At 38.2% G+C, this 63,453-nt stretch overlaps 3 protein-coding genes across 3 annotated transcripts; 2 read left to right on the forward strand and 1 right to left on the reverse strand.

Moving 5' to 3' along the window:
* Nucleotides 1-19,072: 19,072 nt before the first annotated feature.
* Nucleotides 19,073-20,754, reverse strand: LOC121806925 (putative GATA transcription factor 22). The gene is made up of 3 exons (XM_042207102.1): nt 20,420-20,754; nt 19,958-20,338; nt 19,073-19,698 (listed from the first exon to the last, which is right to left on the reverse strand). The coding sequence occupies exons 1-3, from the start codon at nt 20,597-20,599 to the stop codon at nt 19,372-19,374; spliced, it is 888 nt and encodes a 295-aa protein (XP_042063036.1). The 5' UTR covers nt 20,600-20,754; the 3' UTR covers nt 19,073-19,371.
* An 11,431-nt stretch (nt 20,755-32,185) lies between these two features.
* On the forward strand, nt 32,186-33,827 carry LOC121807525. The gene is made up of 3 exons (XM_042207779.1): nt 32,186-32,401; nt 32,483-32,837; nt 32,937-33,827. Exons 2-3 carry the CDS (start codon nt 32,568-32,570, stop codon nt 33,597-33,599), a joined length of 933 nt encoding a protein of 310 aa, XP_042063713.1. The 5' UTR covers nt 32,186-32,401; nt 32,483-32,567; the 3' UTR covers nt 33,600-33,827.
* Nucleotides 33,828-58,014: 24,187 nt separating this feature from the next.
* Nucleotides 58,015-59,825, forward strand: LOC121809432 (probable polyamine oxidase 5). Its single transcript, XM_042210053.1, has one exon. It carries the CDS (start codon nt 58,214-58,216, stop codon nt 59,747-59,749), a length of 1,536 nt encoding a protein of 511 aa, XP_042065987.1. The 5' UTR covers nt 58,015-58,213; the 3' UTR covers nt 59,750-59,825.
* The last annotated feature ends 3,628 nt before the right edge of the window (nt 59,826-63,453 follow it).

The raw sequence follows: 63,453 nt of genomic DNA on the forward strand, positions 1-63,453 counted from the left end.
TCATAAAAAGCTAATTTTTCAGGAATTTTTTGTGGTATTTCTATCTATTGTTTTGGAGATTTATAATTCTTTCGTTTTATTGGACCCGAAATGAAAGAAAAGGTAGGAAATTTGTCTTTTCAGAGCTACCGACCTAATAAAAAATATTCTTGTAATGCATTGAGTGTAAAGCGTGTGTATTATGCGCAATGTTTGATGTTGTGTGTGTACAATGTGTGTGTGGTGTGTCTATTAAATGAATGTGTACATTGTGTATGTGGTTGCATATAGTGTATGTATTGGGTATGGTGTAATGTGTATATAATGTGTGTGTACGTGTTGTGTACGTTTATCATGTGTTATGAGTGTGTGTATTGTATGTGCACAATTCCTTTAAATTCCATTTCATCAATTATTGTCTGTTGATACAATTAATCGAAATCAGAATCGGAATATATGAAATTGATTTTTGTTAGAATAATATCGCATAGAATCAGGAAATAATATATAATTTATTTGGAGTATATCTTGCCAAGAATAGAGTATCATTCATTGTAAATTAGGTTTACCTTATATAGAGTATAGCTAGCCTATAAATTTGTAACTCTGTATTATAATTCAGTGAATAGAATGAATCCCCTCTACCGATTATAACATGGCCTCAGAGCAGAAAAAACAATCCTAGGCTCAGAAAAAATTCATCATTGCCAATACCAATTCTCGACCTTTTCCAGCCAGAAATCAAATCCAGAAACCACATCCTACCGCAAAAACATGTCAGATACTGAGGAGGAGACGAAACCCAATCCAGATCAGACGAAAAGCCTACGAAATTGCAAGAGCGTCACGGTAGCATTCAAATTGAATGGAAAAAATTACCCTCTATGGTATTGACTAATGAAAGTCAAGATAGGGGGCAGAGGAGCTTACTCCTACATCAGGAAGGAACCTCCAGAAGCGGACAGTAAGGGGTTCGATGACTGGGAGGAAAACGACCTTGTGGTGTTCTCGTGGATCGTCGACAACATTGAAAATGAAATTGTCGCCGACTTAGCGCATCACCTGACATCAAAGGCTATGTGGGACAGCCTCGCGGTCAGGTTCGAAAACAAGGCAGACCGCTACCTGATCTACGACCTAGAAGAAAAAGCGATCAATATCAAACAAGGCAATCTCGATCTGGAAACATACTACCGGATGATTCATGGACTATGGATCAATATAGATCGCTGCCAGAAGCAACCTATCGACTACTGTGATAAGGGGATCGATCAATTTCGAACCCATTCGAACTCAAAATGACTGATCAAGTTCTTGACCGAATTGAATCAAGAGTATGACTCGATCCGGAGGGATATCCTGAAAGAAGAACCAGCCCCATCAGTAGAAGCGGCATATGGGTGGGTGAAGAGGGAGGCGGCTCGACGTCGCATCATGCCACCGGCGTCGTCCTCACCCACCGGAGAAGCCAATGGTGGGGACACCGATTCGTCATTCGGGGGGGAAATTGGACACGGTTTCTCCGCACAGAGCAACTGCCCGTCACAACACAACAGCCAACCACCACCGCGCTCCGCAGCCACCAGCCGACCGACGGGAAATCCCCTAGACACCTCGAAGTTATGGTGCTCCCACTGTGGGAAGCAAAAACATACATGGGAGACATGCTTTAAGCGATTGGGCTACCCCGAATGGTGGGAGGACAGACAGAAGGCTAGGGCTACCCAAGCTCAGGCGAAGATGGCTGTCGGGGTGAACGGCGATGGGGCACCGCGACGAATCGAAACCGACAACCATGGGGAAACGACTGGACCAGGGTCTGGGAAGTATCAGGCGAGTTCGCTGGCCGGCGGCAACGTACGGGGCACCGGAAATTTCACGGAGTGGATGGAGCCGACTGGCGGCGGAAAATGAGGTAACGGGTTTGGTGCTAAGCCAAACCTTAATTGGCACTTATATGGTTTTAACATTGGACCCCCAGAAAATGAGAATTATGAAAATGGACCCCATCCTATTACAATCAACCCCCCTGACTTTCTGAAATTCGAAAATAAAATCCCAGATATCCAGAAATTACATAACTACCCCAATTTTGTGCATGTTAATCAATTTGCACCCCTACGAGATATTTCCGTTGCGTTTCATGTTTCTAGTAATACAAGTACTACGGGTTGGATATTTGATTGCGGAGCAACTGATACTATGACACCTTATCGGAGTGATTTTGTTGATCTACATGATGTTGCTAAATCTTATATTAAGACTGCAAGTGGGGAGTTTATTACTGTCATGGGGGCGGGTACTATTGAAATATCACCTATTCTCCGGCTCACGAATTGTTTATATGTTCCCACATTATCCCAGAGATTGATGTCTATTAGTCATGTGACTAAAGAACTGAATTGTACACTCCTAATGCAGTCCGACTTTTGTATTTTGCAGGATATTCCGACGAGGAGGATTCTTGGGCGGGCACTGAGAAACAAGGAATCTACTACGTGGACGAGATAGCTCAAACTGGCAGTGCAATGTTGGCTCACGGATCCACAAAACAGAAAACTTGGCTCTGGCACCGAAGACTAGGACATCCTTCTCCTTGTTACTTTAAATTGCATTATCTGAACCTTTCAATTCCTTCTGATTTTTCTTGTGAAACTTGTGTTTTGGCCAAGAGCCACAGACAGTCTTTTAAACCCACAAACACTCGTATGAAATCCATGTTTTCTTTAGTACATTCTGATGTTTGGGGTCCTGCACCAATTGTTGGTGGGAATGGTTTCCGATACTATTTGATTTTTGTTGATGACTGCACTAGAATGACGTGGATATATTTTTTGAAAAACAAATCTGATGTGTTTGATAGATTTACCTCTTTCTTCAAAATGATCCAGACACAATTCCAAACCACTATTAAAACCCTTAGGTCAGATAATGGGAGGGAATTTGTTAACAGTGATATGATCCAGTTTTGCAAAGAAAAAGACATAATCCACCAAATCTCTTGTGCCTATACACCTAACCAAAATGGGGTAGCAGAACGAAAAAAATAGGACAATCCTAGAAATGACTCGAGTTATAATGATTGACTCCAAAGTCCTCAAATACTTTTAGCCAGAAGCAATTGCTACATCCATCTATCTCATAAACCGTCTCCCCACCAAGATCCTAAACATGAAAACCCCACTTGATGCACTATCCAAACAAGCCAAGATACCCGAACACTTGAACCTCCAGCCCAAAGTCTTTGGTTGTTCCGTCTACACCCATATCCCTAAACATGAGAGAACCAAATTGTCCCTGTGTGCAACCAAATGTGTCTTTGTAGGGTATGTGGTGAACCAAAAGGGATATAGATGCTTCGATCCCCACACTCGGAAAATTATCACCACTACGAACTGTAACTTCCTTGAAACCGAATTTTTCTATAACACCCACCTTAGTAGTCAGGGGGAGAAGGGTCCAGATAATTCTAATTCCGAGGACTATCTAAGTTGGGTTGTGCCATTGCCAAGCTCCTCGATCGAGGGTCCAACAGATCCAGTGACAGTCACTGCTACCGAGCGAGTCTCTCCACAAGAGTCATCTCATCTGCTCCCTAGCAATCCTTCTCCGACGATATCCGAGGTAATTCCTGAACCTTGTACTATTGAAAGTCCGGTTATTGCTAATCTTGGGGATACAGATCTCTAAGAAGAAGATAACACTTTGGATGGAGACACCGGGAGATATGTGCTTCCTCACAGAAGTACAAGGGGAGTTCCGCAGAAGAGATATTCCCCTGAAAAGATAGGGAAGAAGAGTCGCTATGGGGTGGCAAACTTTGTTCAAGGAAACCTAACTAAAATGGCTCGGGCTTTCGAAGGTGCATTGTACGAAGAAGAGGAAATTCCACAGTCAGCAGAAGAAGCAATGAAGCATAAGAAGTGGAGGGAAGCAATGCTCATTGAAATGAAAGCGTTGATGAAAAACAGTACGTGGGTTAAGAACAAATTGCCCGAAGGAGCTAGAACTGTCGGATGCAGATGGGTGTTCTCGATTAAACGAAGACCAGATGGGACTATTGAGAGATATAAGGCACGACTCGTGGCGAAGGGATACACCCAGACATACGGTATGGATTATGCTGAAACATTCTCACCAGTTGCCAAGATTAATACCGTGAGAGTGTTGTTCTCCATTGCAACCAACAAGGACTGGCCGCTTCACCAGTTCGATGTGACAAATGCGTTCCTACACGTGGAGTTGTCAAAACCAGTATACATGGAACCACCGCCTGGGTTCACAGAAGAGTTTTTTGATGGGGAAGTCTGCCAGCTCAAGAAGACACTATACGGGCTGAAACAGTCCCCGCGAGCATGGTTCGGGAGATTCACAGAAGTAATGAAGAAGTATGAGTATAGACAGAGTAACTCAGACTATACTCTGTTTCTCAAGAAAAGAAAGGGGAAGATCACATGTTTGATTATATATGTAGCCGACATGATCATTACCAGAGATGATGAGGAGGGGATAGCCGAACTAAGGAAGAATTTGTTTCATGAGTTCGAGATGAAAGACCTAGGCCTTCTTAAGTACTTCTTGGGAATAGAGGTACTGAGGTCGATAAAGGGAATCTTCATAAATCAGAGGAAGTATATACTAGATTTGCTAGCAGAGATAGGGATGGTCGACTGCAAGCCCGCAAATACTCCAATGGTGCAAAATCACGGATTACAAATAAGGGAGAGAACAAACTTGGCTGATATGGGGAGATATCAGAGGTTAGTTGGGAAGCTCATTTATTTGTCTCTTGCACAGCGGAAGACTTGTACAAACAAATAAATCAGACGTAGGATCTATTTGACAGATTACAAGATTAATCAGTTCACATGTTAACACAAAATTGCATGCTAGAACGCAAATAATTCATGCTCATAGAATATAAATCCTAAACATGAATTCTACGGAGTTAGCCAATTTACCTCGTTGATTCTCCAAAGAATCGTCGATTGCTTGCGCCTTCTCCACGATGATCTTCAATACTAGACCACAGATCTTCTGACTGGTGTCCCGAACTGTATCTCGACATCAGGGTGGCCTGATCTTATCGAAACACTAGGACTCGAATAAAGAAGACAGATCTTTCTCACGGATGAGAGCTAAAAAACTCACGGAGGAGAAACTCACTGAAAAAATCATCCCTCTCTTAATAATTAGAGTGGGCGAAAATTTTCTACACTAAATTGTATTTTCTGTCTCTTTTATTCTCCTATTTATAATAGTTCATATTGGGCCCAGTCAGGGATCTATGGAAGGTTTTGGATATGGGCTCCCCCAATTAGCTTTTTACTAATTAAATTGAACCCATAATTTAATACAAGCTTATATTGGAATATTACGAGCAGCCACTACAGAAGTAATATTGAACTCCCTATCCAAATCCGAAACTATAAGTATTCCGGGTTTCCATTTTGTTTATTATTTATTTCCCGCGCTTAAGATATAAATGCCCATTAATTAATTAAAGTCTGCTATGGACTTAATTAATTAACATCTTATTAATTCCAAGAGTAGACTTAGCAAGAAACACTTATTTATTATTCATGGAATAATTAAATTCCAACTGGTCAGTTTCCGAATAATAAAACCTTGTTCAAGCTCCTCTTGAGGACATTATCAAACGAGACTCACCTCGCGCACGATTCAACATAATAGCAATCCTAGCACCGCTAGATAATGATCACCACTACCCAATATACCTGGATCGTTGGGTGACGAAAAACCCGCACCTTTGGTAAGTCAAAATAGTAGATACTCAATATCGTATGCTCAATGCTAACGTACATTGATTAAGAAATAGATATTTATCAAGACCTCGTCTTTCAGTAGATAGCATAAAGACACGTCTTGCTGTTAGATCCATTCAGTGCTATACCACACCAACGTCATCTTATTTCAATAATGCTTAGAAATAATCAGACTGACATTGCAACCTTTCACGATAGGTAGCCAAAGCCTATCTAGGTTGTGAAATTCTTCTTTTTCTTTTGCAAAGCATTGCATAGAACCGACTGTAGTTACCTTAAAGTGGACGACGCCCACAACCAGTCTACTAAGCAAAAGACTTAGGCTTTGTTTACTTCTTATGCATTTAAATGTTTATAAAACATCTTATAAACGCACAAGCAAACACAATGTAATAATATACTGATTCTATTCGTGCGAAATGCTCGAATAATACTGAATCGGGTCAAAAGTGGATTGTAGAGTTATTTTCGTACACAAGCAAGATTCTATTCGAGCGAACTCGCTCGAAACATGCTTTTCAGTATACTAAACCTAACAATCTCCCACTTATACTCAAAACATGCTTTCGAGTATACCCACTGCCAAAAACTCTCCCACTTATACACAAAGCATGTATTGGAGCTAGATATATCGAACTACCATTCATTTCACATCATGTTTGAAACATGTTTCCACAAAGGCATTTTTCTGTGAAAAATCTGCTTGGTTGTTCTCTGATAATATCTTTTGCGTCACTATGTCTTTGTTGCGTACTTGATTTTTAATTAATTTCATCTCTCTATGTGATTGTTTAGCTTATGATCTCGTGTTCCTCTTGAGTTAGCCTTTGCTAGAGTAAAAATACTCATAGGTATACTCAAACTTACGATCAAAGCTACTAGGAGTATACTCCTAATGTAAACACATAAACTGAGGATGACTTACTCGATCACTGATTAGTCATAAAACTTAGTCAGTGTAACCCTAAGGACATTACATGAATGACTGGTAAACTAGAATATAGCGATTAGTCTTTCTCAAGTACTATGGTATATTCATTACCTCAATCAAAGTCCTTTGCCATGGTTAATATGATATATACTTGTTATGCAAAAGCACAACTAATATCAAACTTAGTACACATCATAGCATACATTAGACATCTATCTGCAGAACTAGTCTCATAATTCTTGTTCTCACTAAGCGTCAAACGACACTTGATTAGAGACAAGACAATTCCATCTTGAAAGGTAGAAACCTTTGCATGGAAATTCTAATGCTAAAATGTTCCAAGCTATGTGTAGATATAGGATACCTAAGAGAATCTCAACATTCTTTCTAGCAATCTTAAAGACTTTAGATGCTTAGAATGTAATTAGTTTCTCTATAATCCTTTATCTTAAACTGGGTAGACAACCAGTTTCCTACGCTAGATGCCAATCTTAGTTGTTTGCAACTTTTGTAGATTTCATCATCATAGAGTACCAATAATACCATATTTAATGCACTTTCAACTTTCTTGTGCTTACTACACACTTAAAGAGCACATGTCAAATTCCAAACATTTGACAATCTCGACAAAACACTTATCTCTGATTTAGATGCTTGCCTAAGACCACAAAGGTCTTCATAAGCTTCTAATCATGTGTTTCTTGCCCTCTATTACATACCTATTAGGATGTTCCATGTAGATGATTTCTTCAAGACTTCTATTAATAGAAAGCTGTCTTGACAATCATGATACATACATTCTAATTATGTAAGTGCTGATAGACAATAGGATCGAACAAATCTTGGCACAACGACAGCGAGAAGATGATATTTCTCTTTGGGCATAGCCCATTGTCATTGTCTAGCCATTTGAGATCCACATTTACACTTGCAGATGTACTAGCTCCCACTGACTGGCACAGCCTGTAAGTAGTATTGCAAGTCTAGTAAAAACATGTTGTCTATCTAGGATTGTAGTTTGGAATCTCACCTTTCCAAGAATGAATATCCAAATGAACCAATTATACATTGTAGTTAAAGGGATTATGTTCAAGTTAATCTAAGACCGAGTCATTCGACACTCTTAGACCCATGAACTTGTCATGTTCCTGGGAACTCTCCCACTACGACATGGTTCTAACAATCTTAGGTGTTGAAGTTGATTTTATTAGTGCAAAAGTTTCTAATGGTATGACTCTTTGGTAATATGGAAAATCCGATATCTCTCTATGTCCTGAGAGTTATCACGCTGTAAGGCTTTTAGTTCCATTCTTGATCTTCATACAAGAATTATATCTTTGAAGATTACAGAACTTATAATCTTACATCATTTGGGATAACCTTAAAACATACCTCAGTACTCAACTCCAATTACTTGGATACCTTTCCAACATGCGTTGGAACAACTTTACACCTTGAGATGTGCTAGACTAGAGTCACTCTAGTCCACAACTCGTGTTTTGTAGAAGGTACTGTTGATGGTAGTTTCTTTAAGGTGTATCTCGTTATATCTAACGCTTATCCCATCAATGATAAGATTTTCATGAGTACAACTCATCACTTGATCAAACTTGTCTTAGAAAGACTTCGATTCCTTCTTACATAACTATCCCATTCTTTGAAAGAATGCTTGGATTCGTTAATGGAGATTAGACTCCCACTACTGATCATAAAGCTTTGCTCGTCTTCTTATTGGTGTAAACCATTGAGACTTGCTAGTCTTTCTACGTTGCACTTCTATAAGTATTCTGAATCATAGAATTCTAACTCATAGTGCATCAGATAGACATTCTTGACTTTCAAGCTATTTAACAAACAAATTGTTAATAACTTGATAGTCTAGATCAGTTTTAACAATAACTAAGTATTTTCTTGGCCTTAAGACTAAGAGCCATAAACACTTTATCATTCATTGTTTAAGAAGTCGATGTGTTGTTTATTACTCAATCTTGTTTCATCTATATTGTTTCAATACTATGATGCCTTAAACATCAACCATAAAACAATAGTTGAGCATTAAGAGCTCCCACTGCAACAAAATCCTAACTGGATCAAGATCTCTTACTTAGAAGTTGCATTGTCATGTAAGTCATTGTCCTTCTATAAAAGAGGTCAATCCAACTTACAAAGCATCTTCACTCGCTTTAGACAAACTTTGATGACAATTCAGGCTCTCTCATTTCCATATCTAGTCTTTTGTTCAAATGAACTAGGACTTAGGAAAAATGCAGCCTTCATGAATTCGTCATCTATCATGTCACTTTCCTCTAACAGTAATATAACGACTAATATTCTGAAGGTTTTCTACTTTTCAGTTAAACCTTCTTGTAGTCATTTTTTATTACTTTAGGCGATGACTTGAGTCAGAAAACTATTTGAGTGATCAAAAGATTCCTCAAAACATTCTGTCCCTCTAGGATATTCCAATAGAATCATCTTGACAGATTCTATTGATATCCAACTTTCATCGTCACTAACCAAGACTTGTCGTGCTACTTAAAAGAAAATAGCTTGACCTTATTCCTCAAAGAACTTGTCAAGTACATACAAAAAGCATTCTCGAACAATCTTCGTAGAATTATGTCGAGGAAATGGAGGACATGAATTATTGAGTATAAAATCCCAGTTTTAGCGATGAGAATCTTATCCATTTACATTTCCAGTCCACATAATTTTGGCATTTCAGTTTATTCCATTAAGATCGCAGACAAAATATGAATGACATAATGAAGATTTGGCAAATAAACTTATTATCACATACTTATGATCAATACATAATCACAAATAACCACAAAATAATTATGTATCTTGCAACTGTTAAATTAAAATTTTGTACCCTCCAGAGGAAGTCAATACGCATTAAAATCTTACAATTTTACTGGTCACAACACCGACGAATAGTCCAGAGACCACAGAGTGACATGGCCGCCTAATGTTGCCTAAGCAAGACCACCGAATTTAGCATTACAGAGTCTCATTTCTACAACACACTCCCATAACAATGCTTATGTGCTGCTAACAAGATCAAGCTATCTCATAAATTCTGTGTGAACTTCTGAATCTCACAGTTTCTTAGGATTATTGTCCCCACAGTGCAGGTGGCGATAATATTGGAAACCACATTCTAGTTCATACTATCTATATTTGAGAAGTCCGCCTTATGAACTCGCTATTTCTTAGGATTATTGTCCCCACAGTGCAGGTGACGATAATATTAGAAAAAAGCTTCATAAATTGCAGACCAATTGATGGAGACCATATACAACGCACTTGTTGTAATAATCGCTTAGATATTTTATATGGTTTTTGCATAATTATCACACAAGCAGATAAAGCAGATAATCCACTTACAAGGATAAACACCAAATAAATAGATAAATCCATTTAATGCATGACATTTAAACACACTGGATAAGTAATGACAATTACTTAATGTTTATCTTGGATATTAATTATCCAAATTCATTTAGGATTTATCAAGATAGGGTTAACTATCTAAATCCATTTAGGATCATTCTAGATTTTATTTCGATAAAATCAAATCCTTCAATTCAAGATAACGTTGATCTGGGATTATCATTATTTAAATCGTTCTAGGATATTACTAGACAGAAACAATTCCATCATAATCCATACGATAAATAAAATCCAACCAACCAAGATTTATACAAATCTTAATTCTATTTAGAATAGATATCTAGAATATATCATACATTACTTAGGATTTCTTAGATAAATAAGTTTATCTAATTCCAATTAAATAAGGATTTTCTTATATATTATCTTTATCCTAATCTATCTAGGATATAAATCCAAAAGATAAGGATAACTTGGATTAATGCTTATTTTAATCCATCTAAGATTTGTCATAATAGAATTAAATCTATTCAAATTTATAGGATAAAATAAATTAATATTAATATTAATCCTAATCCATCTAGGATTTATTGCTGGAGTAAATCCATATAAATCCATAGAATTAGATAATATTATATTATAATTATTCAAATCTATCTAAGATTTATCTAGGAATAAATCCTCATAAATCTATAAGGTAAGAATAAAATATTATATTATCACTATCCAAATCCAACTAGAATTTATCTATGAATAAATTCATATAAATTCATAGGATAAGAATAAAATAATATTATCATTATCTAAATCCAACTAGGATTTGTCTAGGATTAAATCCATATAAATCCATAGGATATAGATAAAAAAAAAGATTATTATTTTCCAAATATAACTAGGATTCATTAAGGAATAAAATCCAAATAAATCCATTAAATAAGGAAATAATCTAATTAATCCGTGATTTAATTCATAATCAAATCTCATATAATATATAAAATCCACAAAAGATATATTCAAATCTAATTTCATATTTATCTTGAATTATTTCCAAAATTGAATCCAAGGATTTGGAAAGCGAAGTCACGGAACGACACGATGCGAAGTCGCGCGGGTTCCACCCGCGCAAGCGTCGCGCATAGGGTAAACCCTAATCTTGCGTCGTCGAACTCGAGTCCGGGAAACTTCCCGCGAAGGGCTCCCACTCGTCTCGCGAGCTTGCCGAGCAAGACGTCTCCGACGCTACTGCATCGACGTCGCTCCAGCCACTGCTGCCCGGAACTCCGCTGCCACCGTGCTTGCAGATCGCCGCTGCAATCGTGCAGCTGCGTCGCTGCTCTCGCTGCAGCGTTCAGGCTGTCGTGACTGCACCTGCTGTGCCGCGTCGCGCAAACTGCCCAACCCGTAGGCTTGGGCTGCCGACGCAGCCTGGCCAGCCTGCCGTCGATCGATCTGCCGCCTTGCTGCTGCAGCGTCACTGCAGTTGCCGCCTGATTACCGCTGCTGCGTCGTCGTCGCTACTGCGACGTCGTCGTCTCTGCAGCCACCGGCGCTGCGCTGCGTGATGCCGTCGCTGCTGTCGCAGCGTCGCCGCACCCGCCCGCTGCCTGCTCGCCGCCGCTGATGTCCGTGCTGTTTCTCAATTCGCATGAGTACCTAGCCTGATCGTGGTTTAATCCCACGTCGCAAACTCCATGTACGTCGATTTGAAAAACAAAAACAATCAATTTGATTCTTGATGGAATAACAAGAATTGGGAAATTCTTTTCCATTGATGGTTAAAGTCAAAGGTTGTGGCGCAAGAAATTGGTTCCATCAATCAAATTGTTATCGTGGCGAGAAATTTTAGCCAATATTTACATTCTTCGTTATCGTTGATATATTTCGCCATCGAATAAAAATAACAACAACTACGCCAAGAAGAAAATCATGCATCCAAGCAATTCATATAACATGAAATTAATCCACATAATCAGAGCCAAAAATTGGCTCTGATACCAATTGTTGGAGTTTTATAGCCCCTTGCACAGCGGAAGACTTGTACAAACAAATAAATCAGACGTAGGATCTATTTGACAGATTACGGGATTAATCAATTCACATGTTAACACAAAATTGCATGCTAGAACGCAAATAATTCATGCTCATAGAATATAAATCCTAAACATGAATTCTACGGAGTTAGCCAATTTACCTCGTTGATTCTCCAAAGAATCGTCGATTGCTTGCGCCTTCTCCACGATGATCTTCAATACTAGACCACAGATCTTCTGACTGGTGTCCCGAACTGTATCTCGACATCAGGGTGGGCTGATCTTATCGAAACACTAGGACTCGAATAAAGAAGACAGATCTTTCTCACGGAGGAGAGCTGAAAAACTCACGGAGGAGAAACTCACTGAAAAAATCGTCCCTCTCTTAATAATTAGAGTGGGCGAAAATTTTCTACACTAAATCGTGTTTTCTGTCTCTTTTATTCTCCTATTTATAATAGTTCATATTGGGCCCAGTCAGGGATCTATGGAAGGTTTTGGATATGGGCTCCCCCAATTAGCTTTTTACTAATTAAATTGAACTCATAATTTAATACAAGCTTATATTGGAATATTACGAGCAGCCACTACAGAAGTAATATTGAACTCCCTATCCAAATCCGAAATTATAAGTATTCCGGGTTTCCATTTTGTTTATTATTTCTTTCTCGCGCTTAAGATATAAATGCCCATTAATTAATTAAAGTCTGCTATGGACCTAATTAATTAACATCTTATTAATTCCAAGAGTAGACTTAGCAAGAAACACTTATTTATTATTCATGGAATAATTAAATTCCAACTGGCCAGTTTCCGAATAATAAAACATTGTTCAAGCTCCTCTTGAGGACATTATCAAACGAGACTCACCTCGCGCACGATTCAACATAATAGAAATCCTAGCACCGCTAGATAATGATCACCACTACCCAATATACCTGGATCGTTGGGTGACGAAAAATCCGCACCTTTGGTAAGTCAAAGTAGTAGATACTCAATATCGTATGCTCAATACTAACGTACATTGATTAAGAAATAGATATTTATCAAGACCTCGTCTTTCAGTAGATAGCATAAAGACACGTCTTGCTGTTAGATCCATTCAGTGCTATACCACACCAACGTCATCTTATTTCAATAAGGCTTAGAAATAATCGGACTGACATTGCAACCTTTCACGATAGGTAGCCAAAGCCTATCTAGATTGTGAAATTCTTCTTTTTCTTTTGCAAAGCATTGCATAGAACCGACTGTAGTTACCTTAAAGTGGACGACGCCCACAACCAGTCTACTAAGCAAAAGACTTAGGCTTTGTTTACTTCTTATGCATTTAAATGTTTATAAAACATCTTATAAACGTACAAGTAAACACAATGTAATAATATACTGATTCTATTCGTGCGAAATGCTCGAATAATACTGAATCGGGTCAAAAGTGGATTGTAGAGTTTTTTTCATACACAAGCAAGATTCTATTCGTGGGAACTCGCTCGAAACATGCTTTTCAGTATACTAAACCTAACAGATATCAGAGGTTAGTTGGGAAGCTCATTTATTTGTCTCATACTAGACCAGATATTGCGTATGCAGTTGGAGTAGTCAGCCAGTTTATGCATGCGCCGCAAGAGAAACATTGGGAAGCAGTTTTGAGAATTGTTCGGTATCTGAAGGGAACAACAGAGCATGGACTTCTGTTTGAAAAACACGGACATTTGGAGATACATGGTTTCACTAATGCAGATTGGGCAGGAAATCTGAATGATAGGAAGTCTACTGCAGGGTATTTTACCTTTGTATGAGGTAATCTTGTTACATGGAGGAGCAAGAAGCAGAAGGTTGTAGCACTTTCAAGTGCAGAGGCGGAATTCAGAGGGATCAATAGTAGGTTAACAGAGGTTCTATTGCTACGGCGACTCATGATGGAATTGGACCTTCGTTCGATCCTTTCTTACAAATTGTCTGTGATAACAAGGCAGCGATAAGTATCTCCGAAAACCCGGTTCAACATGATAGAACGAAACATGTGGAGGTAGATCGACACTTCATAAAGGAGAACCTTGAAGCAAAAATTGTGGAGATGCCATATGTGAAATCAAAAGATCAACTGGTCGACATCTTGACAAAGGCGGTGGACTCAAAGTCTTTTCGAGAATGATAAGGCTCATTTCATGCATCGGTTTGGGGGTAAAATGTACGCTAGTTGATCGGTTTTATCGCGCAAAACAAGTGTTAAATGTGCAGAAATGCCACTTGACCAAGACAACAAGGCCAGACTGATCAAGCAAGTACAATAGGCGAAAAAGGCCAGAAAGCAGAGGAGTTGATCAAGGGGAGTAATCAAGCAGTCAAGGAGGGGACCGCTGGCTTCCAGAAGAAGGACACATGAGGCTATGAGCTGGATGGTGCGCAGCATTCTGTTATCAAGGACAACGTTCTAGAAGGGGACACGTGATGATATATGAGACGTAAGGACGGAGCTGAGTCACGAATCTGTTACAGAAAAGCGTCGTCATTCTAGAAGGAAAGCACGTAGCAATCAATGAGTCGTTCACTCTCAGCATGAATGAATATTCCCTGCCAAGATCGTTATTCAGCTGGAAGTCATGCCAAGCCTATAAATAGAGGATGTGCCACCACGCAAAGCAGATCCGATCCTTTACTTTCCGTCTTTAGTTTAGTTTAGTGTAGCTCTCTAGTCTAGTTCAGTTCTCTAGATAGCTTAGATAAAGTAACGCTTAGTTAGAAAGGGCGATCGAAGGAGCGCTACAGAATACTTGATATATGTCGGCGTATTCTTAAGTTTCCCGCCGAGGATCTCCCCGGTCTTAATTGCTTTCGTATTTCCGAAGTGTTAGCTTAGTTTAAATTTCACGCTGTACTGTTCTGTGTTTTAGTTTTAATCAAAGCTGTTTTCGTTTTCATCATGGTGTTTACTGTTTTTTTTTTCTCAAACACCATCACGGCGAGGGGTTAAGGCGGACCCCCAACCTGTATATATCAAAAATCGCCAAAAGAACATACATCATCCAAGCCCAAAAGTGACTCGGTCCGCACGAAAGATACAAATCACAAGAGCTAACAAAGCTACTATGGTATCCCCACAGACCGGGTACTAACCATCTAAGTAACGAGAAAACAAACATAACAAAGCTATACACCAAAATAACAACAAGGATGATGGCCAAAAACTGGCCAACTCCACAGGAAAATAAAAAACCATAAATCAAAACTACGAACCATGTGAAGTAGTCATCCATCTCGATATCTGAATCTGAAGATCGGATAGCCCAACTGGTCCATCCTGACGAGCGACTTCAAATACCGAGGCGCTGAATCCGCATCAAAGAAGGTGATGGCAGGGGTCTGGACCCCCTACCTGCAAAAAAATCGGCTGGCCGGTTGCCCTCTCGATAGATGTGAGAGAACATAAACTGCGTCTGTGCGAGCAAAGTGCGAATGCGAGCCATGTGGTGTCTCACATCCGCTGCTCCTCCGCGTCCTGAAGTGAACACCGCGACCACTGCTGCCGCATCCATCTCGACCCAAACATGCGATGAGAACTGCATAGCCAAAGTCAGCCCGTGAAGAAGAGCTAAGAGCTCCGCCTCGAAGGCCGACCCAGCTACGAGGGGCATGCAAAAGGCCCCCGGGAGGGAACCGTCTGAACCACGAACCACTCCCCCACCGCCTGCCTGTCTCGTCGAGCTAGTAAAGGCCCCGTCGGTGTTCAGCTTCTCCCAAGGATCGTCGGGTGGATGCCAAAGCACTTGCAGGGATCGTAGAACTCGCCGGCGAGGAGGAATCGAAGGCATGAAGTCGACGGCCGGGGTGCAACCGCGCCAATGAAGGGGGACTAGCACACCCGCCGCCACCAAGATCCGCAGATGCTGAACAACCTGCCAAATAATATGTGAAGAACGAAAAGAAATGCCGCGGTGCTTGCAGCTATTCCTCTCCGTCCAAATGAATCAGTATACCAAACAGGGAATAATGAAGCTGATGTGCAAGGCGGTGGCCCTGTGAGAGGACCTCCACCAAAAATCTAATCTAAGTGCAATATCAGTGCACGTGTGAATGTGTGTGCTAATGTAAGGGAACCAACCATCGAAGTAATCCCAAACCGATCTCGCCAGAGGACTCGACACAAACAAATGCTGAAACGACTCAACTGAAAAAGAAGAGACACAACACAGACACTTGGATGCAAGAGAGATACTGCGGGCTTGAACATAACACTCAACAGGGACCCTCTGGAGGAGGAGGCGCCAGATGAAGACAAAGATGGTCGGGGTCAGCCCAGCATTCCAAACCATGCGAAGTCCGAAATGTCTAGGGGACCGTGTCCGGATGAGCTCCCAAGCTAAGGCCGTCGAGAACTCACCATCGCCAGTGAGGCTCCATCGCATCACATCCCGCCTGCCCGCCTCGATCGGAACATCCCTGATAATATCCAACACATGCAAAGGCACACCATACAAAGCCAAATAATCATGCAATTTTTCAACATGCCAAGTATGATCACGCCAAAACCTAGAGACATCAGCTGCAGGAAGATCAGTCCCAGGTGGACAATAGGTCCTAAGGGGAAGATCCCCGACCCACACGTCGTCCCAGAAACTAATCCGCCCTTCACCGAGGGACCATCTAATGAGACCATGCACCTTACCCCTAATACCAGTGAGGCGATGCCATATAGGACTATCATGCACAGAGTAAGGAGAAATGAAAGCACGACCAGCATGGAAACAATACTTGCGCATGGTGAACTGCACCCATAAAGAATCCTGCGCGAGAAATCTCCACCAGAGCTTGATGCTGAAAGCTTTGACGACCTCGCGGAAACGACGGATGCCGAGGCCTCCCTCATCCAACGGCAGACAAATCTTCTTCTTCCAGCTAACCCAGTGAATCTTCCTCTGCTCCCCAACCGTGCCCCAAAAGAACCGGGCCAAGATCTGCTCCAACTCCCTCATCCAATACTCATACGGCTTTAGGACCTGGAAGATGTGAAGAGGGATGGTGACAAGGGTGCTCTTGATCAGTGCGAGGCGCCCTCCAAGAGAGAGATGTCTGTGAGACCAGCTGTGAATCCGGTCCACCATCTTCTGTCGGATATCTAAAAGGTAGCCGGCCTTCAGTCCCCCCTTATAGATAGGGACATCATGGTGTTTACTGTTTCACATAGTTAATTTTCATTCCAGTCTGAAATTCACTTGACCCAGTAGTTAAAATTTCCTTGATCAAGTTAGTGACTTAAATTCTGTCTAGAGTAAAAATCAGTAGTTAAAAACTCGCCAGTTAAAGCGTGGCAACAGCCAACCCCCTGTTCACTACTCACACACTTGATACACTAGCTTCTCTGTGGGATCGACCTCGAACTTGCCGCTTTACTATTAAAGTAGTGCAAAATTGGGAGTTTATAAATTACATTGTTGGCGTGCGATAGCGAGATCAACTTGATCAAGTGGCAACGACATTTGCTAACTGATCCATCCGGTTCAGTTATCTCTTCCATATAACTTGAATCCAAGTGAAAAAAAAGCCGTGATCGTTAGGCCCGCCAGAGAAGTACTGTGCAAGCTAAGTATCGGAAACTCCGTTACTTAGCTTGAGGGGGAGTGTTAGAATAATATCGCATAGAATCAGGAAATAATATGTAATTGATTTGGAGTATATCTTGCCAAGAATAGAGTATCATTCATTGTAAATTAGGTTTACCTTACATAGAGTATAGCTAGCCTATAAATTTGTAAATCTGTATTATAATTCAGTGAATAGAATGAATCCCCTCTACCGATTATAACAATTTTAAAGGGATTATTTATCTAATTCAATTTCAAAGTCTTTGGTGGGTATCATGAAGTAATTGTTATGAAATTAAATTTGAAGGAATTGTACACACACTATATGCACAATAAACAACACACTGCTCACTCTCACGAAATCACACATTGCACACGCTATACACACACAATATATATACAATACATTATGATGGTTTTCAGTTCGTTAGATAAGATCTCATCGAGATATAATAGTATTAAATAAGTGACAATATATATGATCTATCTGGGATGAAATTAGTAAAAAAAATAAACTAAGATAATTAATCATGAGACACAATTATTCCATTCTAATCTAATTTCAATTTCATGATAGCACAGACATTCGAAATATATTTTGAAAAAGAAACTTGGTACAAATTGAACCGAAAATCAAGATGACACTTGTTATTGACTAGGTAGCATTGATTTCAGATCCTCCGACCCCTAAATGGAAAAGGAAAGAAACCAGAATTTAAAAATTTGTAAATGTTATTGACTAAACATACAAAAAGAGAAATAGAAACTGAGAAAGTAATGACTTATCACAAGCGTAAAAGTTGACATTTATTTCGTATCATCACAATCAGCATTCAGGCCCCGCAGACACATAACAAGATAATCCTCTGCACTGCACCCACACCCTCTCATATCTTCCATTAACAGTTTTACACAAAACACACACACACACACACATTACATACATATATCTTGGTCCACACAATGTAATACTAATATTGCCAGAAACACACATATACAACAAATAAACAGCTAGTGCAATTATTTCTTTGCATAATGAGTTGAATTTGAAAATCCCCAAAAGAAAAAGACAGTATCAATCAATTATTAACTTACTAGCTAGATTTTTATTATATGTTTGTTCTTTTTTATCTATGGGAGCATTTGGGATTATTTTAGCATCTCACAATGATCTCCATATACAATATATTAGTAATATATTTATTTGGCATGACAAGAATTCGATGATCAACAATCACCTCGGTCAAGGCTGCAAATAGAATTTGTTCTATCACTTCTTGTTCCGTACAATAATGTTAATTGAATAAACAAAGAAAATGGAGCCAAAAATAAAAGAAGTAGAAAATGATTGAATAAATTAAAAAGATATACTACAGACATGAATGTTGATTGAATATTCAAATTAAAACATAATAAGTTGAGATAAATATGTGAACAAGAGATCCATATTAGGTTATCAACTTGTCACAAGAGGTTTTACAAATCAAGATCACCACACAAATTTATTATGCATGATTTCTTATTAAATATGGAGAGAAAAAAAGACATGATTAAAGTCTCACTCACTTGATCTCCTAATCTCGATCCATCACAAAAAAAGAGCACTCACACACATTAATTAACCCTAATCTGCTTAATTGGATCCCAAATTTGAATTGAAAAAAAAATCAACCATTAACGAGGCCAGAAGATAGAGCCATGAGCAAGAACGCAGCATCCTTCTCGTCCTCGGGAAACACTCTGTGAAACGCCAAATTCTTGCTTAAATTTATCAAAAAATCCTCGAAACCAATCCGCTTCTGCCCGTTCCCACCTGAACCCGCCACGGTCACTGCTGTCTTGCAGCGTTTCTTCAGCTGCGACGCGGCGTGCCCGTTCTTCCTTTTCTGCTGCAGTTTGATCTTCGTCACCGGGTCCTGACTGCCCCCGTTAGCAGCTGCAGCCATGGCGCGCCTGGCCTTCCTCTGCCTTATACCACACGCGTTGCATAACGACTGCAAATATACATACAAAAAATACAAATTAATCAAGAATCATATTTTTTAAAAAAAGAATTCTTGGTTTATTAGGAAAATATAATCTTAGTTAGGGTTAGTTATCAAATTTATCCCAAACTTTTCAATTTGTTTTAAAGATCATGGCATATTTGATCTACGTTTTTTACTTGTGAAGTAATTAATAAAATAGATAAAATTAGTGAAAATTTGATAACTAACTATCCCACTCTATGATTAAAAAAAAGTTGTTAATTACCTTTGGGCCTTTGGGACCACTTCTCCATAAAGGGGTTTTGGTAGTGTTGCAGTCGGAGCAAACCCTAATTGGACTGTTGTTGTTGTAAGAGGAGCTGTTGCTGCTCAGGTCAGTCTCCACAGATGACGACGAAGGCTGTTGCGCCGTTGTTGTTGTCTTAACCACAGCAGCGCGATCATGATCCGTCTTCTTCATCTTCTGCATCACCCTCATCTTGGAAGACATCCATCTCATAGGGTTACTGCTATTTTGAAGCTCATCACTTTCCTTCTTCCATAGGGTTAGATTTAGGCTGCTGTCGTCCGCGCCCTTCGTCTCGTATGCTGATCCGCCCTTCGTCTCGTATGCTGATCCACCGTGGTACCGGTAGTTCTGATCACCCTAAAGATCAAAGCAAATTAAACTCATATCACAACTAAATTTAAATTTGAAAAAAAAAAAGAAAAAAATATAGGTACGTACCGCGATGTGATGGCTAGGTTGGTATAGTTGGTGGTGATCATAGAATCCGGCGTGATCCCGGGTAGGATCGAAGAAAAAATGGCACGAGACGGAAGAGGAATGATTTGGGACAAAGGGCTGCTCATGATCATTGTCAATTTGGTGCATAGGAAAATGTGAAGGGGGGGAGTTTAAGTTCATTTTTTAGTAAGAAAATTAAAAAAGACTAGTTGAGAAAGGTTTTTTTTTGCTTGATCCAATTCGAGGAAAATGGAAGTGGTATGTTGTGTTGATTGAAGGGAGGGGAAGCTAAGGCAGTGGTTGATGATGTGTGTGTAAAAGGGCGTAATAAGGTGAGGTTTAGATGGTGTTATATAGGAAAGAGGGGGAAATTCAGGCAGGCTTTCACGTGACTTCATGGCAACCAAACAAACAAGTGTAATAAAAAGACAAAAAGGAAAAAGGAAGGAGTCGAATGCTACCACACGACCATTTGCACAGAACCCTATCTTTTACAATTGTCATTCTATTTAGTAGTACTCATAAAACAAATGATTGTATAGTTCATTAGGGAAGGAAATCTAAAAATATGTGATTAGTTTCATGGCCACGTGTGATGACTCCTTCTAATCGTCCTCTCTCAATTCTAATCCATCAATTTTATGAGGGATCGAGTGGCTAATTCTTTTTGCATCCTTGTTCATAATATGCTCGTCCTGAAAAATTACAAACTGTATTTGTGGATCTATGAAGGTGTTTGATTAATATAAAGTCATGGTACAGAAACGTATAAAGAATGACTGAAGTGGAGAGTAATATATAAAACCCTACTTTTGAAAATGAAAATATTCCTATTAATCAAGTATGAGTTCCAAACAATGAAACCCACTATTAGGCGGTTAGGAAACTCTAGGGCGTCAAAAGTAAATAAAACAAAATCAGAAAATTAAAAATAACTCTAGAAAAATAGTAATTTACTTTTTTGCACTCTAAACGACGTCGAGTCACCATGCAAATTTCGCGTCATTCCGACATTGTTCTCTGTATCGGCAATTTTGACGTCAACAGTGTCTGGCCATCGCCTAATCGAATTGTTAAATGCAGTAATTTTCATATCTTTAGTTTTTCAAAAAGAAATATGAGTCTAAATGTTAACTAATTAACCACTATGTATATAGATAACGGATTTGTACGTGCATCTTGAGATAGTTATGTTGCATGGAGGCGGCATATTGCAATAATGTTAGTATTATGAACCCTCGCCAGGCAAAGGACAGCGACGCCTCTCCCCACAATCATTTTATTCTTAAATTTTTTCATTCATTTATATATCAATCCGGCCTCATTTATTTACTGTTATGTCAATGTATATACGTGATCGTCTTTATCGTATATGGTCGAAAACCTCTATTAATTTATCTTTTGTAAAATCACATCATCACTTGGTCCATTCCAGAATTTGTGAGAAGGAAATAGTACAAAATATACGAATAATCATGTCTATTAATGTAGTTTTGTGTAGAGAGAGGTCTGAATATTCTGACAGTCGAAACAGTGCTATGAAATAGTAATACTATTATTTGTTACATAATTCAACGCCAATGCACAAGTATATAAAATTGATAGGGGGGAACTAATTAGTCTGGTAAACTAAAAACATGCGTCCTCTTTTTACTTTATATAAGGGACTATAAATATGAAAATTGTAGCTAAATTTTATGATGAAGTTCCAGCGGTAAACGTTGACGATATTGAAACGTTTTCTGTGTCAAAATGACTTAAAATTCGTGTAGTGTTTGTAAATTAAGCAGAATATCCCTAGTGTTTTCTAAGCACTTATAAATAACGAATGTCTTTGTTTTCAATACATTTTTTTATTAATAATAATATTCATTTAAAAAATAGGATTTCTCTTATTTACTTACGAGTTAAGTCATTCTCTATACGTTTATGAATTAATTGGTATCACAATCCAAGTTGATTATCAATAGCTGGACGTAGATATGGCGGTGGACGTGGCAATGTTCGTTGTGACGGTCGCGGTGGAGGATGTGGAGTCCAGACGAAGAGACTGCACGACATCGTAACCTGTGTGACACCGAGAAAAATGATCTAAGACTGCAGGTTCGAGACCTCCAACGACGAATGGCACAACTGAAGACTTCAACTGAGGCAAACTCATATTCAAATCTATCCAATCATGACAATGCCGACGACGATAACCCTTTTGCCCGTACAGAGGAAAGCTGGTACAAGTACTGTAGGATTTTCGCAGCGCGTGATATCGACATGCGGATTGAGATTCTTGAATTTGAGGGTAAGACTCTTCCTGGTGAGTTCATTGATTGGTTAAATAAGTAGAGTGCGTTTTTTATATAAAAAAATCAATGATAGCAACAAGGTCAAATTGGTTGCCATTAAATTGAAGAAACGTGCTTTAATTTGGCGGGAACATGTTCAAAGACAAGGAGCAAAGGACAGAAAACAAAAATTCAATCTTGGGAAAAGATAATAAAGTTACTTCGGAGAAAACTTCTTCCTACACATTACCGACATGATGTGTTTATTGAATGCCATTTCTGGTAATGGGCATTGCATTCCACTAATTAATTTCACTCACATTTAATTTTGAAACTAATATTCAAGGGTATGATTCACATTCCACTAACTTTTTCCATTTAATTTTCTCTACGTTTCTTAAAACTTGTGCCCAGTTAAAATGAGACAGATAATGGGAGGCGTAGGGAGTATATAAGTTTAGAAAGAAATTTGGTGTTTAGGTTTTTTCGGTTTTTTACGTACGAACTTAATCGAAAAACTGAAATTTTACAAAAATTTTAAATCAACCGAACCGAAAAATGGAAAAAAAAAAAACAAAACAAACAAACAAACCAAATTTGAAACTTGTGCCTCGCGAGAAATACCTCTCAGAGTCCAGAACATGTTGAACTGACAGTGCAAACTGCATTCGAAAAACTCACAGTCCGTGAAGACGAATTTGGGAGCCCAGTGTAGATCATACAAACCGCATGCTTTGCTTGACCCGCCTTGCGGCATGTGGGAAAGGAAACACAAACGTGATTTTTTTTATTTATATTTTTGTAATCCTAATTCCATCCAGCTTTCAATTTCCATGATAGATTCTGATACGAACCACTATAGAGATTTAGCTATTATTATTATTTAGTTTAGATATTATAGGGATTTAGCATATCTTTTTCTATATCTTTGTTTTCTTGTTCATTAAGTCAGTAGCATTATAAATAGGATAGACTGTTATCTTTTTTATTCATTCAATCAATATATGAAATTATCATTCTTTTGGCTCAATTGAGTAGCAAACAAGAAACATCTCCTAAGGTTGCCGACGAGGTTGATCTCGCGCTCAACCGCCCCTTTTTGCCGTCCAAGTCACGACCCAACGTTGGGCTCTCGACAACGACGACATCTCGTTTCTTGATTTTGTGTGGAAATCGACGTTAAGGATTTAGGTCCTTAACAACTGGTGCTTTCATTGAGAGCTGACCCTCCCACCATCTCGAACCGAAGCTACACCGCTGCCCGACGGAAACCATTCCGCGCACAACAACTGCTTTGGTTGTCGTGTCCCGCCTGTCCGCCGGACAACTCTACTTCTGCAACGCCCGACGGGAAGGATTCCCGCGTGCCGCATTGAAGTCGGACGATATCATCCACCACAGCCCCGCCTCAATCCATCAACATGTCATACGCATACACCGACCACTACCATATGTCACGCAGCTACACCGAAGTTGGGCGCCGTGCAAAATACCACCGGGATACGCAACCGCCTCACCAAATGGAGTCGGTCCAGATCCGTCACCCTACCTGTTGGGATCCTCCCGGTAACCGATCACTCCAGGATTTCGATCCCTATGACCCTCCACCGACGCGACAACCCTCTTGTTGGGAACCACCGCCTCACCGGACATCGCAGGGGTACTCGGATTATGATCAACCACCGCCGCGTCCACCTAGTTGCTGGGATCCGCCCAGACATCGAACCAATCGCCGTTGTCCACTACTGCCCGTGCGTCGTTCTACCTGCGAGGAACAACCATCCTGTTTGGAACCGGACAAGTCACATCCCTATCAGCCTGATAGAAGCCCGTACGTGAGCCGCCAGCCTCGGCGCCACCATCTGCCATCCTACCAGCCACCACCCAATCAACCTACCGACCCCCTGGATTGGCAACAGCCGAACCAACCCCGCCGCAGCTACCACCCGTCTGGAGAGCCACAGCAGTTCGACCAATCTCCGAGTCACCACACAACGATGCTGCCTGCAGCTGCCCGGACCCGATCTGGCTCTGTGAACCTGCCTCAAAAGTCCAGACAGTTTAGGGATTCGAGGCAACAGCGTGGTCTCCCCAATAATCCCGAACTCATGGTTCGATCACTCACGCCTGTCCAACAAGCGGCCTTAGACGATTACAACGAGAAATTACGGATTTATAGAATGGAGCAAGCCGCTCTTCTCGCCCGCGTGAATGCATTGTTTGAGGAGAATATTGATGACAATAATCTAGTTGAGGATGTTCCCAACAATGCAGCTAACAATGGGGCGATAATCTTGATGTTCCAAACGACGAGGCCATGGAAGAGATCGTCAAGACCGACAATACGCCGCTGCAAGTGCTTGTCGGGGCATATGATGAGAAGATTGGTGAAGAAGAGGAGCTTGGTGATTTCGAGGACTCCATATTAGAGACAACAGCAAATAAGACCGGGGATCGTGTTGCTGTCAGTCCGGATATAGGATCTGTATCAAACGTTGCCATTAGATTGCCTAGTGAGAAACGAGTAAGGAAAAAGGAGGAAGAGGAATCGTTAGACAAAGATGAGGGGGACGATTCTACTGACGAAGGGAAGAATATCGTCGACTCATCCAATGTTGTTCGAGGGCCATCCAAAAATGATGTTTGGAATTCTTGGGGTGAAAATGAAGGTGCGATGTTGAGAAAACTTTCCAAAGATTCACTGGCTGTTGATGAAAGGAAATTTACATTTGATTCGGTGTTTGATGACAAGAGTGGTGATCTTCTTGATCCAACACAATGGGAGTTCGAGATAAAGGGTGGGGTACGAAATGGATCTGCATTGGCTCGAATACAGCGACCGTGCATATTTACATTTGATCCCGGAGGAGATAAATCGCCGAAGCTTCTGCTTTCAACTCTCCTTTTTGCTTCGTGGTTCCCACTTTGAGGACAAGGTGGATTTTAACCGTGGGGGAGTTGATACGAACCACTATAGGGATTTAGCTATTATTAATATTTAGTTTAGATATTATAGGGATTTAGCATATCATTTTCTATATCTTTGTTTTCTTGTTCATTAAGTCAGTAGCATTATAAATAGGATAGACTGTTATCTTTTTTATTCATTCAATCAATATATGAAATTATCATTCTTTTGGCTCAATTGAGTAGCAAACAAGAAACATCTCCTAAGGTTGCCGACGAGGTTGATCTCGCGCTCAACCGCCCCTTTTTGCCGTCCAAGTCACGACCCAACGTTGGGCGCTCGACAACGACGACATCTCGTTTCTTGATTTTGTGTGGAAATCGACGTTAAGGATTTAGGTCCTTAACAGATTCCTAATCACAATCATCTCTCAATCCTAATCCTAGTCAGCTTCCAATTTCCATGATAGATAACGTTCTCCACAACTATATTTGGAGAGGGAAATATACAGAATTCCAAAGCTAGAACAAGATTGACCTTCAACGTCGTCTGTCGAGAAATTTGTACACAGTTGAGATTTTATTTCTAGAAAAGAAAAAGATTGACTGAAATAAATTGATTATATTTGATTCACATTGTAGGAGTACATTTAATATATGAACTTATCAAATAAATATTATATATTACATCATACGAGTTTTAATGCATAATTGATAAAGTAAGAGAGAAATATAGAAAGAAAAAGTGATTGAGTTTTGTTAATGGTAAATGAAACTCACTCATTAATGAAAAAAATACTCCCTCCGTCCCATAATAGATGACACACTTGGGAAATGACATGGGATTTTAGGAGATATTGTTTTGTGTTTTGAGTGGAGAGAGAAAATAATATATTTATATTAATGTGAGAGATAACTTTTTTCAAAAAAGGAAATGTGACATCTTTTGTGGGACTAAAAAGGAAATTGTGACATCTATTATAGGACAGAGCGAGTATCATTTTTAGAAATGGTTTAATTTCAAAGAAAGATCCAATATGGTAAAATTGTTGTATTTTTAGGGGAGATAGCATAGCATGATTCAGTTCGGTCTTCAGAGCAATGCAAAACTTCAGTCATTCAATATGACTTCCAACGTTGTATTGTTTTCCTCAAACTTTGACTCTATTTTCTACTCCATTAAATAGTAATCTCAATAATTTTAACAACATCACGAGGAAGCAGACCTTGATGTCCAATCACCAAGTACAAGTCTCTCTTGGACCCCTTTTTATCACTCCAGTAATCCCCAATTTCAGAAAAATAAAATATGCTTATAAACTTAATACTACTATATACCACAAAATAACAAAAATAAACTAAGAGTTGCTGGGGTGGTAATGTAATTTCTAAGGGGAAAATATCTTCTATCATGTCCTTTTCAAATTTCATTTTTGGTAATTTCATTTGTAGACAATATTCCAACATTATCATGTATAGTGTCACGAGTCTTGATTCTCTTGGAGAAGAAGATTGGGATGAAGAAAATAGAAATCGAAAAGAACGTAAAGAATAATGATGGATAATAGAAAAAGTCTGCTCGATTTTTACATGAAAGCGAAAACTACCTTATAAGAAAAAGAGTAAGTACTTGGTCTCAGGCAGTATACAATATACATACATTCTTGGGGTCTACCGTTTGTCGTCAAAGAGGATTGTCGATGTGTGTATACTATATGTGCATCGTGCGTATTGTGCATGTGTATATGTGGTTTGTGTTTGTAATTGTATGAGTGATTGTGTATGCGTGTGAATATATCCAATTAAATAATTATTTGAAATTTCAAATATCTATGAAATTCAAATACTGGAATTTAGTAATTTGGATTTGTAATTATATTCCAAATTCAATTTTTTTATAATCCCCAACATTGGATTTAAATTTATAAACTCTAATTTCAATTTCACACCATAAATTTCTATGTTACTTAGCATTAGTATGACCACAAGTGGATTAAATCTATGTTGGGGCTTTGAAGCCCAATAAGAGATGCACAAAATATTCCTCGACAGTTGTAAACATTATATACCAATTTGCATAAAAATAAAAATCGTAACATTAATTAGTGAAAAAAATGTCAAACATTATGGCACCACGTAGCATTACTACTACGTATGGCATCTTTGATTCACCTTCTCTACGCAACTTCACATTAAATTTGTTGCCTTTCGAATTTGCAATTTTTAAAAATATTACAGAATATACTCCATTAAAGATTGGTGCCTTTCGAATTTGCAAATTGTCGCAAAATCTTACAGAATATTTTCAAGATCGTGTAAAGCTATCAAAGTTCAAGTGGAAACAAGTATGGGTCCACGAAAAGGCAAGGCCAGGTACTCTTTGATCACGACAATTGTTAATCTTTTAATTAATGGTCTTGAAAAGACATCAATTAGAGTTATTTCCACTTATATATGATCATGTTAATTACGCCTTGATTAAGACTCATTAATTTAAGTAGAAAAAAATGTAATAACCCATAATATATTTGTCTTTTCTATGTTTATGATGATTAGTTATTTTTTCTCTTTACATACATATATCATGATGCAATCAAAACAGAACCTCGTCAATTATAGTTGATGTGTGACGAATATATGAGACAAAATTTAGGAATATCAATCTGTTTCTCGAGCGCTGGTAAATAATTTATTTTCTTTAAAATACTACTATATCCAGATATGAACGTTAGAAGAATTAACACGCAGTTTCCAATATTGTGGCTAGAATTATATATGTATATTCATCCCTAGATGTCGAAAATGAATTCTTTTGTATTGCCAGCAGAGATATTCATCATGCAGATCAACTTGTAGGAGTAATTCGACTTATTCACGATGCTCAAATAGTAGGAGTAATTTATTTAATTGAGTAACATCTGATATTAAGTAATTATAGATTAGAGTTGTTCCTAATTTTTCTAAAAAATTGATGAATATAATATTACTATCATACTATGTCTTCCAAAAATGTAATTTGATTTTGTACGTCACTGATTATTAGACGATATAGTAGTAATTACAAATATATATGCCCATTAATTTTTGTTGACACCTGGAATATGATATGCATGTTAGCAAATCTCATACACCATACAAGACAGTATACAATTTAAATAAAAATAAATAAATCGAAAGAAGAGGGGTGAATGAATAGTCTCAAAAACTCGTGTGGATGAGATTTGTGTACTCTGTTTGGAATTGGAGTGTGACAGAAATAAAAACAAGAATTATTAATACATGGGACTTTCTTGTTTATTATGTCAACACCCCTCATATACATATGAAACCCTACTTGCATGGCCCTTAACTTACTATTTTTGTTCTCGTTAAGTTAACTTAATTTTCTGATCTAACTATAAAAGCTAGCTATTTCCGACCTTATATTTTTTTATTATATTTGAAGTTTTGACTAAAAAGGCCGCTAAGATCCCTTCCATAGTGCCAATATATCCCATGATTTTTGAAAATATTCCTGGATTCAGAAACTAATTTGGTAGCCTGAGTTTTGTCTTATTTGATCCATTTATATTTTCTGAAAAATTAATTGCAATAAAGTCAATTTCAATGTACACTTATATGGAGTAGTATATAGTTATTTAATAAGTAATACTCCCTCCGCCTCCTAAAAATAGGAACTTTTGAAACGGCATGGGTTTAAATGCAAAATTGGTAAAGTATGAGAGAGAGAAAAAGAAAAGTGTGTTCGTGGAAAAATGGGTCCCACCTCATTAAAGAGAAAAAAATTTCTTAAAAAGAAAAGTTTCTATTTTTATGGGACATAACAAAGAGGAAAGAAATTTATATTTTTAGCATTAGGGGGGGAGGTACTATAGTATGTTATGAAATGAGTTGAAGTAGTTATGAGTAATTTACTGTTGTAAGAAAAGAGACGATCAATGAATACAAATGTTGTCTGTAAATTGAAGAGGATAATATTAATAGAGGAGTAGTATATGAGAATGAATGATGAAGGGATGGGCTACGTATGCCGATTAAGAGTCACTCCTGCATGGGTGTGGGGTGGGGGGGGGTGGAGACAGGGATGGTGACATGCATGGGGCAAAAATATTATCACGTTCACTGTCAGATATTTAAGGTACGTCCAAATGCAGGTTGTTTTCGAATTGCTGCCTCAAATCTTTGGGGCCATTTGCCTCTCAGCTACAAGACACCTTTTGCAATGTCAACTAGGCCACACCTCTCTCTCTTCTCTTAAATTAATCATTTTTTCTTCACTCTATTAATCTCCTCCCATCTCTAAAAACTAAAATCAAACGCGTGCATAGGATTCCCGATCTATGCCGATATTTTACAGCATCCCCATCCGTGCTCCGTGCTCTTACCAAATAGCATGGATGTGAGCCCGGACCCACTTTTATTGCTTTTTTACTCCTTGCTCTTAGGCAAGAGAACAACACCCTCATCCATGATCTTCCGCAAGGACATGCTCAAGGATCTCACCATTCTATTATTCAATTTAAATAAAAACATTTTCACAATATTAAAATACATTAAAAATACCCGGAATACTATTACAAATTACAAAAAAATTAAAAATTACATAATTAAAATCCTAAAAATTAAAAATTACATAATTAAATTCATAAAATTAAAAAAACCCACTACTCGTGACCGAATTTCGCCCAAATGTGTTTGATTAGGTCTTCTTGTAGCTCAGTGTGGGTTCGGGTATCGCGCATTGTGTTTCTTGTTTCGATCCTCTCGCTCACCGTCGTATACACACCTCGGCGTGGGAGAGATCTCGCGGTTGAGCTTCCGGCTTCATCCTCGTCGTAAATGTTAGCCGCCCTCGGTCCTTCGTCAGCTATAATCATGCTGTGCAAGATAATACACGTGTACATGATGTCGACGATATTCTTAACGTACCACAGCCGAGACGGGGCCTTCACAATGTTGAATCGGCCTTGAAGGACCCCAAAAGCTCTTTCGACATCTTTCTGAGCAGACACTTGACGCTGCTCAAAAAGAACCCGTCTCGGGTCTTGCGGATTGCTGAACGTCTTCACGAAAGTAGACCACCTTGGGTAGATACCATCGGCGAGATAGTAACCCATGTGATATGCATTTCCGTTGACGATGAAGTTGATCGCCGGTGCTACACCTTTCAAAACATCATTGAAGAGTGGTGAAGAATAGAGCACGTTCAAGTCGTTGTTGGATCCGGCAATACCGAAATATGCATGCCAAATCCATAGGCAGTAGTCGGCGACCGCTTCAAGGATAAGTTTTGGGCCGCCTCCTTTGTGGCAGCTTAAGTGTTGCCCCCTCCAAGCATTCGGACAATTCTTCCACTTCCAATGCATACAGTCAATGCTGCCAAGCATACCGAGAAAACCGTGGACTGTTTCGTGAAGACGAAGCAACCGTTGACAATCATCGGTGGTGGGTACCTGAAGGAATTCCTCACCGAAAGCAGAACGAACGTCGTCGCAAAAATTGTAAGGCATAGGATTCCAGTTGACTCACCGACATGAAAATACTCATCGAAGAGGTCAGCTGTTTGCCCAGTAGCAAGTTGTCGGATGGCACAAGTACACTTCTACAACGCCAAGAGACTTTGCCGACCGGTTGCGTCTCTACTTGATTGAAAGTATTCAACACGGGCAGACAATGTGTTGACAATACGCATAAACAACCGTTTTGACATGCGAAAACGGCGTCGAAAGTAATCTTCCGGAAACCGCGGCTGGTCAGAAACATAGTCGGAAACGAGCCTTTTGTTGGCTCCCTCCCGATCATGAGGGATGTAGCGGCGAATTGATCTAGTTGGTCGAGGAGGAGGGGCGGGGGTAGTGGCTGCGACATAGGCTTCATAGGCGGCACGATATTGTTCATGGTATTCTTATTCTTCGCGCTCCACTTCCGCCATGATATCGGTGAAATCCATTTGAAAGGGTTTGACTGAGAGAGGAAGATGTAGATGAGTTGTATGAAAAAATATGAATGAGAGATGAATAGGAGATGATTTGACGTGAAAAATGGATGATGAATGTGTGTATTTATAGATGATTTTGGGAATAAAATAAAAAATCAAAAAAATTTCAGAAAAACGATAATAAAACGGCCATATTTTTGGGAATCTGAAAATATTTTTTTAAAATTTTTGGTATTATTTTCGATTTTAAAAAAATGAATTTCCAACGGATAATCTGTTGGCCAATAGAAACGCACCACGTAGCCTGCTCAGCGGCACGGACGCCGCGGCTGTGGATGATCTTATACTTAGGGCATGTTTGATAACATGAGTAGGAAAGTCCAAGAAAAGAAACAAAATGAGAAAATAAACCAAAATATTGAGAAAATAAACTAAATTATTGAGAAAGTGGGTTTCTCGGTTTTGCTTTGATACAAAATAAGATGCGTTTTTTTAGTGCTTAGAAATGGCCAGAAACAACACATACTCCCTTGTGCAGACATTATTGCCCTCCATCTTTACCACTTTTCTCCAACATACCACTCTAACCCTAGAATATATAATTTCATCCTCATTTCTTCCTCCCAGCAGCAACAGCTCGAAGACTCAGGTATGCTTCAATGAAATTCCCTCAAAGTTTGATTTTATCCCAAGTTACTAACAATATCTTGCTTGAAACCAAGATATTTGAGTTTTAATGAGGATACCCATCGAGAACCAATGATTTTTTGTTCTAAGAATGTGTCTTTCCTTATTACTTAGCATATTTGCTCACTATGGGAGAATCTGGCAATTGGAACACGTCTCAAATGGTTGAAGGTGAGTTATTTTGCCTTACCAAATCTTGTGTTGTTAGTTATAGAATACCCTACCCACATTCATATGCTTTTGTCGGAATAGATTCCCAAATTGGGAAAGGGCTGGTCGCAGGCCGAAGACAGATCAGACTCGACGCAGCTGGTCTACTCGTGAGGAAGAGGCCTTGATGTTAGCACTAAAAGACCTTGTTGTAAACAAGTGGAAATCAGATAACGGCTTTCGTGGTGGGTATCTAGCTCGGATTGAGGAAATCATCAAGCTTGAATGCCCGAACAGTGACATTAAGGCAACCCCCCATATCTGCTCCAAGCTCCAGCAATGGAAAAAAAACTACTCCTCTCTGGTTAACATGCTCAATCGAAGCGGCGTTGGCTTCAATTACAAGGGCGATCACAAGATTGATTGTGATAACGACCAATGGGAGCAAATTGTTAGGGTGTGCTTCTTACTATTATTGACTTTTACTTATGTTTACACCTGTTTTTTGTAAGAGCGACTGTGTTTGATTTGTGATGGGTGTTTAATGGTGTTGTAGCTAGATAACAATGCACGCTACATGCGTTTCAAGTCGTGGCCTCTGTTTGATGAATGGAAAGAGATTTTTGGTAAGGATCGTGCAATGGGATCTTCTGGTCGGGATTTGCAGGAGCTTTACCATGGTGTGCGCTCACATCTCAACGTGGGTAATGGGAGTCAGGAGGCTGAGTTTGAAGCTAGTGCTGATGGCCATTCTGGAACTAATACGGATAACACCACGAACTCACAAGGAATACCAGTTAACACCATGGGCTCAGGAGAAATACCAGATCAGAGTACGGGAGACAGTGACACCGGAACTCAGCTTCCCGCACAGTCAAACGGTGACACTGGAAAAAAATGTCCAAAGAAAACAGGTAACAAGCGCAAACTCGTTGATAGGGCTGATGCTTTGCTTGAATTGCTTGCTAAAGGGCAGGATGAAACCAACGCTAGGCTTGATAAGTTGGCTGGTAGGATTGGGTTTGAGTTCGATGCTAGCAAGGCAAGAAAGAAAGTGTTTGGCATGCTAGGTAATATTCAAGGCATTACTCTTGGGCAACAAATCGACGCTGCTGAATTCATCCTCAGCAAAGTCAAACATTTGGACTTGTTCAATAGCCTTCCTGAAGCTTTTCACCACACTTATGTCCTTCGTGCATTGGAGAAGATCCACCGTTAATTCGTGTGGTTATTTGCTTCATCTTTTGACTTAGCTATTTTGTAGGAGATGATATCTAATCCTCCTTATGTGCATAGAACTATAATCGCACTTATTATATTTTGTCTAGTTTCTACTGATGCTCAAATGTATGAGCTTAAAACATTGGGCTTCGGCCTTGGTTTGTATTTGACGATTGTTGTGATGACTCTATTTGTGGAATCTATGGAACCTCGTAAATATGATACGTATTATGACTATAATTTTCTGTCAAATTACTTATAATTCCATGTTTATTGTACTGTCATGGGCTTCTTCCCTTTTAATGGTGCAACTGATTGCTGCATATAAATGAGTTTTTGTTGTTGGCATCTGATTTTCTTGTCCAACTGTGTAATCAGACAAAAAAAATCCATGGGAGCTAATAAAAAATACTTTTTTTGATAGAGAATGAATGACAAAAGGTAATTATTATTGAAGTTTTTAGATGAGGACAATAAGTGTTTTATAGGAGTTATTTTTCAAATGGCCTTCAACCAGATGAGATTCATGAAGAATCGACTGAAGCTGTATGATGTGTAATTTTCAAATGGCTTTATAAGAATTACTGATTCTCTTGCAATAATGGCATTTCTTATTCAGTTTTATCCCTATTTTCTGAAACTCATGTTTATTTCACAAACAAAGTTACATAACATGTCACATAGAGCAACTTTTGGAATTGAAATAATTCTACGGACTACACATGAGATTACATATTTTTAAAACCACACACTCATAACATGCATAAGACGACAACAACCATGTCGCAAGATAGACTTATTTTCCAAGTGGAAATCCTAAGTTTACAGCATAGTAGATAAGAGTCACGATTATGGTCGGCGCCACCATAAAGTTGGGTTTGACGATGCACAAGAGCTACTGTTTGAGGAGTCAACCGTCCTTGTTGGGGCGTTGTCAAAGCCGTGGTAGATAAAATTTTCAGGTCGTTGTCCAAGATCCCTATCACGAATCTCCATGGAATTTGATGACTCACAGTCACGGGAGTGTGAACTCTCATTGAACAGCTTGCGTGGCAGTAGATGGCTATCATGATTATATCCACTTACATAATCTTCACACTGGCCCTCATCAACATCCGGATTTAGATCAATGGTGGTATCCGAGAGCACAATAGTTTCTATATCGTTCTCGCTCACATTGATGTCACCACTAAACAACATCTTGAGCAGCTTGAACTCAAGTTCTCCATTCTTTGTATATGCTCCAGCAAAGTCATTTTTCTAATCACAAGAAACTCAAAAAAATTATTTTTAAAAAGAGCACCATATCAATACATTATAACAAAAAAATTAAGCTCAAAATAACCTTAAGGATGGTCGTCCAAGTTTTTTCAGAAGCAAAAACCTTGTTCGACGATGGCTCGAATCGTGTATTCGGATGCTCGACCAATGATTTGTGTTTCAGAAGCAAAATCATTGTCAACCATGTTAGTGTCAACTAACTGTTCAATAGGATCCACTGCCATCTCCCCCCTTATGTAATTATGTAGAAGAAAACAAGCCATTATCAACATAATTTGTGTTTCGATTGGATAGTAAGATGCACTACGTAGAATACTCCAACGCATCTTAAGAATAGCGAAAGCCCGTTCAATAATGTTCCTTGCACTCGTATGTCGCATATTAAACATTTCACGAGGATTCTTGGGCATCTCAGTGTCCGGACCCCATTCCTGCAGATGATATCGAACTCCTTTGTAGGGTGTCAAAAAACCTTCACTATTTGCATACCCGTTGTCACACAAATAATAATTACCTACAGGTACATCATAATCCATTGTTGTTATGATTTACGCCGATGGAATTTAGAGCTTAACATTATACAAAAGACTATTAGCCTAGACGACAGACACATAGATTACCTTTGGGGACTTTAATACCAAATGGACGAGAAATTGCATCTCGTAGGATACGTGCATCACCTGCGGACCCCTCCCAACCCGGTAAAACATATACAAAATGCATGTCCCTCGTGCACGCTGCCAAGGTATTTGTGGCTATTTGCCCTTTCCTAGTTCGATATCTTGGCTTATCAGCCAATGGAACTCGGACGTTAATATATGTCCCATCTAACGCACCTAAGCAACCCTACAAGTTAACACATATATATTTATCAATAAACACTACATACCAAGTTTCCACGAAAAATCTATATAATCCGATTCATGTGAGTAAATCTTAGACAATTTACCTTAAACCACTTCCACCTAGGGTCAACACTGTTGTCAGGTACCGAAGTTGGCTTAGCTATAAACATTTTATGCACCAGTATTATGGCTCGGAGGACAACATGGACATAGTATGAAACTGTTTGACCAGACCTTAAAAAATCAAAACTAACCACCCGGTTCTTTTTGTGATGTGATAAAACACATAAAAATAAAGCCACTTGTTCCTCTACTTAACAAATGATCCATCTACCAACCCAGCTCCTTCTCTAAGAATAATACATAGTCTCCCGAAACAATTTCGGTCCATGCGTAGATTATTTATGCAGTCCCTATCACTAACACCTGTCAATCTAGTAAGACGATTGACCTGGGTAGGTATGCGGGTCAGACGGCGAAATAAACGCCGTGCCTGGTTCTTTTTAATCCACTTAGAACCATTAGTCAGTTTCAAGAATTCACGGATAATGATCACGGTCCGTGTGTTGTGCTTTTGTAGTATGTCTTCAATAAGCAAGTCGATTTCTTCGTCGGACAATGAACTTTCACTCATAATTATAAAGCAACACAACACTTGGAAATGCCTGCCAATTAAATTACCTAAACTCAATTCATGCCAAAAAAAACCCAAGTACTGCTAAAATAAATCTCTGCCAATTAACAAACCAAAACCAGAAAGAATAAGAAAATACAAAACATAATGGTTTGACCATTTTATATTGAATGTCGTGCCTGGACGGACTGTATTTGGAGAAATCACAAATTGAAGTCATGAAATTAGGGTTTACCTGCAGTGGCTATAATTTCACCAATGGACCGAAATAGAGTTCTTCAACGAAGAAGAATCCTTGGTGTTCGAAAAGAAATCGTGTGATGTTTGCTGTGAATCTGCCCAAATGAGAAAGAGAGAAAGAAGATGGAAGAAAGAGTTTGAGCGTGAGCATCAAAGTCAAGGAGGGCTAATTTTGGAAGGCAATTTTATTTCTTGATGGAGTGGAAAATAAACTACGGTTGAAAGGGAGATAAGTTTCCAGAGATAAGTTGGTATACACTCTTGGGCCCTTGTCGGGCCGACGTATTTTGCGGGCTTTCTTACAAAAGTTGAAAGTGTATCAAAGCATGGAAAAAACAAGTAAATGGGCTTGTTTCTTGGATTTTCTGGGCTATCAAACATGCCCTTATGATTTAGCTAGCTAGCTATCTATTTCTGTTTTCAGAATTTTGTGGTGCTTATCATTTTTGTGACTATATATAGTACCTGTCCTCGCAGACCTCGACTCAATTCTATTTTTACCCTATTATTATTCTATTCTAGTACTAAAAATATTAGTATTACATTTAAATGGTTGGAATTCGACAATGCTAGAGGAATGAACACTATTTTCAGATCTATTCTCGATTCTATATATGATATTTTTTCTATAAGAAATCATCAGTTTTTAGCTGGAGACATTTGTTCAGTTAAATTTTAATGTTCGGATAAATAACTCAAGAGATTAATATAGAAAAAAAAATATTCCACTATGAAAATATTGGAGATTTTTGTTTACAAGAAACATATCATATATAAAGAATACATGCACAAAATATAAAAAATTCTAAATCTTATAAAAGATTAATAATAACATATACTATAGGATTAATAAGAAATTCAATAACATTCAAAAAGTTAAAATTAACATGTTAAGTCATCTATATAGATGATATGATTATTAATTACAGGAACAATTTGATATGATGATCTATTGGAGCATTAGTAGAGTATTTTGTCGACATTGAGGTATTTGGATAAGGTGGATGAATCTTTTGAAGCAAATGAAATATGTTCCATAGCTATTAGGAGAAAAAACGATGTTAAAGTGCATTAGTGCAAGCCAATTGATAGCCGGATATTTCACCTAACTTGATGGAAATCTAGTAATTGGAGGATCAACAAGTATATATTAGGAAATTTCCCTCTTAAGTGCTTATCAAATATTTAAGGGGTGAAAAGTGGATTAACTGAAGTGTTATGTATTTGCAACTTACTACTACTTAAGATTGGTTTTCCACCTCCAAATATTTCGTCATAATAAGACTGGAATCAATATTTTCTCAAACCAAACCTTACCAAAAATAGCAATAATGGACTATTTTTTGGGACAGGGGAATATGATTTTTAAAATTAGTTATGCGATTCCTTTGGAGGTGGGGACTTCACTATTCCCCCACTGTAAGTACATTTTATCAAATTGAAAAATGAATTTTAAATGTAACGTTGATATTTATCTGTTTTAATATAATCATTTATTAAATATTACTCCCTCTGTCCCTAATTATTTGTCACCATTGGACCGAGTTTTAAGAAATATTATCAAAAGTGGGTTGAAAAAGTTAGTTTAATGTGGGTTCTAGTTTTATAATAAAATGTGAGTGGGAATGAGTTAGTATATGCGTGTGGGATCCACTATAAAAAATATATAGTAAAAGTGAGAGTTAAAAAAAAGTTGGGGACGGACAAAAATAAAAATAAGTGACTAATTTTCAGGGACAGATGGAGTACTATTATTAAGGGCATGAGTTTGAGGAGCTTTGCAAAAGCATTAGGCAAGTTGAGTATTGATAATCATGTCGCTCAATGTTTTGAAATGTGAAAGGATAAATCATTAATGTACAATATTGCTTTTATTCTCTATACACCTAGTAATAATGTGCAAAATATAATCATACTTTTTTCTGCTTATATCATGTCTCGAACACTATTGAAGACTAATCAAGTAGCTTTACGTGGAAACTAACACAAATTAATTAATTGATAACAGAAATGTAGAAATGTAGAATGAATACAACGAACAAAGAAAATGAACGTCGATTTGAGATAGACCCTCTTCCACCGACATGTAACGCTGTTATGATTATCTGTAACGATATTATTATGCAAATTTGTTATTATTATAGTACTTTTTATTGTTGTCATTATCGTTTTTTGTTTTAATAAATTAACACTAATAATTATTATTGTTATTGGTATTTTTTTTTGGATAAACTATCAAATATGTGAATAGGTAAAATTTTTAAATCAGGTATAACAAATTTAAGAAAAAATAGGGAATAAAAATTACTGGAAATTTTCACTATTTTTGGTAAAACTCTTATTATTTTCTGTAGCTGATAAAAGAATAAATCAAATATGGATCATATTATTTTCACAGTAAGCAAATATACTTTTGTCTTGTTATTAAGAAATGCGAAAATGGGCCTGATTACATTGGGCTTTCTCATGTCTATAACTGAGGCGAATACCTAGGGCTTATTAATAATTACTCTAGCATCCCTCCGTTCCATGTCAATAGAGTTATTTTTCTATTTTGGGAAGTTCCAAGTTAATTGAGTCATTTTTATTTTTGGTAAAAAATAATTATCCCTTTTATTTTATCCTCTCTTCATCTCTCTTACTTTTTTCACCATCCATTTAACACACTATTCTTAAACTCCGTGCCGAAAAGAAATGTCTCTATTAACAAGGAACGGAGGGAGTATATGTCTATAAAAAAATAGTTTTAATAATTGACGATAATAATTTTAACAAAATTAGTAAAAATAAAGAAATAGAGAAAAAAAAGTGATTGAAGTAATGTTAATGAAAATAAAACTCCTATAGAACTATTTTCTATAAACAGAGATATTTATGTGTTTAAAAAAATTAACTTTCCATGACAATGAATGTGGCGTAGCTAGACTATATAGCGCAGTAGCCCATAAATTAAGTAATGGCAAACTTGAAAATGGGGGAAAAGAGCCCTACTAATATAAATAAACCGACAATTTGTCCATGATCACCCTATAATTCTGCAACTTACCTGCATGGTAAAAAATATTTTTGTGGCTCAAGAATTAGTAGAAATATAAATTAAAAAAAGAATCATACAATAATTTTCTGGTCTGGGCTATGGTTGATTAGGCTTGCATATTTGGGGCCAACAAGTTATACAATTGCTTAAACGCGCCTATGATCCCAACAAATCAGCAATTTTGTAACAAAGCCCAAAAAGTATTTTTTATTTTTTTTTAAAAGAACAATTAAAGTATCTAAATATGCCTATCCTTTCTCAAAAACCAATATAAAATAAATTGGCAGTAAAATTATAAAATTTGATGAAATTATGATTTTCCCATAATTTTAACAATCATTTGGAAAAAAATTATGAAATTTAGAATTGATCATAATTATCCCACAAATTATTCGGTTACCTGCGTACTCTTATAATATTATTATTGGTTTCGACCACACAACCTCAATTTTTGCATGAAGAGATTATTTAACTGATAACGACGTCCACATATAATTTCTTAGTTATCATATCAAATACAATGCCATAAAAAAAATTGCTGTGAAATAGTTGCTAATAAATCCAATATGTTTTTTTTGGACTGATTTTTAAAGTCGTTTATTGGAACAAAATATGAGCAAATTTAATGATATTTTCGGCAATCCCTATAATAAATGCTAATATTACCATTCAAGTGACTAATTTAAAACAATTCGATTTATAATTTATATTTTATTATAGACATAATGAATTTTAATAATTTTAATTGGACTAAAGGTCAATTTTGGTGCTTAACATATTGTGATTTTTTTATTTTGGTCCAAATTATTCGGTCCCTCACAAATAAAGTCGGGTCACATTTGGTCCATTTTGGATAGGTTTCGTCAAAAATTTGATGGAGATTTAAAAATTTGACGGAAACATGCCGGCTTCCGACTCCCAGTGTTCTGTCGCTGCTGCTCACCGTCAAGTCGTCGTCTCGCCTCCTCTCCCTCACCCTCGACCCCTCCATCGACCACATCCCCCTAGCCCTCGCCGTCGTCCAGGCACCCTCCGCTACGACTGCCTCCCCCAGCCGTAGTTCCACCTCCTCCTCTCAAATCGTGGCTGCGGCAACACCGGAAGGCGTCGTCGTCGCTAATTTTTCCAGAGATGAAATCGATCGGATACACCCCCGATTGCGGCACCTGCAACTACCTATTTCTAACTCTTTCGAAAATCGGTCAATTCGTTGTCTCGCCTCCTCTCTCTCTCCCTCACCCTCGACCCCTCCATCAACCACCTCCCCCCTCGCCCTCGTCGTCGTCCAGGCACCCTCCGCTATGGCTGCCTCCCCCCGCCGCAGTTCCACCTCCTCCTCTCAAATCGTGGTTGCGGCAACACCGAAAGGCGTCTACGAGGGATTGATTGTTGAGTTGAGCGAGGCGAGGAAGGTGGACGTCGTGGCGGAGGTGGTGAGGGAGATGATGTAAGGAGGGGGTGAGGCTGAGTGATGAGACGGTGACGACAGTGGGTGAGGCTGAGGGATGATGGAAGGTGGACGCCGTGGCGGAGGTGGTGAGGGAGGTTTGGGTTTAGGTTTCCGTCAAATTTTTGACAGAACCGTCCAAAATGGACCAAATGTGACCCGTTTTTTATTTGTGAGGGACCGAATAATTCAAAAGATGATGTTTTGGACCAAAATAAAAAAATCGCAATATGTTAAGGATCAAAATGGGCCTTTAGTCTTTTAATTGATCCATTGATTAGAAGTGCAAGACCATCTTTAGATCGCAAACGTAACTAAGTTGCAAGTAAGATGTGACGATATGATGATTGTTTCGCCTACTAATATTTGAAGAGTAGATATACATACAAAATAACAAAAAAACGAAGTAAATACAAACAACTAATTGTGGTTTTCTGAATATGGGACCATAGTTTGTGGGGCTGGGGAAATATCAACTATATATTGCTCTACAACACTCTAAAATGCAGAGAAAATCAGTAGGTACATAATTTATTTTAATGTTTTCGAGGGAAAATTATTTTTAATCGGAGTTTACTATTGAATTAACAACATCTTTTACTAGCTAAAAAAGTAAAATAATGAAGAAACAATTCAAAAAAAGTGAAGTGGAATGGGGTAGAGAGATGAGATATGATGGTGGACTAAGATAAAAGGCATTAAAGCAAGAAATAATAATGAGAAGAAAACGACAATGGAATGAATAATACGAGCTAGTTTTGCGCCCATCCTTTCAATCTATCATTTCATTTTCAATCAAAATTATCATTAAAAGCAACACCAAAATTTAGACATAGACCACACTATCCGCAGCTTCTTTAATGTCCATACACCAATCCTAAATTATTAATACGTTCGTGCAACAAAATCAATAACATGTTTTCGAACGATTCATTCATTTAAGAAAATTACACAAGAACTTGTCGGTGTATGCTCAACAATATATTTAAATTTGAGGGACCAAATCAGTTTTATTCACAAATACTAACAACAGACAAAATAATCAAATTTTAAGTTGTTTCACATTTTCGTTTCTTGAAAGGACATAAACTATTCCATTGGCCTGTCAATTAAGAAAATAATTAATTAAGTTGAGAAATTGATGTAGAGCTCACGAGATATTATTAGTTTGCTCTGTGAGTGTCACTTTAATTACTCCAATAAAATCTTGAAATCCACAAAATCATTATATGCTTATGTTGGAATTTACGCTTTTAGTATTCTTTATATACAATACAAGATTACATTTACACTCTCCACAACTCTCACTTTCCCTTATAAAATAAAAAGGATTATTGTATAACACTATTTCCCTTAGAATTATATAGAGGTAGTTTTTTCTTCATCCGAATTTTGTCACTAAATTACATTTATAATTTAGAAAGTATCTTATTCAATTTCTAGGAATGTGATCAATTAACCGCTCATTCTGACCTTTTTCAACACAATTATCAATGCAATTATTCACTTAACTTGTTTAATAAGTGTGTGTGTGTGTGTGTGAGAGAGAGAGAGAGAGAGAGGGGGAGAGAGAGAGGGGGGGGGGGGGGGGGAGATTGGGTGGTCAAGAATAGCTAGGGAGATGCAATGTTAATTTGGAGTTTGCTAGATTCGGAACTCAAGGAAGAGTTTGACTTCTTAGTGAGTAAGCATTGATAATGATGCATCAACTTATAGTCATTTAACTAATGCTTACTAATTATGCTTTGGTGGATCCGAAACTAAGTTTAATAATATTTTATATATATATATATAGGAGTATAAGGTTTTGATCTATACAAAACAAGATTTAAATACAAAAACGTAGAACAATATCATACGTAGGACACTTTTAGGTCATAGTTAGTTAATTTTTAGGTCATGCTAACAAAGCATGACCTAAAATGATCTTAGCATGACATTAAACACAAATATTATAATATGACCTAAAATTGCTTAATTATGACCTTCCGTATTTTTGGTTAATTATTGACCATTAGATCATCTAATCCTATGGCTAAGATTTAGGCTGCATTTCTGGATTTAAATGCATTTTTATTTTGATCATCTCCATATATATATATATATATATATATATATATATATATAGGGTAGTGATCAAGGTATAACTAATCTTAAGTGTATAACTAGAGAACAAATCTCAGCCACACATCTTAATGAAATAAATATTAATTATTTTAATGATGTAAAATAGGCCAAGGGTATTTTTGGAAATTAAATTATCAAATTTAAATGAATTACGCAGATTCCTTTCATTCTCATTATGAAAACGACATTCTCCCCCGGCGACTCGCTGTTCTTCACCGATGAAGGCGGCGACGATGTAGGCTCCGCCGCCGAACTCATCATCCGCCTCCACCCTACCAACACCACGCTCAAACCTTCAACCTGTGCAGCGGGCGCAAGGCTCCCCGGCGCATTCGCCATGTTACAGCGGCAGTTAGCAATTGCAATTCATCCATATTTCGTCAATTATTTGATCGCATCTGCAAGATCTGATCTCAATAAGAAAGAACTATGGTGGATTCATGCGATTTATGCTATTCAAATTAAGATTACTATGAAATTGATCATTTGCACTGTTCATAGAATCGAACATTTTGATCGATTCTAGTTTGTGATAGCACCTCGTTAATGGTGATTCTAGTTTGTGATACATGGCTATAATTTCATTGGATGATTATTGTAAATTGTAAGTATGAACTATTTTGGTATTGTTTGATCTACGCAGCTGAAAATTGTATGTTGTGATTGGAATACAAGTAGGAATTTGTGTGCGTGTGAATTGTATGATTTGCAAGATTCACAGTTTGTTAAGCACTTGTGAATTGCATATTTGCAAGATTATGAAGATGAAACTAAAAAAAATTGCACAAACTAAGAGGAATCGGGCAAAAAGTAGCTTAATTATTCAGCAAAGGCAAATGGATTTCGATACCTTCCAATTCATAACCCTGAAATACATCACTGTTAGCATGATTTTACTTCACTCTTGTTTACAAAACGCATCACTCCTAGCATGATTTTACTTCACTCTTGTTTACAAAACACATCACTCTTATTCTGATTTTACTTCACTCTTGTTCACAAAACACATCACTCTTATTCTGATTTTACTTCACTCTTGTTCACAAAACACTTCACTCTTGTTCAGAAAACACTTCACTCTTGTTCACAAAACACATCACTCTTATTCTGATTTTACTTCACTCTTGTTCACAAAACACATCACTCTTATTCTGATTTTACTTCACTCTTGTTCACAAAACACATCACTCTTATTCTGATTTTACTTCACTCTTGTTCACAAAACACTTCACTCTTGTTCAAAAAACACTTCACTCTTGTTCACAAAACACATCACTCTTATTCTGATTTTACTTCACTCTTGTTCACAAAACACATCACTCTTATTCTGATTTTACTTCACTCTTGTTCACAAAACACTTCACTCTTGTTCAGAAAACACTTCACTCTTGTTCACAAAACACATCACTCTTATTCTGATTTTACTTCACTCTTGTTCACAAAACACATCACTCTTATTCTGATTTTACTTCACTCTTGTTCACCAAACACATAACTCTTATTCTGATTTTACTTCACTCTTGTTCACAAAACACTTCACTCTTGTTCAGAAAGCACTTCACTCTTGTTTACAAAACACATCACTCTTATTCTGATTTTACTTCACTCTTGTTTACAAAACACATCACTCTTATTCCGATTTTACTTCACTCTTGTTTACAAAACAAATCACTCTTTTACTTCACTCTTGTTTACAAAACACATCACTCTTATTGTTAATTTACTTCACTCTTGTTTACAAAACACGTCACTCTTATTGTGATTTTACTTCACTCTTATTTACAAAACACATCACTCTTATTCTGATTTTACTTCACTCTTGTTTACAAAACACGTCACTCTTATTCTGATTTTACTTCACTCTTGTTTACAAATTACATCACTCTTATTCTTATTTTACTTCACTCTTGTTTACAAAACACAAAGAACAACACATAAATATGAAGTGTTCTAATTCCAAACTCAAGCACCATCAAGATTCAAGAAATCAAATTCTCATAATAGTAGTGATCAAAAATATATGCCAGTGCAGCAAACACAAAATTGAAGCAAATTAAGTGCATTATTTAGCAACAATTATCCAAAACTGAAACTCTAATCAACAAAAATCAATGATTTCTGTGAGCATGGAAGTAGAATATGACAGCAGCAGCAGTGGCAATGGCTGTGACCATCCACCTCCTTCCACCGCCGATCTCCCTAATCACCATCTCCTTCTCATCAAAGCACATCTGCATTTCCTACTCTGCCAAATCTTCCGATTCTACTTTCTCCACAATCCTTTCCAAAACCTGGATTCGCTCATCTCTAGCATCCAATTCCACCATCAGCGACGCCTTTTTCCTCCAATTCAGCGTCCGATTCCTGCAGAACGTGACGACGGCGACGCCAACATCGACGAGAAGGTTGAATCGCGCGAATTTTGCAGAAGAGAGAAGAAAAGGTTGAATCGCACAATGAGGTTGAATCTCCTGCCGCCGCTGCGACAACGGCAGGTACAAGGCGGTGATGAGGATGGAGAAGAGAAGAAGAGGAGATGAATTCTAATTTGCCGACGTATCCTATTTTTGGCTATGCAATGACCATTATACCCCTGCCTTGTTATTGTAGAGTAAATTTGTGATTGAGGGAACTAATTTCTCCTTAAATTCAAAAATTAATACTAGCCCTTGATTTTTTTGATCTTGTGGCTATTATTTGTTCTCTAGTTATATGGTTAAGAGGTGTTTGCCATAGATCATGACCCTATATATATATATATATATATATATATATATATATATATATATATAGGATTTTAATCTATGCAAAACTAGATTTAAATACAGAAATGCAGAACAATATCATGCATAGGGAAATGCAGAACAATATCATGCATAGGGCATGTTTAGGTCATTGTTAGTTTATGTTTAGGTCATACTAACAAAGCATGACCTAAAATGATCTTAATATGACATTAAACTCAAATCTTATAATATGACCTAAAACTGCTTAATTATGACCTTCTGTATTTTTGATTAATTATTGACCATTAGATCATCTAATCCTAGGGCCAAGATTTGGGCTGCATTTCTGGATTTAAACACATACTTGTTTTGATCATCTCCATATATATATATATATATATATATATGCATCCTTCATATCTCTTTCATTTTATTTTCCTTTTTTCGCTTCCGAGAAAAAATAATTACACTTTATTGAATGGATTGTGATCTTAAGTTTTGTCCAAAAGCAGCTCTCAGCTTGTCTGCCATCAATCGGTCTAAGTTTCGGTTGAAACCATAATGTTTTGTTGAATCCAAGTACAAAGTATATAATGACTTTCGTTTACAATAATCTGTTAATTATATAGTTTTAATATCTCCTATCATATATAGAATTATATTTTCTATAGTAACTAGAATTACGATTTTCTATTTTTGCTTATATTTACTTTTTCATTGAAAAAACAATATGAAAAATTATATGATGAAATCTCTGGCTTGGCATCGCCTCATGGCCGTTACGTAGAAACACATTATATGGAGTCAGGAAAATAATTCCTTGCATTAGGTCTCTTTTATATTTATGATTATATGTGTTCAATTCCAAACAACCGGTATCAAGGGCCTAAGGTACAAGAGATAGAATTCACGATGGACATCAATGAAAAAATTGTTGTGGAGAAATTTTGATGGATCTAATTTCAGATTTTGAAAAATGCAAATCGAGGATTCAATTCCCAAACAATTGGTATGAAGGGCCTAGGGTTCAAGAGATACAATTCACAATGGAGTTCGACGAAAAAATTGTTGTGGAGAAATTTTGACGAATCTAATTTCAGGTTTTAGAAATGCAAATCGAGGATTACCTATACGGTAAAGATATATGACAACCTATAAAATGCAAACCTGGATAGGTAGAATAAGACGAGTAGAAGCTATTGGAAAAAAACGATGAGCGTGATTCGACTATCGTTATCCAATAATATGATGCACCACACGACTACAACATCAGCGACGAATGAGATTATGAAGACCTTGTAGATGATGTATCAGGAACCATCAACATTGAACAAGTACATCTAATAAGACGATTGTTTAATTTTATAATGCAAGGGAGAAAACTAATGCAACATCTCAACGAGTTTAACATGATTATGGCGCAATTGATCTTAGTTGATATAAAATTTGTTGAAATCACCTAAGTTGAATTACAAAGTAATGGATCTGATGGTTGGTGAAGAAATTCACTGGAAAGAATCATGATCTTCTGGTTAGGGGTCAACTCTGAGTACGAAACATAGAGACATATCGAATGGAAAGCAGATCATAGAACATCAAAATCCAAAGGAAGAAGTCAATCCAAGAGGGATTTGGATCAAGTTAAATGTTGGAATTGTGACAAGTTTTAGCACTTCAAAAATCCGTGTGAGGCACCTAAAATTATAAGAATGAGGTTCAGAATGACAAGAAGACATCAAATGTTATTATGTCTCATGATGATGGCGAGACGCACTGGTCTTGATTGTCATTAGTCCAATGGAATTGTGAGTATGAGATTCTGGAGCATCGTTCCATTTATTCAGCAATGTGAACATAATGTAAGACTACATTTCTGGCAATTTTGAAAAGATACATCTAGCTGATGACGTGCCCTTGTATATCGTGGAAATTGAAAAAGTGAAGGTATTGACATCCACTGGATTTGTGATAAAAAGGAATGGAGCCAGATATATTCTAGAATTATAGGGAAATTTATTTTCGATTGGTCAGCTTGATGTCGATGGGTACATGACAATGTTAGGTTGCATCAATAGGAAGATTACCAAGGGAGCTATGATAATAGCTCAAGATAAGAAGAAGGATACGTTGTATGCCACAATTAACTCTGGAGTGATGGAAAGGAGATGTATAATTTGAAAAAAATAATTATCTTAATGAGTCTTCATTAAATATTTTGGAGAGGCAAGTCAAATTTTAGACATGTGAATTAAGCATCATAAAGTGATGGATAAATTATATTTTTTGCAAGTTGTTTACAATAAGATTCTTGAAAGATTTAACCGGAATAGTTTAGGGTTTCTTGGTACTCAATTTAAGATGTAGAAAATGAAATGATGAGAATGAATCTTGTATAAAAGGGCAAATTACACTCCATGAGTATCGGAACTTTATCGATCAAAATTGGTCGTACCAATCATATCGCAGGTACACATTTTATTAGACAAAGTTAATGTGAGTTCTCCCTCGTGGCTCTCACCTAAAATAAGAGCAATTATAATTTATTATATATTGTTTAAAACTAAGTAGATAATATTCAAAATAAATAAATACTAATAAATTGTGGTTAGAGTTGGACACTGTGCACGTATAATTAGAGATCAACTCAATAAATTTTTTACTCTTTTTAGAAAGTTAACTAGAGCAAGAGGTAATTGTTATAAGTGATTTTGCTTGAAAGTATATCTAATTATTGATAGGAAATAACTAAATAGAATGTGTATCAGTAATATTTTCTCCAATCTATCGCCTAAGAGAAAATTTTCAATCTAATTCTCCAATGCATAAAAGTAAAACATTATTCTCTATTTATTTGGGGAGGTGAAGTTGACTAGCTAGCTACTATTTGCAGAGAGCATAAAGGGCAATTAAAATTGGTACACAAAGAATTAGTACAATTTGATTCTTGGAGAGTCAATAATATAAACAACGAATATTTATTTCAAATACAGTACAGATCGATTTGTTTTAAAATAATCAAAACAGAGTTTTAAATATAGTCTCGTGCACAGGCTTAATTAAGCACAATTTTTTGTTCCTCCACATCGGCCAACCACCTTAAAAAAATTAAACAAAAAAATGCAGAATAATAATGAGTGAAGATAAATACGACAATATTGATTAAATAGATGTAGCCATCACTTATGAAGCAGTGATGGTGATGGTACGGGCAATTGAGGCTCCAATTTCATCAAATAATATACATCTACTTTCACGATTATAATTTTTATTATCTTTAAGAAAAAAATGGTTTCCACCCCTCTAATCTAATTAATTTAGCACAAAATAACACTTAAGAAAAGAGAAAGAAGAAAGTGTTTCCAATTCGTTGATAAAGTGGACAAAGATGGAAGATAATATTGATAATAAGTAATCTTTTTGGAGTCACCTTTTGAGAGCATCTTTGCCTAATAGGCTTTTTAATTTATGCCTTTATTTATCCATTTTTAATGAATCCACGATGCCTAAATATCTTCACTTCCTTCTAAGTAGATTTGAATAAAGGATGCATTTAGCTTTGATTAATGTTAAATTAATCCAACGATTGGCATGCATCGGTTGAAGAGAAAAATCGTGTACTTGATTAAAAAGAAAGAAAACGGCAACTACCCAAATAATTGATTCGATGCAGTTGCAACTATGTGTTGCATAGTTAATCGTTACTTAATTTCGTTAATTCAGAAATAATTGCGTACAAGAAAAACTATGAAAGCTCTTTCACTATATGTATAATATAGAGTTAAGTATACCTCGTAATCGACAACTAATTGAAAAATATAATCTACTCTCGCATACTATTTTCGTTTAAGATAAATGTTCCTAAATATTGTGAAATACTAGTATTAAAATGTCACGAGGTCCATTTCTCAGTTTCGGAAAACTTACATGGCATGTCAATTGTCACACTGAAATTACAATTAAACATTTTTTTTTAAAAATACATGACCCAATTGTAGATGTTGAGTGATGGTATTGTTCCAGACATTTTTTTTATATAATAATAAATTAAAAGTAATGTTTTCCTCTTTAAAAAGAATTGCATCAAAATAGTATGTTTTCCCTATTTCAATGACAACACACCATCCTTTGTAAATAAAAACAATGAGTAAGATTTTGATGACAAACAAAATCCAAGGTGGATCCAACAGCAAATGGGTTATGCACAACTCAAATAGAGGCTGCAAGTTGTAAACTTGTTATCCAGATGTTGCATTTGACAAGATCAATTTATCGTAAAAATAAAAATGAAGTTAGACATGAATTTTAGTAGTATATACCTGATAGAAATAGAAAATTAATTAAAGTATTATTAGTGAAGAATAAATCTCACCTCAATAGAGAAAAAACGGTCTTCAAAACTAGAAAGTACATACTTTTAGGGGACAGACTAAAAATGAATGAATGCATAATCTTGTGGGACAGAGAAAGTATATATTAGCCCATCGTAGATTGACTGCAACGTACTCCCTCCATTTGCCATTTATAGTCTCATTTGAATGGGCATAGGTTTTAAGAATTTGTTTGACTTTATGAAGAAAAATAGGAAAATGTGTTTGTGGAATGTATGTTTGTTTTATAAAAAAATGTGAATATAATGAGTTAGTCGAAAGGTGGGTTCACTTACCTATAATAAAAATAAATAAATAAAATTTAAATCACAAGTATCTCAAAATGACAAAATAAAACTTTAAATCAGGAGTATATGAGCATCCCTTATAATAATAATTTATTAATTTCACATACGTGTAAGAGCATTTCACAGGGACACTCTTTAATGAGTGAATCAAGGATGAGGGACGAAGCTTGGAAATGGGTTTGGATCTCCTGCTATGGCTTCAAGCATAGCAGGAGTTGTTGTCTCATCCAACGTATTTTAATAATAAAATTATAATATTAAAATAATATATAAAGTATTCATTTTATTAATTTAAAATATGGGATATATAGGACAACAGCCTTTGTTGTGCTTGGAGTCAAGGGCATCAGTAACCCCGTCCCCATTTCCGGCCCCAAGTCCCCTCCACGTCATCATTCCTCTACAGTTGCGGCCCAGGCCCCAACTGCTGTAACCCTGCAGGCCGCAACTCGGGCCGCAACTAATAAATGACACTATTCACAACTCCAACCTATTAAACTCGAAAACGCAATTCGTTGAACAATTGAAACCGGAAAAATGCATTGTTCATTCGAAATTAACATTACATTACTAGACGAAGCAAATTTAAAATACAAGAAACCCGGGCCACGACTACTACTTCTTCATTTGTTCGAGTTAACGAACTCCTCCATCTCACGTTGATCGCTGTTGAACCAATCCATTTACACCGACACAAAGGGTATAATTGTTCGAGTTAATAGAGGATTGAAATGTAACGTAGGATTGAAATTGAATGCACGTAAGATTTATGCACAACAAAGGCTCGTATTTATAGACATCGAATTAAAAAAAATGGATTTGCGGCCCGGCCCGTCACCGTGCAACGCTGGGCCGGGACTCGCGCCTTGCGGCCCGTCACCGTGCAACGCCGTCCCGGCCGGGACGCGGGACGCTAGCCAGGCCGGGAACGCGGCCCCGGGAGCGGCCTGGGCGGCCGTGACTCTCCTCCGTGCAACGCTCGGTACGGGCCGGGACTCGCGAGATGCGGCCCGGCCCCTTGCGTTACGCATGCTCTAAAGTAGGGGATCCAAGCCCCTTGGAAATGGTTCCGTCCTCAACTATAAATTTTCTCTCTCTAGCAATAGAATGAATCCCGATAATGACTCTCCAAACACCGGCGATTCAGCATTCTCCGCCGTGTCCCAATTTCTAGGTCTTCTTATCCATTGATGTTGGCAATTGAAACTAAAAAAAACATATAACTATCCTACATCATTGTTAAGTGAATATTAAAACCACTATATAAAACTCACGTGCCACTCTCCTATCACCAATAAATTTTACTATGGAACTCATCGATTTATATCATGGTACCAAAGCGGGCCATTGACTAAAGGACAAAATTAACTGACCCAGCAGTCATCTGGACCGAAAACAAAAAAAAATGATTACTCCAGCAGTATGTTTGGGCTTTAAATTTGGGCCAGTGGTCCAACTCATCATGTCACACTTATGTAACAATTCAAGTTTTGTATATCTTTTATGAACACGAGTTTTAATGCGTAATTGATAAATTGAGAATGAAGAAAAAAAATAGTTGAATTAATGTAATGGACGGTGGAACTCATAAATCTAAAAAGGAAGGACAAAACATTTCCATAAATATATAGTATGAATTATTTTATGAGAACGAACAAAAATCGTACAATAGATCATATTTAGTATTTTACGTTAACACAGCACCAAATTTGCAAGTTTTCTTGGTTAGAGAAAATGACATTAATTTTGTAAACATTTTACTATATTAAGAGACGACAACATAATAAACTATATGATTTTTAGGTGTTAGAAGTTGAGTTGTTGCAACGGACAACATGATGCTAAAATTTGTGACAATGTAATTTAGTTTCTTCTTTCTTTTCCTATTTTTGTTATTCGGGGTGAGCTAATAAGAGTAACAAAGTTGAAGGCATAATTATATGTAAATAACAGATTGCATAACCTTATTGACTAATGAGGACCATTCAGTATTGTTCAGTTTGGTGGGCCGTCGTTTACCAATTCACATGTGAGGTTGGTGGCAGGCATTATCAACTTATTATTACTTCTCATTTCTCACCATTTTCATATTAATTTTTAATAAAGTCCCAAAATAATCCTTAACATATTGTGATTTTTTTATTTTGGTCAAAAACATTATCTTTTTAATTATTCGGTCCCTCACATTTGAAAACGGGTCACATTTGGTTCATTTTGGACGGTTCCGTCAAATTTTTGACGGTTTTAATTACCAGGTCACAAATCCGTCACTAACACAAACCAAGCTCAACACCGCCCCTTTATGCCCTTTCAAGCAGCAAGCAAGGAAGAAATCCATCTCTTCATCGTCGCCGTCGCCGCCGCCGTCGTCTCTCCTCTCCATCACTCCGCCGCCGGCGGAGGCCAACCCCGCCCCATCTGGCGTCAGCGCGAGAGCATTCGCGCTCGAATTGTGCTTCGATAGCGTCGTCTTCAAGCTCCGTTTTCTCCTGTCGCCGGAGGTGGAGGCTCTCCACACCTTGATCTTCCCGTCGGCAGAGCCGGTGTAGACGATTCCGTCGGAGGAGGCGACGGCGTTCACGGCGTCAGAATGCGCTGAACCGACGGAGTCGATGCAAGCCATATCGGAAGATGTTTTCCACATTTTGAGGCTCTTATCCCATGAGATTGTGTAGAGCTAGCCGCGATCGCCGTCGACGGCTAGTCCGGAGACGTCGTCGGCGTGCTGGATCCATAAATTCTGCTTGTGGCGGCGGATTTTGACGTAGTTTTTGGCGGATAGGCAGTTGAAATCAATTTGTGATTTTTCAGTTTGGGGGAAATTGGAGTTGTCCAAACCCTAATTTTGCAATCCTGGTGCGCGGTAAAAATTTATTTGGCCTAGCCCGAGCCCGACCCGAACGGTGTTCAGCTCGTCGGTGGACATGTTGCAACGGTGTTCAGCTCGTCGTTGATTTGGCGGCGACGGTGTTCAGCTCGTTGGCGGACATGCGGCGACGGTGATCAGCTTGTCGGCGGACATGCGGCCGGTGGAGGAGTTGAGGGCGGCGTTAGTGACGGATTTGTGACCCGGTAATTAAAACCGTCAAAAATTTGACGGAATCGTCCAAAAAGGACCAAATGTGACCCGTTTTCAAATGTGAGGGACCGATTAATTCAAAAGATAATATTTTGGACCAAAATCAAAAAATCGCAATATGTTAAGGACCATTTTGGGACTTTAGTCTCTTCAATCCTTCATCTAAAATCTTCTATTACAAATCATCTTCTCTTTTAATATCTTTTGAATATTAAAAGTGTCTATTTTATGATATAAAAATGAAAAAGAGAGTATTTAAAAGTAGATTATCAAATTTTCATCCTCTTCTTTGGCATATGGCGAATGTTATGATTGGAAAGCCCCCACCCTTCATTGGAAAATTGTCATGGTTATCTTTTATGGTGTCAAGTGTTGATATGGTCGTCATAATCACAATTTAAAAGGTGAATACATCATTACATAGTAAAATCTATGTTGGAAAGTTTTTTTGGGCTGTATAGTGGTGGAAATAGTCCCTTTAAAGATTTTGGATTTGAATTTTACGAGTATTTTCTTGCTCCGTATAATTCTTTAAACCTTTTACTAAGTTCTAGTTTTAAAATTTACTTGTAAATTATCAAATTATTGACTTGGTCTGATTTTGCAATAATTAAGATTTTGATAACGATAAGGTTTGCTAACTAAATTATGTGGCACGATCGTATCACATGGCATTTTAATCAAATTACGTGACATTTGTATTTTCTTTTAAATCCTTTCACTTTCGTCAAATTATAATTTTTTATATTATCTTTTAAAAAATCATGTGAAAACTGCAGAATTATTTATTTGATTTTGCAATCAATCAAGATTTCGACGTTGAAATGACTTGTGCACTGAGTTACGTGGCATAATCGGACAACAATCAGAACAACGTCACATTAAAGTGAACCAAATGATGTCGCATTATACTAAAAATTTATTCAATTTTTTTTTAATTCTTCAAAAAAAAGTGAACCAAACTACGGGTCACGCGGACGATGCAACGCGTTTTCCCTTTTTTTTTAATTCTTCAAAATTTATTATATATATACACCCCAACTTCACTCTTCCATTCACTCCACTCTTCCATACACTAAAAATGAATCTCGGTGATTACCCAAGTCCGAATAGTCCGATGTTCAGTGGTGGTGCACGGTGGCCGGGTACAAACCCTGATGAATACCGACCCTTTGACTTCAACACCCAGTACGATCCCGATTTCAGTACGGATTCATACGGGCTGTCAGACATGGAGCCGTCTCCCACCTACGCCCACGCCCCACCCCGCCGCACCGCCGCTAGTGTTGCCCACGGTTCACGAACCGGCGGTTCCGGTTCGGAACCGCCGGTTCCGGTTCGGTCGAAGGTGGAACCGGAACCGAACCGTGAGGCTATTTCACGGTTCCGGTTCCGGTTCGAAAACCGGCGGTTCCGGTTCCGGTTCGGAACCGCCGGTTTTTCCGGCGGTTTCGCGGTTTGGTTGTATTTTTTTTTTTTAATTTGAAATTTGGATTTATACAACAAATTGGAACAAGACAATGTATACTTCAAATAGAAATACGACGAATAAGGAAGAAATGATATCTATTTTATTGAGTTTGAGTTGTAACGGACAACGATACATTACAATTTACAATATGTATACAAGTATACAACATACAATAATGTAATATAAATTTGAAATTTGGACTTATACAATAAATTGGAACAAGATAATGGATAATTTAAATTGAAATAAGACGAATATGATGAAAATGATATCAATTTTATTAAATTTGAGTTGTAACGGACAACGATACATTACAATTTACAATACATATACAAGTATACAACATACAATAATGTAATATAAATTTGAAATTTGGACTTATACAATAAATTGGAACAAGACAATGGATAATTTAAATTGAAATAAGACGAATAAGATGAAAATGATATCAATTTTATTGAATTTGTGTTGTAACGGACAACGATACATTACAATTTACAATGCATATACAAGTATACAACATACAACAATGTAATATAATTTACAAATAAAAAAACATGAAATGGAGGGAAAAATGGAAGAACTACGGGAACAAGTATAAGTGTATAACAATGCGTAATAAGAGTAGCACTTGAGTAATTAAATGGAAGCACAATAGCACAAATGAGAAATTGGAGACAAAGAGAGAGAATTGAGAGATTGAAGAGAGAAACTCTTATTAACATAAGAGTGTGGTGAATGTAAATGAGAATAGAGGGGGGTATTTATAGATTAAAAAATGGGGGGAAATGGAAGAATTTAATTTCAAATTTATATTACATTATTGTATGTTGTATACTTGTATATGTATTGTAAATTGTAATGTATCGTTGTCCGTTACAACTCAAATTCAATAAAATTGATATCATTTTCATCATATTCGTCTTATTTCAATTTAAATTATCCATTATCTTGTTCCAATTTATTGTATAAGTCCAAATTTCAAATTTATATTACATTATTGTATGTTGTATACTTGTATACATATTGTAAATTGTAATGTATCGTTGTCCGTTACAACTTACAACTCAAACTCAATAAAATAGATATCATTTCTTCCTTATTCGCCGTATTTCTATTTGAATTATACATTGTCTTGTTCCAATTTGTTGTATAAATCCAAATTTCAAATTAAAAAAAAAATACAACCGAACCGCGAAACCGCCGGTTCCGAACCGGAACCGCCTAAACCGCCGGAAAAACCGGCGGTTTTGGCGGAAAACCGCCGGAACCGCCGGTTTTCACGGTTAACCGCCGGTTTCCGGTCCAAAAACCGCCGGAACCGGCCGGTTTTGCCGCTGAAAAGCTGCCGCCGTCAGCCCTATCTCTGACGCCTTGATTTACGCGCCCGAACCGGCGGTTCCACCGGTTAACCGGCTGTTCCGAACCGTCCCGAACCGCCGGTTCGGTGACGGTTCCGGTTCGAAAAATCATGAACCTGAACCGGACCGCGACCCGAATTGCGACGGTTCCGGTTCGGAAAAATTGCCACGGTTCCGGTTCGGAACCGGAACCAGTGGGCATCTCTAACCGCCGCCGCCTCAGGCTCCGCCACCAAGAAAAAGCGGAACAGGCAAAGGGCCCAGAAGTTGCCGCCTCCGAAGAAGAATGAAGAGTTCGCCCCACGGAGGACGAACTACAACCCGGATGAAACCATTGTCTTGGTTAGGTGTTGGATTGATATTTCGGAGGACCTGGTGTTTGCCAACAACCAAAAGTAAATCGCGTACTGGGAGCGCATCGCTGATCGCTACAACGAGGCCAAGCCGGCGGCCACCTACAAGCGCCATAGGGAGAAGCTCCGCAAGCACTGGGATCAGGTGAAGAAGTAGGTCAATTTTTTCTCGACGGAGTACGAGAAGTGCTTGAGGGAGCAGGGCAGCGACGAGAGTTTGCGTCGTACATTTCATTTTACGTCGATTTCAAGCATTACAACTCCTGGCTCCTCTTGAAGGATAAGCAGAAGTTCCAAGGAGTGATTATGCCTCTATCGGTTGCGGCGAAGAGGACGAAGAATACCGTCGCCGGTGATTATACGAGCAGCGACACCGGCGCACCTCCGATGGACCTCAACCAGCCGATGTACGAGGATGAGAGTTTCGGCACACCGATGTCCTCCCGGCGTCCCATAGACGTCATGGCTGCCAAGAACAAGGGCAAGGCGAAGGCGACATCCTCACAGGCCCCGGCCCCCCCGGCCCCAACTTCGGCTGCGGGACATGCCTACGCGGAGTTGGTGGCGGCTGCCAACCGGAGGACGTTGTTGGACTCGCACCACGCCCTCATGCAGTGCGAGGACCCGGGCAAAGCCGAATACCTCAAGTGGATGATCGATGATCTACGCCGCAAGCTGGGAATGAAGGATTAGTAATGTAGGATTTAGTGAACTTGTTTTTTATTTCTAACTCTTGTAAAAAAAAATTTAATTAGTAATGTAGGATTTGTCTTTAATCGTAGTGTTTTTTTATAATTTTGCATGACATATTTAAAAACATAAAAAAAAATTTAATTAACAAAATAGTAGTGAAAACTATAGGGCGGACTTTAGGACGTCCCACTGCAGGTGGAAGAGTGGGAGGATAGAATGCTGATGTGGCGGAGCATAGGGCGCTCCATGGTGGATGCTTTTACAATAACTTTGACAACATTCAAATGCCACATTATACTATGTGCCTACTCATATTTGTATATATGATTCCATGTGATTTGAAGCCAACAAATGTGCCTACACACTCATATGAAGCCCACACTGGACTTGAACAAAAGTAGACCCATGTCTTTATTAGCTTAATGAACAATAAGTAATAAATAAAAAAGAGGAGAGAGAATAAAGATCCCTTACTAAGCGATTATATATCCTCTCCATTCCAATTATCTCATCTTCAACCTCACACACACACACGCATCCCACCAAAATAAAAAATAAAAATAAATAAAAAATAAAAATCCTTCACTGTCAAGAATCATTTTCCATTTTTGTCCCATCGTTGTGTTTTTGGCAAGTGAGGGAAATGGTGAGCAAGAAGCCCAGGGTGGTTATAATCGGCGCCGGAATGGCCGGCCTCACCGCCGCCAACAAGCTCCACACCTCCGCCGCCGCCTCCCTTGAGCTCGCGGTGGTGGAGGGCGGCACCCGGATCGGCGGCCGCATCAGCACCTCCGAATTCTCCGGCGACCGGATTGAGCAGGGCGCCACGTGGATCCACGGGATTGACGGCAGCCCCGTTTACAAAATCGCTGAGGACACAAACCTGCTCGCCTCCGACCAGCCGTGGGAGTGCATGGACGGCACTCTTGAAGACCCCGTCACGGCGGCGGAGGGCGGCCACGCGCTCTCCCCCGCCTTCGTCGGCCCTATTTCCCGCCTCTTCAACAATCTCATGGATTTCATCCAGGGCAAGATTGACCTCACCGCCGAGCATTGCGTCGTCAGCGGCGGAGAAACCAGCGTCGGCTCGTTCCTCCGCCGTGGCCTGGCCGCGTATCTGGATAAGGAGAATAAGAAGGGTACGCCAGTGGGGTGCTGGAGCAAGCGATCGCTGCAAGAGGCCGTTTTCGCGATGCACGAGAGCATACAGCGGACTTACACCTCCGCCGACGACCTCTGCAGCCTCGACTACAATGCCGAGAAGGACTACATCCTCTTCCCCGGCGAGGAGATCACCATCGCCGGCGGCTACTCTGGCGTCGTCGACCACCTCGCCTCCGCCCTCCCGGCCGGGGTCCTCCAATTAGGCCGGAAGGTCGAAAAAATCGAGTGGGCTCCGGCCGGGGGCGTCCGCGGCGACGGCCGCCCCGTCACTCTGCATTTCAGCGACGGGACGGCCATGTCGGCCGATCACGTCATCGTGACAGTGTCCCTGGGCGTGCTCAAGGCCGGGACGACGGGCGGCGGGGGATCAGGCCTGTTCGATCCCCGGCTGCCCAATTGCAAGGCCGGGGCCATTTCGAGGCTCGGCTACGGCGTTGTCAACAAGGTGTTTCTGCGCCTTAGCCCTGATTACTTCCCTGCAGGCGGTTTCCCCTTATTACAAATGGTGTTCCATCCCTCGGATTCAGAGCTGAGGAATCCCAAGATTCCTCAATGGATCCGAAGGACGTCGTTTCTCTGCCCTAGTTATAGAAGCTCGAGAGCCGTCTTGTCCTGGTTCACAGGGCAGGAGGCGCTCGAGCTGGAAAAGCTGAGCGATGACGAGATCATCGGCGGCTTCTCCAGGACGGTGTCGAATTTGTTGCCGTCGCAGCACCAAAATGAGAGCGGCCAGAAGTTCGATCAAGTGTTGAGGACGCAATGGGGGAGTAATCCTCTGTTTTTGGGATCATACAGCTATGTGGCAGTTGGATCAAGTATAGATGACATGGACACATTGGCAGAGCCGCTGCCGAAATACGGCGGCGTGGATACAGCTCCGCCGCTGCAAATCCTGTTCGCCGGCGAAGCGACGCATAAGACGCATTACTCGACCACTCACGGAGCCTACTTCAGTGGCCTCAGGGAAGCCAATAGGCTGCTTAAACACTATAATTGTATTATTAATGGTGTATGAAAATTCTAATATTTTGTTTGTTGCAGTATTAGAAATTTTTAGTTACTATTTTGGAAAGTTTTTTACTTTTCTTGGCTGGGATGTTATTATGCTACCTATTTATTTATTTTCACTACATTCAATTTTTGAAAGAAAAAAAAGAGAGAGAGTATATTGTGAAGCCCCCCTTTATAACTCTCTCTCTCTCTGCAAAAGACATAGGGGAGGGGGCAATGAAAGGGAGAGCTGGGGGAAAATGTTTCCTATGGTGAATGGAAATTAAAGAAGCTTCGTTTTCAGTATATTTGAATTGATTCTTTAATTTTGATTTGAATAGCAAATAGAACAAGCTAGTTCACTTGATACATGAAATTAATGGTGGAATTGGAAAGAGTGCAAAAAAAACAAGCTTTGGATCTCATTGTTTGAGAGATTTTCTATTTAAGATCTATGTGAGAGGACATGATCCGTGAAATCGGCTACCATATTTCGTCTACGTTCCATCATCCCTCCATTTTATTTTTATTTTTGTGGGGTATCTCCATTTATATTTCTGACTAATTTTATTATTGTTTTAATAAATACTATTGCATTCGAACATTCGCATAATGTTAAAATAAGAGTTTAATTATGGGATTGGGTAAAATAAATGATGTGAGATATTCATCATTTGAATTCAGGTGTAACCCCCCTTTTATGTTGGACTTACATAGAAGTTGATCTAATAAGATTGATAGAAGCAATTATGTGGAATCTGGGACATCATTATTTGAGGAGGGGGATACCCTCTTCGTATATGACGCATGTTATGATTAAATGGCTCATTCCACTATGATGCTTTGCTTCGTGTGGCTATCATCAATTATTATTATTATTGCTCTTATTAATGCATATAACTTATTTTAAAAAATCACTAGAAATTTACATTTTAGACCTCACTTTTTATGACTTAAGTATGCATTATTGGAATCAGAGAATGACTACTTAGCTAGCCTAGTGGTGCGAATTGAAAATAGAAATCTTCCACTTTATGCCTTTTAAGCGGATCCTCCACTTTAATTTGTAACGCAAGGGAATAAAATTTATAGCCACTCTTTTATTATTTTAAAACTAGAAGATTCTCAATGCCACTGGTAAATTTGATTAAGGATTGCATTATTCGTTCATATCGTTGTTTACCCATAAATGTAATTCATGTACATAATTTTTCTTATTACTATTATACCTTTCATTGGATTGAAATCATCATATTTCAGAATAAGTAAATCTCATTTGATTCAATCAATGGCATCTCTAGGATCACCACATTATATTGATGAGACAATTTTTAAAAAGGGCAAATTTCTGGAAAGGTTATGAATTTTTCCAATTTTTCAGTATTTTTCACGAAGTTCAAACGTAGTGAAAAATATTATGAGCTTACGCGTACTATGGAACTTTCCCATCTGACCCAATCCTGGACTTCTCTGGGAATATTTTGCATATAATGGAAGTGCTATGAAATATATAGATGATTGGAACCTATGGACCTTCTACAAAATAATGAAGACAACTCAAGACAACTTTCATCAAAACAAAAACCTGATGGCTCCACTAAACTAGCAACATGAGACTAGAAAAATATACCTTAACATTTAATCTTAGCCCAACAAAATATTAAATGCAACCAAAAAAGATTTTGGATAGAATCTTTAAAGAGTTTTGGAGTGTTTACAATGTTCAAAAGCTAAATTGAACAAACCCTAACATGGGTATGTATACTAGGAATTAAAAAGGAGTAAAATAAAACAAGTCTTGGTCAAAAATCATGCCTCGAGCAAATCGCCCAGTCGGGCGATATCCGACTGTCCAAATGCCTGCGTCGGGCAAACACACTGGAGGACGGATGCTTGCATAATGCCGGTCGAGCGTTGACTGGCAACCTGAACGCCTGGGGCTCTGGACTAACTCATCCATTGCTCGAAACGCCTGATCGGGGCGTTCCTGTGTTGTTAGAACGCCAGGGTCAGGCAAACTCTCTGTCTTTCATTTTATTGTGATTTTGTTTTAGAAGTTGATTTAAGAACAAAAATCCAATTTGAGTGAATTTGGTTCGTGATACTTAGGTTGACACTATAATCTTTGCGGGATACGATACTCTTACTTGTCATTATTGTGTTAGTCTCGTACATTTGCGAGATAACTTTAATAGATAAATAAAAGCGAGTTAAATGACAAAATTACATAGCCACAACGCACAATCCATTTTAAGTGAAATATTTACTCTACTCTTACATGATCAGTTATTCTATTAAAATTTATGTTACTCGAAATTTGACAAATTTTTTTATTGTAACGAGAGAATAGAAATTTTCTAGGCTTCAATAAAATTATCAACTAGGATTTAGTTTATAATAATATCTTCTTATTTCTATAATAAATAAAATCAAAATTTCACGTAGAAATGAAGTAATATAATTGTCAAAATAAGAAAATAGGTGTATATATTAAATTACAGGAAAATATTGTACGGTACTAAATTAAATAAGTCTTATTACAAGACGCAGAGCCTGGTGGAATAAATGAATCAAGCAGCCAAGATGTCCAAGGCTTTCAACAGTGTATCCTTAAAGCTAGGTAAGTCAAGTTTGACATCCTGTTGTTTATAAAAGAGACTGTAACAAGCTCGAGTTCCTATATTCTCACAATATTGATTAGAGTCTGTGTATATTAGATTGTGGTTGGGATATCTCCCTAAAAGGGAGCTCTCATTCGGTGTGATTACATACTCCAAATACTTCAACTTCATCTCCTCCGGATTCGCCCCGAACATTTCCCTCGCGATGTATCTCATCCCCAACGGTATAATTTGGATCACAACTGACAACAACAACAACAACAATCATTAATGCAAATCTATTTAAATTTAAAATTAAATGTCAATTTTGATCCTAAACATACTACCAAAATACAAATTTGGTCCAAAACATTCACTTTTTGAAAAACAGGTCCACAACAAATGAAATCCTTGTCGGAGTAAAAATACTAACGGTCATGCCACTGTGCAAAAAAGCGTTGACTGTTGTTTTTTGATGGAACCATAAAAAAGGACTACTTCGGCGACATTTTCATTTGTTTTGGACCCGTTTTTCAAAAGGTGAATGTTTTTGGCCAAATTCGTATTTTGGACATATTTTAAGACCATAATCGACCTTTACACTAAATTTAATAACAGAAAGCAAGCTAGATATATAGAGTTACTGGCATTTTCAGGCAGAAAAACCATGTTTGTGAGACCAGCTCCGTGGACTCCCACCATGACGTCCATGGAATTGACGATTTTGGCGGAGGACTCGAGATGATCTCCCAAATCCTGTAAGGCTGAGTCGAATCCCACCTCCTGTGCGAGCTCAACCAGCTGGACCTCATTGCTCAACCTACGGCATATTTTTCTCGAAACGACGAGCAATCGCGGCCGAGTATGATCGCCCACTGAGTCTCTCTTCAAGGAGTAGGTGTTGCGTAGAAGCCTCGTGAGGTTTCGAGTCGAAAGCCTCGAAAACGGGGATGGATCGATTGTTAGATCGGATGGGTGAGCTATGAGCCCCACAATCAAATTTGTGAAGCAAAGAGTTTGATTTTCTTTATCGATGTCGACCAGTTCGTATCGGGAAAGGGTTTCTAGGGTTTTTCTGTGCTCGGTGGTGAAGCGGGAATCGTTGTGGTTGATGACGAGGAAGATGACG

Source organism: Salvia splendens, chromosome 6 (assembly GCF_004379255.2).
Source record: "Salvia splendens isolate huo1 chromosome 6, SspV2, whole genome shotgun sequence".
NCBI classification, from domain to species: Eukaryota; Viridiplantae; Streptophyta; class Magnoliopsida; order Lamiales; family Lamiaceae; genus Salvia; species Salvia splendens.

Excerpts from the sequence above, each read along its gene's own strand:
- LOC121807525 (XM_042207779.1), top strand. The coding sequence starts at position 32,568 with ATGTTAGCACTAAAAGACCTTGTTGTAAACAAGTGGAAATCAGATAAC. Across the intron at positions 32,838-32,936 it reads AATGGGAGCAAATTGTTAGG|CTAGATAACAATGCACGCTA; the intron begins GTGTGCTTCTTA and ends ATGGTGTTGTAG.
- LOC121806925 (XM_042207102.1), bottom strand. The coding sequence starts at position 20,599 with ATGAACTTAAACTCCCCCCCTTCACATTTTCCTATGCACCAAATTGAC. Across the intron at positions 20,339-20,419 it reads AACCTAGCCATCACATCGCG|GGTGATCAGAACTACCGGTA; the intron begins GTACGTACCTAT and ends TTTGATCTTTAG. Across the intron at positions 19,699-19,957 it reads GTGGTCCCAAAGGCCCAAAG|TCGTTATGCAACGCGTGTGG; the intron begins GTAATTAACAAC and ends GTATATTTGCAG.
- LOC121809432 (XM_042210053.1), top strand. The coding sequence starts at position 58,214 with ATGGTGAGCAAGAAGCCCAGGGTGGTTATAATCGGCGCCGGAATGGCC.